Source organism: Ambystoma mexicanum, chromosome 4q (assembly GCF_040938575.1).
Source record: "Ambystoma mexicanum isolate Mex_15411 chromosome 4q, UKY_AmexF1_1, whole genome shotgun sequence".
Classification (NCBI taxonomy): Eukaryota; Metazoa; Chordata; class Amphibia; order Caudata; family Ambystomatidae; genus Ambystoma; species Ambystoma mexicanum.
This window is the reverse complement of record NC_090928.1, coordinates 434,783,151-434,836,766: the sequence shown is the minus strand read 5'-3', so window position 1 is coordinate 434,836,766 and position 53,616 is coordinate 434,783,151. Positions and strand designations below refer to the sequence as shown.

The window sequence follows — 53,616 nt, the reverse complement described above, 5'->3', positions numbered from 1 at the left end:
GAAATGATGATATATCTTATTGTTTCTTACAGTGCATTGGGTTGAAAAACATTTTAACAGGATCTATTGAAGAGGGTATATGGTTATGAAACAGGGATCTCTTGAACTACACTCCTACGCTCTACCACTGACATAAACCTTTAAATGCTGAAAACTGCCCTTTTTTAAAAAGGTGATAGAGTGGGTGACTGTATGGAACTTGTAGAACTAATGACATCAGTGCACTTCTGGTCAGCTGTACAAATTAATACATTTCATTAAGGGCATATTATTGGTTTCCACCACAGTTTTATAACATTCATATGAGCTTCCAATGGACTATTTCAAACTGATAATATCACCAGTAGAACTTGGGTGAATGTAAAACACAGCTTGTATCATACGAAGAAATCCTAAACAGCTTAATGGTGTTTACCCTATGTTTCAGGTGATGATCAGGAGTATTTCAAATGTAGAAATGTGTTGCTCATTACATAAAATGCTAAGATTGTGAATGTTTTCTTCAATTTATTTAAAAAAATATTTTTAAGGTGAAACAGATGGACAAGGGGGCACACAGATTTGAACTAAGCACCTCTTGATCTGCAGTCAAATGCTCTACCACTGAACTATACCCCTAATTCTGAGATGTTCAACTTTATTAATTCAGTAATATGTACAAAGTTCAAGCAACATGCAATCACCATCAAAGCAATGCATTTTCAGCCACCAAACCCTCCTTATAACTATAAGGGGTACACACAATGTCCTTTATCTGCCTTGGTAAAATACAGTGAGGTTTCCATTGCAATAATTCATACATTTCGTATCACATGTAGATATTGGAACATGGAAAAACAACTTTTGTCAAATGCACAAATTCTGCAAAACGTAACTGCTTCTCTACTGCGGTTTGTTGATTTTGTGCTAAGAGCATAGTTAAACCCAATTGTTCATTGTTTTGTATGTGAAATGATGATATATCTTTTGTTTCTTACAGTGCATTGGGTTGAAAAACATTTTAACAGGATCTATTCAAAAGGGTATATGGTTATGAAACAGGGACTTCTTGAACTGCACTCCTATGCTGTACCACTGACATAAACCCTTGAATGCTGAAAACTGCCCTTTTTTAAAAAGGTGATAGAGTGGTTGACTGTATGGAACTTGTAGAACTAATGACATCAGTGCACTTCTGGCCAGCTGTAAAAATTAACACATTTCATTGAGGGCATATTATTGGTTTCCACCACAGTTTTAGAACATTCATATGAGTTTCCAATGGACTATTTCAAACTGATAATATCACTAGTAGAACTTGGGTGAATGTAAAACACAGCTTGTATCATACGAAGAAATCAAAAATAACTTCATGGTGTTTACCCTATGTTTCAGGAGATGATCAGGAGTATTTCAAATGTAGAAATGTGTTGCTCATTACATAAAATGCTAGGATTGTAAATGTTTTCTTCAATTTATTTAATTAAAAAAATATTTCTACAGGTAAAACAGTTGGACAAGAGGGCACCCCGATTTGAACTAGGGACCTCTTGATCTGCAGTCAAATGCTCTACCACTGAGCGATACCCCCAATTCTGAAATGTTCACCTTTATTAATTCAGTAATATGTACAAAGTGGAAGCAACATTCAATCACCATCAAAGCAATGCATTTTCAGCCACCAAACCCTACACATAACTATAAGGGGTACACACGATGTCCTTTATCTGCCTTGGTAAAATACAGTGAGGTTTCCATTGCAAGAATTCATACATTTCGTATCACATGTAGATCTTGGAACATGGAAAAAACCTTTGTCAAATGCACAAATTCTGCAAAATGTAACTGCTTCTCTACTGCAGTTTGTTGATGTTGTGCTAAGAGCATAGTTAAACCCAATTGTTCATTGTTTTGTATATGAAATGATAATATATCTTATTGTTTCTTACAGTGCATTGGGTTGAAAAACATTTTAACAGGATCTATTGAAAAGAGTATATGGTTATGAAACAGGAACTTCTTGAACTGCACTCCTACGCTCTACCACTGACATAAACCCTTGAATGCTGAAAACTGCCCTTTTTTAAAAAGGTGATAGAGTGGGTGACTGTATGGAACTTGTAGAACTAATGACATCAGTGCACTTCTGGGCAGCTGTACAAATTAATACATTTCATTGAGGGCATATTATTGGTTTCCACCACAGTTTTATAACATTCATATGATCTTCCAATGGACTATTTCAAACTGATAATAACACCAGTAGAACTTGGGTGAATGTAAAACAAAGCTTGTATCATACGAAGAAATCCTAAACAGCTTAATGGTGTTTACCCTATGTTTCAGGTGATGATCAGGAGTATTTCAAATGTAGAAATGTGTTGCTCATTACATAAAATGCTAAGATTGTAAATGTTTTCTTCAATTTATTTTAAAAAATATTTCTACAGGTAAAACAGTTGGACAAGGGGGCACCCAGATTTGAACTAGGGACCTCTTGACCTGCAGTCAAATGCTCTACCACTGAGAGATACCCCCAATTCTGAAATGCTCAACTTTATTAATTCAGTAATATGTACAAAGTTGAAGCAACATGCAATCACCATCAAAGCAATGCATTTTCAGCCACCAAACCCTCCTTATAAGTATATGGGGTGCGAAGGATGTCCTTTATCTGCCTTGGTAAAATACAGTGAGGTTTCCATTGCAAGAATTCATACATTTCGTATCACATGTAGATCTTGGAACATGGAAAAAAACTTTTGTCAAATGCACAAATTCTGCAAAACGTAACTGCTTCTCTGCTGCAGTTTTTTTATTTTGTGCTAAGAGCATAGTTAAACCCAATTGTGCATTGTTTTGTATATGAAATGATGATATATCCTATTGTTTCTTACAGTGCATTGGGTTGAAAAACATTTTAACAGGATCTATTGAAGAGGGTATATGGTTATGAAACAGGGATCTCTTGAACTACACTCCTACGCTCAACCACTGACATAAACCCTTAAATGCTGAAAACTGCCCTTTTTTTAAAAAGGTGATAGAGTGGGTGACTGTATGGAACTTGTAGAACTAATGACATCAGTGCACTTCTGGTCAGCTGTACAAATTAATACATTTCATTAAGGGCATATTATTGGTTTCCACCACAGTTTTATAACATTCATATGAGCTTCCAATGGACTATTTCAAACTGATAATATCACCAGTAGAACTTGGGTGAATGTAAAACACAGCTTGTATCATACGAAGAAATCCTAAACAGCTTAATGGTGTTTACCTTATGTTTCAGGTGATGATCAGGAGTATTTCAAATGTAGAAATGTGTTGCTCATTACATAAAATGCTAAGATTGTGAATGTTTTCTTCAATTTATTTAAAAAAATATTTTTAAGGTGAAACAGATGGACAAGGGGGCACACAGATTTGAACTAAGCACCTCTTGATCTGCAGTCAAATGCTCTACCACTGAACTATACCCCCAATTCTGAAATGTTCAACTTTATTAATTCAGTAATATGTACAAAGTTGAAGCAACATGCAATCACCATCAAAGCAATGCATTTTCAGCCACCAAACCCTCCTTATAACTATAAGGGGTCCACACAATGTCCTTTATCTGCCTTGGTAAAATACAGTGAGGTTTCCATTGCAATAATTCATACATTTCGTATCACATGTAGATATTGGAACATGGAAAAAAAACTTTTGTCAAATGCACAAATTCTGCAAAACGTAACTGCTTCTCTAATGCAGTTTGTTGATTTTGTGCTAAGAGCATAGTTAAAACAAATTGTTCATTGTTTTGTATATGAAATGATGATATATCCTATTGTTTCTTACAGTGCATTGGGTTGAAAAACATTTTAACAGGATCTATTGAAGAGGGTACATGGTTATGAAACAGGGACTTCTTGAACTGCACTCCTCCGCTCTACCACTGACATAAACCCTTGAATGCTGAAAACTGCCCTTTTTTAAAAAGGTGATAGATTGGGTGACTGTATGGAACTTGTAGAACTAATGACATCAGTGCACTTCTGGTCAGCTGTACAAATTAATACATTTCCTTGAGGGCATATTGTTGGTTTCCATCACAGTTTTATAACATTCATATGAGCTTCCAATGGACTATTTCAAACTGATAATAACACCAGTAGAACGTGGTTGAATGTAAAACAAAGATTGTATCATACGAAGAAATCCTAAACAGCTTAATGTTGTTTACCCTATGTTTCAGGTGATGATCAGGAGTATTTCAAATGTAGAAATGTGTTGCTCATTACATAAAATGCTAAGATTGTAAATGTTTACTTCAATTTATTTAATTAAAAAAAAGATTTCTACAGGTAAAACTGTTGGACAAGGGAGCACCCAGATTTGAACTAGGGACCTGTTGATCTGCAGTCAAATGCTCGAACACTGAGCTATACCCTCCATTCCAAAATGTTCACCTATATTAATTCAGTAATATGTACAAAGTGGAAGCAACATGCAATCACCATCAAAGCAATGCATTTTCAGCCACCAAACCCTCCTTATAACTATAAGGGGTACACAAGATGTCCGTTTTCTGCCTTGGTAAAATACAGTGAGGTTTCCATTGCAAGAATTCATAAATTTCGTATCACATGTAGATCTTGGAACATGGAAAAAAAACCTTTGTCGAATGCACAAATTCTGCAAAATGTAACTGCTTCTCTACTGCAGTTTGTTGATTTTGTGCTAAGAGCATGGTTAAACCCAATTGTTCATTGTTTTGTATATGAAATGATGATATATCTTATTGTTTCTTACAGTGCATTGGGTTGAAAAACATTTTAACAGGATCTATTGAAAAGGGTATATGGTTATGAAACAGGGACTTCTTGAACTGCACCCCTACGCTCTACCACTGACATAAACCCTTGAATGCTGAAAACTGCCCTTTTTTAAAAAGGTGATAGAGTGGGTGACTGTATGGAACTTGTAGATCTAATGACATCAGTGCACTTCTGGTCAGCTGTTCAAACTAATACATTTCATTTAGGGCATATTGTTGGTTTCCACCACAGTTTTATAACATTCATATGAGCTTCCAATGGACTATTTCAAACTGATAATATCACCAGTAGAACTTGGGTGAATGTAAAACACAGCTTGTATCATACGAAGAAATCCTAAACAGCTTAATGGTGTTTACCCTATGTTTCAGGTGATGATCAGAAGTATTTCAAATGTAGAAATGTGTTGCTCATTACACAAAATGCTAAGTTTGTAAATGTTTACTTCAATTTATTGAAATTAAAACAATATTTCTACAGGTAAAACAGTTGGAAAAGGGGGCACCCAGATATGAACTAGGGACCTCTTGATCTGCAGTCAAATTCTCTACCGCTGAGCTATTCCCCCAATTTGAAATGTTCACCTATATTAATTCAGTAATATGTACAAAGTAGAAGCTACATGCAATCACCATCAAAGCAATGCATTTTCAGCCACCAAACCCTCCTTATAACTATAAGGGGTACACAAGATGTCCGTTTTCTGCCTTGGTAAAATACAGTGAGGTTTCCATTGCAAGAATTCATAAATTTCGTATCACATGTAGATCTTGGAACATGGAAAAAAAACCTTTGTCGAATGCACAAATTCTGCAAAATGTAACTGCTTCTCTACTGCAGTTTGTTGATTTTGTGCTAAGAGCATGGTTAAACCCAATTGTTCATTGTTTTGTATATGAAATGATGATATATCTTATTGTTTCTTACAGTGCATTGGTCTGAAAAACATTTTAACAGGATCTATTGTACAGGGTATATGGTTATGAAACAGGGACTTCTTTAACTACACTCCTACGCTCTACCACTGACATGAACCCTTGAATGCTGAAAACTGCCCTTTTTTAAAAGGTGATAGAGTGGGTGACTGTATGGAACTTGTAGAACTAATGACATCAGTGCACTTCTGGTCAGCTGTACAAATTAATACATTTCATTAAGGGCATATTATTGGTTTCCACCACAGTTTTATAACATTCATATGAGCTTCCAATGGACTATTTCAAACTGATAATAACACCAGTAGAACTTGGGTGAATGTAAAACACAGCTTGTATCATACGAAGAAATCCTAAACAGCTTAATGGTGTTTACCCTATGTTTCAGGTGATGATCAGGAGTATTTCAAATGTAGAAATGTGTTGCTCATTACATAAAATGCTAAGATTGTAAATGTTTTCTTCAATTTATTTAAAAAAATATTTCTACAGGTAAAACGGTTAGACAAGGGGGCACCCAGATTTGAACTAGGGACCTCTTGATCTATAGTCAAATGCTCTACTACTGAGCGATACCCCCAATTCTGAAATTTTCATCTTTATTAATTCAGTAATATGTACAAAGTGGAAGCAACATGCAATCACCATCAAAGCAATGCATTTTCAGCCACCAAAACCTCCTTATAACTCTAAGGGGTATACAAGATGTCCTTTATCTGCCTTGGTAAAATACAGTGAGGTTTCCATTGCAAGAATTCATACATTTCATATCACATGTAGATTCTGGAACATGGAAAAAAAACCTTTGTCAAATACACAAATTCCGCAAAATGTAACTTCTTCTCTACTGCAGTTTGTTGATTTTGTGCTAAGAGCATAGTTAAAACAAATTGTTCATTGTTTTGTATATGAAATGATGATATATCTTATTGTTTCTTACAGTGCATTGGGTTGAAAAACATTTTAAAAGGATCTATTGTACAGGGTATATGGTTATGAAACAGGGACTTCTTTAACTACACTCCTACGCTCTACCACTGACATAAACCATTGAATGCTGAAAACTGCCCTTTTTTAAAAAGGTGATAGAGTGGGTGACTGTATGGAACTTGTAGAACTAATGACATCAGTGCACTTCTGGTCAGCTGTACAAATTAATACATTTCATTAAGGGCATATTATTGGTTTCCACCACAGTTTTATAACATTCATATGAGCTTCCAATGGACTATTTCAAACTGATAATATCACCAGTAGAACTTTGGTGAATGTAAAACACAGCTTGTATCATACGAAGAAATCCTAAACAGCTTAATGGTGTTTACCCTATGTCTCAGGTAATGATCAAGAGTATTTCAAATGTAGAAATGTGTTGCTCATTACATAAAATGCGAAGATTGTAAATGTTTTCTTCAATTTATTTAAAAAAATATTTCTACAGGTAAAACGGTTAGACAAGGGGGCACCCAGATTTGAACTAGGGACTTCTTGATCTGTAGTCAAATGCTCTACCACTGAGCGATACCCCCAATTCTGAAATTTTTACCTTTATTAATTCAGTAATATGTACAAAGTGGAAGCAACATGCAATCACCATCAAAGCAATGCATTTTCAGCCACCAAAACCTCCTTATAACTCTAAGGGGTATACAAGATGTCCTTTATCTGCCTTGGTAAAATACAGTGAGGTTTCCATTGCAAGAATTCATACATTTCATATCACATGTAGATCTTGGAACATGGAAAAAAAACCTTTGTCAAATACACAAATTCCGCAAAATGTAACTGCTTCTCTACTGCAGTTTGTTGATTTTGTGCTAAGAGCATAGTTAAAACAAATTGTTCATTGTTTTGTATATGAAATGATGATATATCTTATTGTTTCTTACAGTGCATTGGGTTGAAAAACATTTTAACAGGATCTATTGAAAAGGGTATATGGTTATGAAACAGGAACTTCTTGAACTGCACTCCTACGCTCTACCACTGACATAAACCCTTGAATGCTGAAAACTGTCCTTTTTTAAAAAGGTGATAGAGTGGGTGACTTTATGGAACCTGTAGAACTAATGACATCAGTGCACTTGTGGGCAGCGCTACAAATTAATACATTTCATTGAGGGCATATTATAGGTTTCCACCACAGTTTTATAACATTCATATGAGCTTCCAATGGACTATTTCAAACTGATAATATCACCAGTAGAACTTGGGTGAATGTAAAACAAAGCTTGTATCATACCAAGAAATCCTAAACAGCTTAATGGTGTTTACCCTATGTTTCAGGTGATGATCAGGAGTATTTCAAATGTAGAAATGTGTTGCTCATTACATAAAATGCTAAGATTGTAAATGTTTACTTCAATTTATTTAATTAAAATAATATTTCTACAGGTAAAACGGTTAGACAATGGGGGCACCCAGATTTGAACTAGTGACCTCTTGATCTGCAGTCAAATGCTCTACCACTGAGCTATACCCTCAAGTCTGAAATGTTTACCTATATTAATTCAGTAATATGTACAACGTAGAAGCAACATACAATCACCATCAAAGCAATGCATTTTCAGCCACCAAACCCTCCTTATAACTATAAGGGGTACACACAATGTCCTTTATCTGCCTTGGTAAAATACAGTGAGGTTTCCATTGCAATAATTCATAAATTTCGTATCACATGTAGATATTGGAACATGGAAAAAAAACTTTTGTCAAATGCACAAATTCTGCAAAACGTAACTGCTTCTCTAATGCAGTTTGCTGATTTTGTGCTAAAAGCATAGTTAAACCCAATTGTTCATTGTTTTTTATATGAAATGATGATATATCCTATTGTTTCTTACAGTGCATTGGGTTGAAAAACATGTTAACAGGATCTATTGAAGAGGGTACATGGTTATGAAACAGGGACTTCTTGAACTGCACTCTTACGCTCTACCACTGACATAAACCCTTGAATGCTGAAAACTGTCCTTTTTTAAAAAGGTGATAGATTGGGTGACTGTATGGAACTTGTAGAACTAATGACATCAGTGCACTTCTGGTCAGCTGTACAAATTAATACATTTCATTGAGGGCATATTGTTGGTTTCCACCACAGTTTTATAACATTCATATGAGCTTCCAATGGACTATTTCAAACTGATAATATCACCAGTAGAACTTGGGTGAATGTAAAACACAGCGTGTATCATACGAAGAAATCCTAAACAGCTTAACGGTGTTTACCCTATGTTTCAGGTGATGATCAGAAGTATTTCAAATGTAGAAATGTGTTGCTCATTACATAAAATGCTGAGATTGTAAATGTTTACTTCAATTTATTGAAATTAAAACAATATTTCTACAGGTAAAACAGTTGGAAAAGGGGGCACCCAGATTTGAATTAGGGATCTCTTGATCTGCAGTCAAATTCTCTACCGCTGAGCTATTCTCCCAATTCTGAAATGTTCACCTATATTAATTCAGTAATATGTACAAAGTAGAAGCTACATGCAATCACCATCAAAGCAATGCATTTTCAGCCACCAAACCCTCCTTATAACTATAAGGGGTACACACGATGTCCTTTATCTGCCTTGGGAAAATACAGTGAGGTTTCCATTGCAAGAATTCATACATTTCGTATCACATGTAGATCTTGGAACATGGAAAAAAAACCTTTGTCAAATGCACAAATTCTGCAAAATGTAACTGCTTCTCAACTGGAGTTTGTTTATTTTGTGCTAAGAGCATAGTTAAAACAAATTGTTCATTGTTTTGTATATGAAATGATGATATATCTTATTGTTTCTTACAGTGCATTGGGTTGAAAAACATTTTAACAGGATCTATTGAAAAGAGTACATGGTTATGAAACAGGAACTTCTTGAACTGCACTCCTACGCTCTACCACTGACATAAACCCTTGAATGCTGAAAACTGCCCTTTTTTAAAAAGGTGATAGAGTGGGTGACTGTATGGAACTTGTAGAACTAATGACATCAGTGCACTTCTGGGCAGCTGTACAAATTAATACATTTCATTGAGGGCATATTATTGGTTTCCACCACAGTTTTATAACATTCATATGAGCTTCCAATGGACTATTTCAAACTGATAATAACACCAGTAGAACGTGGGTGAATGTAAAACAAAGCGTGTATCATACGAAGAAATCCTAAACAGCTTAACGGTGTTTACCCTATGTTTCAGGTGATGATCAGAAGTATTTCAAATGTAGAAATGTGTTGCTCATTACATAAAATGCTGAGATTGTAAATGTTTACTTCAATTTATTGAAATTAAAACAATATTTCTACAGGTAAAACAGTTGGAAAAGGGGGCACCCAGATTTGAATTAGAGACCTCTTGATCTGCAGTCAAATTCTCTACCGCTGAGCTATTCCCCCAGTTCTGAAATGTTCACCTATATTTATTCAGTAATAAGTACAAAGTGGAAACAACATGCAATCACCATCAAAGCAATGCATTTTCAGCCACCAAACCCTCCTTATAACTATAAGGGGTACACAAGATGTCCGTTTTCTGCCTTGGTAAAATACAGTGAGGTTTCAATTGCAAGAATTCATAAATTTCGTATCACATGTAGATCTTGGAACATGGAAAAAAAACCTTTGTCAAATGCACACATTCTGCAAAATGTAACTGCTTCTCTACTGCAGTTTGTTGATTTTGTGCTAAGAGCATGGTTAAACCCAATTGTTCATTGTTTTGTATATGAAATGATGATATATCTTATTGTTTCTTACAGTGCATTGGGTTGAAAAACATTTTAACATGATCTATTGAAAATAGTATATGGTTATGAAACAGGAACTTCTTGAACTGCACACTCCTACGCTCTACCACTGACATAAACCCTTGAATGCTGAAAACTGCCCTTTTTTAAAAAGGTGATAGAGTGGGTGACTGTATGGAACTTGTAAAACTAATGACATCAGTGCACTTCTGGGCAGCTGTACAAATTAATACATTTCATTGAGGGCATATTATTGGTTTCCACCACAGTTTTCTAACATTCATATGAGCTTCCAATGGACTATTTCAAACTGATAATAACAGCAGTAGAACTTGGGTGAATGTAAAACAAAGCTTGTATCATACGAAGAAATCCTAAACAGCTTAATGGTGTTTACCCTATGTTTCAGGTGATGATCAGGAGTATTCAAAATGTAGAAATGTGTTGCTCATTACATAAAATGCTAAGATTGTAAATGTTTACTTCAATTTATTTAATGAAAAAAATATTTCTACAGGTAAAACAGTTAGACAATGGGGGCACCCAGATTTGAACTAGGGACCTCTTGATCTGCAGTCAAATGCTCTACCACTGAGCTATACCCTCCAATCTGAAATGTACACCTATATTAATTCAGTAATATGTGCAAAGTAGAAGCAACATACAATCACCATCAAAGCAATGCATTTTCAGCCACCAAACCCTCCTTATAACTATAAGGGGTACACACGATGTCCTTTATCTGCCTTGGTAAAATACAGTGAGGTTTCCATTGCAATAATTCATACATTCCGTATCACATGTAGATATTGGAACATGGAAAAAAAACTTTTGTCAAATGCACAAATTCTGCAAAGCGTAACTGCTTCTCTACTGCAGTTTGTTGATTTTGTGCTAAAAGCATAGTTAAACCCAATTGTTCATTGTTTTTTTATATGAAATGATGATATATCCTATTGTTTCTTACAGTGCATTGGGTTGAAAAACATTTTAACAGGATCAATTGAAGAGGGTACATGGTTATGAAACAGGGACTTCTTGAACTGCACTTCTCCGCTCTACCACTGACATAAACCCTTGAATGCTGAAAACTGCCCTTTTTTAAAAAGGTGATAGAGTGGGTGACTGTATGGAACTTGTAGAACTAATGACATCAGTGCACTTCTGGGCAGCTGTACAAATTAATACATTTCATTGAGGGCATATTATTGGTTTCCACCACAGTTTTATAACATTCATATAAGCTTCCAATGGACTATTTCAAACTGATAATAACACCAGTAGAACTTGGGTGAATGTAAAACAAAGCTTGTATCATACGAAGATATCCTAAACAGCTTAATGGTGTTTACCCTATGTTTCAGGTGATGATCAGGAGTATTTCAAATGTAGAAATGTGTTGCTCATTACATAAAATGCTAAGATTGTAAATGTTTACTTCAATTTATTTAATTAAAAAAAGATTTCTACAGGTAAAACAGTTAGACAAGGGGGCACCCAGATTTGAACTAGTGACCTGTTGATTTGCAGTCAAATTCTCTACCGCTGAGCTATTCCCCCAATTCTGAAATGTTGACCTATATTAATTCAGTAATATGTACAAAGTAGAAGCTACATGCAATCACCATCAAAGCAATGCATTTTCAGCCACCAAACCCTCCTTATAACTATAAGGGGTACACACGATGTCCTTTATCTGCCTTGGTAAAATACAGTGAGGTTTCCATTGCAAGAATTCATACATTTCGTATCACATGTAGATCTTGGAACATGGAAAAAAAACCTTTGTCAAATGCACAAATTCCGCAAAATGTAACTGCTTCTCTACTGCAGTTTGTTGATTTTGTGCTAAGAGCATAGTTAAAACAAATTGTTCATTGTTTTGTATATGAAATGATGATATATCTTATTGTTTCTTACAGTGCATTGGGTTGAAAAACATTTTAACAGGATCTATTGAAAAGAGTATATGGTTATGAAACAGGAACTTCTTGAACTGCACTCCTACGCTCTACCACTGACATAAACCCTTGAATGCTGAAAACTGCCCTTTTTTAAAAAGGTGATAGAGTGGGTGACTGTATGGAACTTGTAGAACTAATGACATCAGTGCACTTCTGGGCAGCTGTACAAATTAATACATTTCATTGAGGGCATATTATTGGTTTCCACCACAGTTTTATAACATTCATATGAGCTTCCAATGGACTATTTCAAACTGATAATAACACCAGTAGAACGTGGGTGAATGTAAAACAAAGCTTGTATCATACGAAGAAATCCTAAACAGCTTAATGTTGTTTACCCTATGTTTCAGGTGATGATCAGGAGTATTTCAAATGTAGAAATGTGTTGCTCATTACATAAAATGCTAAGATTGTAAATGTGTACTTCAATTTATTTAATTAAAAAAAGATTTTTACAGGTAAAACAGTTGGACAAGGGAGCACCCAGATTTGAACTAGGGACCTGTTGATCTGCAGTCAAATGCTCTGCCACTGAGCTATACCCTCCATTCCAAAATGTTCACCTATATTAATTCAGTAATATGTACAAAGTGGAAGCAACATGCAATCACCATCAAAGCAATGCATTTTCAGCCACCAAACCCTCCTTATAACTATAAGGGGTACAAAAGATGTCCGTTTTCTACCTTGGTAAAATACAGTGAGGTTTCCATTGCAAGAATTCATAAATTTCGTATCACATGTAGATCTTGGAACATGGAAAAAAACCTTTGTCAAATGCACAAATTCTGCAAAATGTAACTGCTTCTCTACTGCAGTTTGTTGATTTTGTGCTAAGAGCATGGTTAAACCCAATTGTTCATTGTTTTGTATATGAAATGATGATATATCTTATTGTTTCTTACAGTGCATTGGGTTGAAAAACATTTTAACAGGATCTATTGAAAAGGGTATATGGTTATGAAACAGGGACTTCTTGAACTGCACCCCTACGCTCTACCACTGACATAAACCCTTGAATGCTGAAAACTGCCCATTTTTAAAAAGGTGATAGAGTGGGTGACTGTATGGAACTTGTAGAACTAATGACATCAGTGCACTTCTGGTCAGCTGTTCAAATTAATACATTTCATTAAGGGCATATTGTTGGTTTCCACCACAGTTTTATAACATTCATATGAGCTTCCAATGGACTATTTCAAACTGATAATATCACCAGTAGAACTTGGGTGAATGTAAAACACAGCTTGTATCATACGAAGAAATCCTAAACAGCTTAATGGTGTTTACCCTATGTTTCAGGTGATGATCAGAAGTATTTCAAATGTAGAAATGTGTTGCTCATTACACAAAATGCTAAGATTGTAAATGTTTACTTCAATTTATTGAAATTAAAACAATATTTCTACAGGTAAAACAGTTGGAAAAGGGGGCACCCAGATTTGAACTAGGGACCTCTTGATCTGCAGTCAAATTCTCTACCGCTGAGCTATTCCCCCAATTCTGAAATGTTCACCTATATTAATTCAGTAATATGTACAAAGTAGAAGCTACATGCAATCACCATCAAAGCAATGCATTTTCAGCCACCAAACCCTCCTTATAACTATAAGGGGTACACACAATGTCCTTTATCTGCCTTGGTAAAATACAGTGAGGTTTCCATTTCACGAATTCATACATTTCGTATCACATGTAGATCTTGGAACATGGCAAAAAAGCCATTGTCAAATGCACAAATTCTGCAAAATGTAACTGCTTCTCTACTGCAGTTTGTTGATTTTGTGCTAAGAGCATAGTTAAACCCAATTGTTCATTTTTTTGTATATGAAATGATGATATATCCTATTGTTTCTTACAGTGCATTGGGTTGAAAAATATTTTAACAGGATCTATTGAAGAGGGTATATGGTTATGAAACAGGGACTTCTTGAACTACACTCCTACGCTCTACCACTGAGTTAAACCCTTGAATGCTGAAAACTGCCCTTTTTTAAAAAGGTGATAGAGTGGGTGACTCTATGGAACTTGTAGAACTAATGACATCAGTGCACTTCTGGTCAGCTGTACAAATTAATACATTTCATTAAGGGCATATTATTGGTTTCCACCACAGTTTTATAACATTCATATGAGCTTCCAATGGACTATTTCAAACTGATAATATCACCAGTAGAACTTGGGTGAATGTAAAACACAGCTTGTATCATATGAAGAAATCCTAAACAGCTTAATGTTGTTTACCCTATGTTTCAGGTGATGATCAGGAGTATTTCAAATGTAGAAATGTGTTGCTCATTACATAAAATGCTAAGATTGTAAATGTTTACTTCAATTCATTTAATTAAAAAAATATTTCTACAGGTAAAACAGTTGGACAAAGGGGGCACCCAGATTTGAATTAGAGACCTCTTCATCTGCAGATCAAATGCTCTACCACTGAGCTATACCCCCAATTCCGAAATGTTCACCTATATTAATTCAGTAATGTGTACAAAGTGGAAGCAACATGCAATCACCATCAAAACAATGCATTTTCAGCCACCAAACCCTTCTTATAACTATAAGGGGTACACAAGATGTCCTTTATCTGCCTTGGTAAAATACAGTGAGGTTTCCATTTCACGAATTCATACATTTCGTATCACATGTAGATCTTGGAACATGGCAAAAAAGCCATTGTCAAATGCACAAATTCTGCAAAATGTAACTGCTTCTCTACTGCAGTTTGTTGATTTTGTGCTAAGAGCATAGTTAAACCCAATTGTTCATTGTTTTGTATATGAAATGATGATATATCCTATTGTTTCTTACAGTGCATTGGGTTGAAAAATATTTTAACAGGATCTATTGAAGAGGGTATATGGTTATGAAACAGGGACTTCTTGAACTACACTCCTATGCTGTACCACTGACATAAACCCTTGAATGTTGAAAACTGCCCTTTTTTAAAAAGGTGATAGAGTGGATGACTGTATGGAACTTGTAGAACTAATGACATCAGTGTACTTTTGGTCAGCTGCACAAATTAATACATTTCATTAAGGGCATATTATTGGTTTCCACCACAGTTTTATAACATTCATATGAGCTTCCAATGGACTATTTCAAACTGATAATATCACCAGTAGAACTTGGGTGAATGCAAAAAGCAGCTTGTATCATATGAAGAAATCCTAAACAGCTTAATGGTGTTTACCCTATGTTTCAGGTGGTGATCAGGAGTATTTCAAATGTAGAAATGTGTTGCTCATTACATAAAATGCTAAGATTGTAAATGTTTTCTTCAATGTATTTCTACAGGTAAAACAGTTGGACAAGGGGGCACCCAGATTTGAACTAGGGACCTCTTTATCAGCAGTCAAATGCTCTACCACTGAGCTATGATATGACAATATGATATGGCATTTGTAACGCGCCTATACACAAGTGTTTCAAGGCGCGACGAGGCAGGGGGGGAACAAGGGGAGACAGACAACGATCTTACTAGGCCAGGTGTCATTCAGATCGCGCAAGTGCAAGGGTAGAGGGGAAGGGAAAAGTGCATGGGGGAAAGGGAGAGGGGAAAGTGCAGTACAGGGTTATTAGCATACAGCATACAGGATAAATAACAAGGGCCAGCTGGTGGCAAGTGCGAGGTAAGTGCAGACAAGTGCTGGGAAAGGGGGCTGTATGGATACAGACACAGTCCCGTAGTGCAGGGGTTGCCGTGGAGGCAGTGCAGGAGAGAGTGGCTGGGCCGAGAACGGTGAATGGCCCATTTGCAGATTCAGTGCAGTTTCAGTAATATTAGCAGGGGAGAGGGGGAGAGAAAGCGGAGGCAAAGAGGAAGGTTTTGAGGTGCTTCCGGAACCGGAGGTGGTTCTCCTCAAGTTTCAGGGAGGTAGGAAGCCTGTTCCAGAGGGAGGCCCCTGCAGTGGAAAGAGATCTGCCCCCAACTCGTTGTTTGGAGAAGCGGCTGACCCTGAGGGAGTTGGAGGCGGATGAGCGAAGAGTTCGAGAAGGAAGATATTTAGGAAGAGAGAGTTGAAGGTATTTTGGCCCAAGGCCCCAGACGGCCTTGTGGACAATGCAGAGGGTTTTGAACTTGATCCTTGCAGTCACTGGGAGCCAGTGTAGTGATTTCAGTCCTTGAGAGATACAGTCCATGGGCTTGAGGCCAAGAACAAGTCTTGCAGTCCTGTTCTGGATGAGTTGCAAAGGGCGGAGAGTAGAGGCGGGCAGATTAAGATAGAGGCTGTTACAGTAGTCCAGCTTAGAGAGAACCAGGGCTCTAGAGACAGTGAGCTTCTGGGGGAAGGAGAGGAAAGGAAGGATACCTCTGAGGAGGTGTAGCTGGTAGTGTGACTTCTTAGATACGTCGGATATGTGAGGAGAGAAGGAGAGTGTGGAGTCGAAGATGACCCCAAGGTTTTTTGCCTTGCATGTAGGAGCAGGAAGAGGGCCCAGAGAGGCCGGCCAGAGAGCAGCAGGGAAGGAGGGAGTGGGAGTGCCGATGAGTAGAATCTCAGTCTTACTGGCATTAAGGCAGAGGTTGTTGGCGGCACACCATTCCTGGATAGCAGAAAGACAGTCAGAGATGAGGGAAGGAGAAGAGGAGGCCGAGGGTAGCCTGAAAATGAGTTGGGTATCATCCGCATAGCACTGAAAGTAGGGGCAGAGAGCGGCGATGTGGTGGGCGAGAAGTGCCAGATACTGGTTGAACAGCCAGGGAGAGAGGTTAGATCCCTGGGGGACACCACAGGTAGAGAAGAAGATGTCAGAGAGGAAAGACCCCAGTTGGACCTGGGAGGGACGATTTGAGAGGAAAGAGGTCAGCCACGTCAGAGCCTGACCAGTGATACCGAGGTTATCACGGAGACGGTTGAGCAGGATGGTATGGTTGACAGTATCAAAGGCAGAAGAGAGATCAAGCAAAATGAGAACACATGGAATGTTAGAGTCAAGGTTCGAGAGCAGTTCCTCACGGATGTTCAGGAGAGCAGTTTCCGTGCTTCTGGCAGCTCTGAAGCCAGACTGATGGTCATGAAGACTACCAACACATTCAGCATGGAGATTAAGCTGGGAGATGGCCAGTTTCTCCAGGAGCTTGCCCAGGAAGGGAGTGATAGAGATTGGACGATAGTTAGCTGGGCAGGAAGGGTCGGAAGAGGGTTTCTGTTACTATAGCCCCATTTCTGAACTGTTCTCCTTTATTTATTCAGTAATATGTACAAAGTGGAAGCAACATGCAATCACCATAAAGGCAATGCATTTTCAGCCACCAAACCCTCCTTATAAGTATAAGGGGTACAAAAGATGTCCTTTATCTGCCTTGGTAAAATACAGTGAGGTTTCCATTGCAAGAATTCATAGATTTCGTATCACATGTAGATCTTGGAATATGGAAAAAACACTTTTGTCAAATGCACAAATTCTGCAACACGTAACTGCTTCTCTACTGCAGTTTGTTGATTTTGTACTAAGAGCATAGTAAAAATCAATTGTTCATTGTTTTGTATATGAAATGATGATATATCTTATTGTTTCTTACAGTGCATTGGGTTGAAAAACATTTTAACAGGATCTATTGAAGAGAATATATGGTTATGAAACAGGGACTTCTTGAACTGCACTCCTACAATCTACCACTGACATAAACCCTTGAATGCTGAAAACTGCCCTTTTTTAAAAAGTGATATAGTGGGTGACTGTAAGGAACTTGTAGAACTAATGACATCAGTGCACTTCTGGTCAGCTGTACAAATTAATACATTTCATTAAGGGCATATTATTGGTTTCCACCACAGTTTTATAACATTCATATGAGCTTCCAATGGACTATTTCAAACTGATAATATCACCAGTAGAACTTGGGTGAATGTAATACACAACTTGTATCATACAAAGAAATCCGAAACAGCTTAATGGTGTTTACCCTATGTTTCAGGAGATGATCAGGAGTCTTTCAAATGTAGAAATGTGTTGCTCATTACATAAAATGCTAAGATTGTAAATGTTTTCTTCAATATATTTCTACAGGTAAAACAGTTGGACAAGGGGGCACCCAGATTTGAAGTAGGGACCTCTTGACCTGCAGTCAAATGCTCTACCACTGAGCTATACCCCCAGTTCTGAAATGTTCACCTTTATTTATTCAGTAATATGTTCAAAGTGGAAGCAACATGCGATGCATTTTCAGCCACCAAAGCCTCCTTATAAATATAAGGGGTACACAAGATGTCCTTTATCTGCCTTGGTAAAATACAGTGAGGTTTCCATTGCAAGAATTCATACATTTCGTATCACATGTAGATCTTGGAACATGGAAAAAAAACTTTTGTCAAATGCACAAATTCTGCAAAACGTAACTGCTTCTCTACTGCAGTTTGTTGATTTTGTGCTAAGAGCATAGTTAAACCCAATTGTTCATTGTTTTGTATATGAAATGAAGATATATCTTATTGTTTCTTACAGTGCATTGGGTTGAAAAACATTTTAACAGGATCTATTGAAGAGGGTATATGGTTATGAAACAGGGACTTCTTGAACTGCACTCGTACACTCTTCCACTGACATAAACCCTTGAATGCTGAAAACCACCCTTTTTTTAAAAAGTGATAGAGTGGGTGACTGCATGGAACTTGTAGAACTAATGACACTAATGCACTTCTGGTCAGCTGTGCAAATTAATACATTTCATTAAGGGCATATTATTGGTTTCCACCACGGTTTTATAACATTCATATGAGCTTCCAATGGACTATTTCAAACTGATAATATCACCAGTAGAACTTGGGTGAATGTAAAACACAGCTTGTATCATACAAAGATATCCTAAACAGTTTCATGGTGTTTACCCTATGTTTCAGATGATGATCAGGAGTATTTCAAATGTAGAAATGTGTTGCGCATTGCATAAAATGCTAAGATTGTAAATGTTTTCTTCAATTTATTTAATTAAAAAAATATTTCTACAGGTAAAACAGTTGGATAAGGGGGCTCCCAGATTTGAACTAGGGACCTCTTGATCTGCAGTCAAATGCTCTACCACTGAGCTATACCCCCAGTTCAGAAATGTTCTCCTTTATTAATTCTGTAATATGTACAAAGTGCAAACAACATGCAATCACCATCAAAGCAATGCATTTTCAGCCACCAAACCCTCCTTATAAGTATATGGGGTGTGAAGGATGTCCTTTATCTGCCTTGGTAAAATACAGTGAGGTTTCCATTGCAAGAATTCATACATTTCGTATCACATTGAAGTAAGGAGGGTCTTTTGTTTGGGGGGTACAATTCACCATACACTCAGATCATAAACCTTTAGTGGAAATATTCAGTACCAAAGGTCTAGACAGAGTATCCAGCAGGATTAGGAGATGGGTCACAAGGCTTCAGGAGTTTATCCTCGTCGCCATTGAAGTAAGGAGGGGCAAGTTAATGAGTTCATATATATTTATTCCGTTTTATGGCTATACTTTAAGTTATAATATAAATAAACAAGGGACAACGAAGTGTGCGTCTCCTCAGCTCCGCTTCTCCTCCAACTGTCCTTTTCCTCCGTTCCATCCCGTCCTCCCTTCTTCTGCACGAGCATACTCTCGTGCAGATGCACGCTATACGCAAGGAGGATACTACACACATGTAGATCTTGGAACATGGAAAAAAAATCTTTTGTCAAATGCACACATTCTGCAAAATGTAACTGCTTCTCTAGTGCAGTTTGTTGATTTTGTGCTAAGAGCATAGTTAAACCCAATTGTTCATTGTTTTGTATATGAAATGATGATATATCCTATTGTTTCTCACAGTGCATTGGGTTGAAAAACATTTTAACAGGATCTATTGAAGAGGGTATATGGTTATGAAACAGGGACTTCTTGAACTGCACTCCTACACTCTACCACTGAGTTAAACCCTTGAATGCTGAAAACTGCTCTTTTTTTAAAAAGTGATAGAGTGGGTGACTGTATGGAACTTGTAGAACTAATGACACTAATGCACTTCTGGTCAGCTGTACAAATTAATACATTTCATTAAGGGAATATTATTGGTTTCCACCACAGTTTTATAACATTCATATGAGCTTCCAATGGAATATTTCAAACTGATAATATCACCAGGAGAACTTGGGTGAATGTACAACACAGCTTGCATCACATGAAGAAATCCTAAACAGCTTAATGGTGTTTACCCTATGTTTCAGGAGATGATCAGGAGTCTTTCAAATATAGAAATGTGTTGCTCATTACATAAAATCCTAAGATTGTAAATGTTTTCTTCAATTTATTTCTACAGGTAAAACAGTGGACAAGGGGGCACCCAGATTTGAACTAGGAACCTCTTGATCTGCAGTCAAATGCTCTACCACTGAGCTATATCCCCAGTTCTGAAATGTTAACCTTTATTTATTCAATAATTTGTACAAAGTGGAAGCAACATGCAATCACCATCAAAGCAATGCCTTTTCAGCCACCAAACCCTCCTTATAAGTATAAGGGGTACAAAAGATGTCCTTTATCTGCCTTGGTAAAATACAGTGAGGGTCCATTGCAAGAATTCATACATTTCGTATCACATGTAGAGCTTGGAACATGGAAAAAAAATCTTTTGTCAAATGCACAAATTCTGCAAAATGTAACTGCTTATCTACTCAAGTTTGTTGATTTTGTGCTAAGAGCATAGTTAAATCCAAGTGTTCATTGTTTTGTATATGAAATGATGATATATCCTATTGTTTCTTACAGTGCATTGGGTTGAAAAATATTTTAACAGGATCTATTGAAGAGGGTATATGGTTATGAAACAGGGACTTCTTGAACTACACTCCTACGCTCTACCACTGACATAAACCCTTGAATGTTGAAAACTGCCCTTTTTTAAAAAGGTAATAGAGTGGGTGACTGTATGGAACTTGTAGAACTAATGACATCAGTGTACTTCTGGTCAGCTGTACAAATTAATACATTTCATTAAGGTCATATTATTGGTTTCCACCACAGTTTTATAACATTCATATGAGCTTCCAATGGACTATTTCAAACTGATAATATCACCAGTAGAACTTGGGTGAATGTAAAACACAGCTTGTATCATATGAAGAAATCCTAAACAGCTTAATGGTGTTTACCCTATGTTTCAGGAGATGATCAGGAGTATTTCAAATGTAGAAATGTGTTGCTCATGACATAAAATGCTAAGATTGTAAATGTTTTCTTCAATTTATTTCTACAGGTAAAACAGTTGGACAAGGGGGCACCCAGATTTGAACTAGGGACCTCTTGATCTGCAGTAAAATGCTCTACCACTGAGCTATACCCCGCTTTTTGAAATGTTCACCTTTATTTATTCAGTAATATGTACAAAGTGGAAGCAACATGCAATCACCATCAAAGCAATGCAATATCAGCCACCAAACCCTCCTTATAAGAATAAGGGGTAGAAAACATGTCCTTTATCTGCCTTGGTAAAATACAGTGAGGTTTCCATTGCAAGAATTCATACATTTTGTATCACATGTAGATCTGGGAACATGGAAAAAAAATCTTTTGTCAAATGCACACATTCTACAAAATGTAACTGCTTCTCTACTGCAGTTTGTTGATTTTGTGCTAAGAGCATAGTTAAACCCAATTGTTCATTGTTTTGTATATGAAATGATGATATATCCTATTGTTTCTTACAGTGCATTGGGTTGAAAAACATTTTAACAGGATCTATTGAAGAGGGTATATGGTTATGAAACAGGGACTTCTTGAACTGCACTCCTACGCTCTACCACTGAGTTAATCCCTTGAATGCTGAAAACTGCCCTTTTTTAAAAAGGTGATAGAGTGGGTGACTGTATGGAACTTGTAGAACTAATGACATCAGTGCACTTCTGGTCAGCTGTACAAATCAATACATTTCATTAAGGGCATATTATTGGTTTCCACCACAGTTTTATAACATTCATATGAGCTTCCAATGGACTATTTCAAACTGATAATATCACCAGTAGAACTTGGGTGAATGTACAACACAGCTTGTATCACATGAAGAAATCCTAAACAGCTTAATGGTGTTTACCCTATGTTTCAGGAGATGATCAGGAGTATTTCAAATGTAGAAATGTGTTGCTCATTACATAAAATTCTAAGATTGTAAATGTTTTCTTCAATTTATTTCTACAGGTAAAACAGTTGGACAAGAGGGCTCCCAGATTTGAACTAGGGACCTCTTGACCTGCAGTCAAATGCTCTACCACTGAGCTATACCCCCACGTTCTTAAATGTTCACCTTTATTTATTCAGTAATATGTTCAAAGTGGAAGCAACATGCAATCACCATCAAAGCAATGCATTTTCAGCCACCAAACCCTCCTTATAAGTATAAGGGGGACACAAGATGTCCTTTATCTGCCTTGGTAAAATACCGTGAGGTCTCCATTGCAAGAATTCATACATTTCGTATCACATGTAGATCTTGGAACATGGAAAAAAAACGTTTGTCAAATGCACAAATTCTGCAAAACGTAACTGCTTCTCTACTGCAGTTTGTTGATTGTGTGCTAAGAGCATAGTTAAACCCAATTGTTCATTGTTTTGGATATGAAATGAAGATATATCTTATTGTTTCTTACAGTGCATTGGGTTGAAAAACATTTTAACAGGATCTATTGCAGAGGGTATATGGTTATGAAACAGGGACTTCTTGAACTGCACTCCTACCCTCTTCCACTGACATAAACCCTTGAATGCTGAAAACTGCCCTTTTTTTAAAAAGTGATAGAGTGGGTGACTGTATGGAACTTGTAGAACTAATTACACTAATGCACTTCTGGTCAGCTGTACAAATTAATACATGTCATTAAGGGCATATTATTGGTTTCCACCACAGTTTTATAACATTCATATGAGCTTCCAATGGACTATTTCAAACTGATAATATCACCAGTAGAACTTGGGTGAATGTAAAACACAGCTTGTATCATACGAAGAAAACCTAAACAGTTTCATGGTGTTTACCCTATGTTTCAGGAGATGATCAGGAGTCTTTCAAATGTAGAAATGTGTTGCTCATTACATAAAATGCTAAGATTGTAAATGTTTTCTTCAATTTATTTCTACAGGTAAAACAGCTGGAGAAGGGGGCACCCAGATTTGAACTAGGGACCTCTTGATCTGCAGTCAAATGCTCTACCACTGAGCTCTACCCCCCTTTTTGAAATGTTCATCTTTATTTATTCAGTAATATGTACAAAGTGGAAGCAACATGCAATCACCATCAAAGCAATGCAATTTCAGCCACCAAACCCTCCTTATAAGTATAAGGGGTACAAAAGATGTCCTTTATCTGCCTTGGTAAAATACAGTGAGGTTTCCATTGCAAGAATTCATACATTTCGTATCACATGTAGATCTAGGAACATGAAAAAAAAACTTTTGTCAAATGCACAAATTCTGCAAAACGTAACTGCTTCTCTACTGCCGTTTGTTGATTTTGTGCTAAGAGCATAGTTAAACGCAATTGTTCATTGTTTTGTATATGAAATGATGATATATCTTATTGTTTCTTAGAGTGCATTGGGTTGAAAAACATTTTAACAGGATCTATTGAAGAGGGTATATGGTTATGAAACAGGGACTTCTTGAACTGCACTCCTACGCTCTACCACTGAGTTAAACCCTTGAATGCTGAAAACTGCCCTTTTTTTAAAAAGGTGATAGAGTGGGTGACTGTATGGAACTTGTAGAACTAATGACATCAGTGTACTTCTGGTCAGCTGTACAAATGAATACATTTCATTAAGGGAATATTATTGGTTTCCACCACAGTTTTATAACATTCATATGAGCTTCCAATGGACTATTTCAAACTGATAATATCACCAGTAGAACTTGGGTGAATGTAAAACACAGCTTGTATCATACGAAGAAATACTAAACAGTTTCAAGGTGTTTACCCTATGTTTCAGGAGATGATCAGGAGTCTTTCAAATGTAGAAATGTGTTGCTCATTACATAAAATTCTAAGATTGTAAATGTTTTCTTCAATTTATTTCTACAGGTAAAACAGCTGGAGAAGGGGGCACCCAGATTTGAACTAGGGACCTCTTGATCTGCAGTCAAATGCTCTGCCACTGAGCTCTACCCCCCTTTTTGAAATGTTCACCTTTATTTATTCAGTAATATGTACAAAGTGGAAGCAACATGCAATCGCCATCAAAGCAATGCAATTTCAGCCACCAAACCCTCCTTATAAGTATAAGGGGTACAAAAGATGTCCTTTATCTGCCTTGGTAAAATACAGTGAGGTTTCCATTGCAAGAATTCATACATTTCGTATCACATGTAGATCTTGGAACATGAAAAAAAAACTTTTGTCAAATGCACAAATTCTGCAAAACGTAACTGCTTCTCTACTGCAGTTTGTTGATTTTGTGCTAAGAGCATAGTTAAACGCAATTGTTCATTGTTTTGTATATGAAATGATGATATATCTTATTGTTTCTTACAGTGCATTGGGTTGAAAAACATTTTAACAGGATCTATTGAAGAGGGTATATGGTTATGAAACAGGGACTTCTTGAACTGCACTCCTACACTCTACCACTGAGTTAAACCCTTGAATGCTGAAAACTGCCCTTTTTAAAAAAGGTGATAGAGTGGGTGACTGTATGGAACTTTTAGAACTAATGACATCAGTGCACTTCTGGTTAGCTGTTCAAATTAATACATTTAATTAAGGGCATATTATTGGTTTCCACCACAGTTTTATAACATTCATATGAGCTTCCAATGGACTATTTCAAACTGATAATATCACCAGTAGAACTTGGGTGAATGTAAAACACAGCTTGCATCACATGAAGAAATCCTAAACAGCTTAATGGTGTTTACCCTATGTTTCAGGAGATGATCAGGAGTCTTTTCAAATGTAGAAATGTGTTGCTCATTACATAAAATGCTAAGATTGTAAATGTTTTCTTCAATTTAAAAAATATTTCTACAGGTTAAACAGTTGGATAAGGGGGCACCCAGATTTGAACTAGGGACCTCTTGATCTGCAGTCAAATGCTCTACCACTGAGCTATACCACCAGTTCAGAAATGTTCTCCTTTATTAATTCTGTAATATGTACAAAGTGCAAGCAACATGCAATCACCATCAAAGCAATGCATTTTCAGCCACCAAACCCTCCTTATAAGTATATGGGGTGCGAAGGATGTCCTTTATCTGCCTTGGTAAAATACAGTGAGGTTTCCATTGCAAGAATTCATACATTTCGTATCACATGTAGATCTTGGAACATGGAAAAAAAATCTTTTGTCAAATGCACACATTCTGCAAAATGTAACTGCTTCTCTAGTGCAGTTTGTTGATTTTGTGCTAAGAGCATAGTTAAACCCAATTGTTCATTGTTTTGTATATGAAATGATGATATATCCTATTGTTTCTCAAAAAGTGCATTGGGTTGAAAAACATTTTAACAGGATCTATTGAAGAGGGTATATGGTTATGAAACAGGGACTTCTTGAACTGCACTCCTACACTCTACCACTGAGTTAAACCCTTGAATGCTGAAAACTGCCCTTTTAAAAAAAGGTGATAGAGTGGGTGACTGTATGGAACTTGTAGAACTAATGACATCAGTGCACTTCTGGTAAGCTGTTCAAATTAATACATCTAATTAAGGGCATAAGATTGTAAATGTTTTCTTCAATTTATTTCTACAGGTAAAACAGTGGACAAGGGGGCACCCAGATTTGAACTAGGAACCTCTTGATCTGCAGTTAAATGCTCTACCACTGAGCTATACCCCCAGTTCTGAAATTTTCACCTTTATTTATTCAGTAATATGTTCAAAGTGGAAGCAACATGCAATCACCATCAAAGCAATGCATTTTCAGCCACCAAACCCTCCTTATAATTATAAGGGGTACACAAGATGTCCTTTATCTGCCTTGGTAAAATACAGTGAGGTTTCCATTGCAAGAATTCATACATTTCGTATCACATGTAGATCTTGGAACATGGAAAAAAAACTTTTGTCAAATGCACAAATTCTGCAAAACGTAACTGCTTCTCTACTGCAGTTTGTTGATTTTGTGCTAAGAGCATAGTTAAACCCAATTGTTCATTGTTTTGTATATGAAATGATGATATATCTTATTGTTTCTTACAGTGCATTGGGTTGAAAAACATTTTAACAGGATCTATTGAAGAGGGTATATGGTTATGAAACAGGGACTTCTTGAACTGCACTCCTACGCTCTACCACTGAGTTAAACCCTTGAATGCTGAAAACTGCCCTTTTTTTAAAAAGGTGATAGAGTGGGTGACTGTATGGAACTTGTAGAACTAATGACATCAGTGTACTTCTGGTCAGCTGTACAAATGAATACATTTCATTAAGGGAATATTATTGGTTTCCACCACAGTTTTATAACATTCATATGAGCTTCCAATGGACTATTTCAAACTGATAATATCACCAGTAGAACTTGGGTGAATGTAAAACACAGCTTGTATCATACGAAGAAATCCTAAACAGTTTCATGGTGTTTACCCTATATTTCAGATGATGATCAGGAGTATTTCAAATGTAGAAATGTGTTGCGCATTACATAAAATGCTAAGAATGTAAATGTTTTCTCCAATTTATTTAATTAAAAAAAAATGTCTACAGGTAAAACAGTTGGATAAGGGGGCACCCAGATTTGAACTAGGGACCTCTTGATCTACAGTCAAATGCTGTACCAGTGAGCTATACCCCCAGTTCTGAAATGATCTCCTTTATTAATTCTGTAATATGTACAAAGTGCAAGCAACATGCAATCACCATCAAAGCAATGCATATTCAGCCACCAAACCCTCATCTAAGTATATGGGGTGTGAAGGATGTCCTTAATCTGCCTTGGTAAAATACAGTGAGGTTTCCATTGCAAGAATTCATACATTTCGTATCACATGTAGATCTTGGAACATGAAAAAAAAACTTTTGTCAAATGCACACATTCTGCAAAACGTAACTGCTTCTCTACTCCAGTTTGTTGATTTTGTGCTAAGAGTATAGTTAAACCCAATGGTTCATTGTTTTGTATATGAAATGATGATATATCTTATTGTTTCTTACAGTGCATTGGGTTCAAAAACATTTTAACTGGATCTATTGAAGAGGGTATATGGTTATGAAACAGGGACTTCTTGAACTGCACTCCTACGCACTACCACTGAGTTAAACCCTTGAATGCTGAAAACTGCCCTTTTTTTAAAAAGGTGATAGAGTGGGTGACTGTATGGAACTTGTAGAACTAATGACATCAGTGTACTTCTGGTCAGCTGTACAAATGAATACATTTCATTAAGGGAATATTATTGGTTTCCACCACAGTTTTATAACATTCATATGAGCTTCCAATGGACTATTTCAAACTGATAATATCACCAGTAGAACTTGGGCGAATGTAAAACACAGCTTGTATCATACGAAGAAATCCTAAACAGTTTCATGGTGTTTACCCTATGTTTCAGGAGATGATCAGGAGTCTTTCAAATGTAGAAATGTGTTGCTCATTACATAAAATGCTAAGATTGTAAAGGTTTTCTTCAATTTATTTCTACAGGTAAAACAGCTGGAGAAGGGGGCACCCAGATTTGAACTAGGGACTTCTTGATCTGCAGTCAAATGCTCTACCACTGAGCTATACCCCCAGTTCTTAAATGTTTACCTTTATTTATTCAGTAATATGTTCAAAGTGGAAGCAACATGCAATCACCATCAAAGCAATGCATTTTCAGCCACCAAACCCTCCTTATAAGTATAAGGGGTACACAAGATGTCCTTTATCTGCCTTGGTAAAATTCTGTGAGGTCTCCATTGCAAGAATTCATACATTTCGTATCACATGTAGATCTTGGAACATGGAAAAAAAAACGTTTGTCAAATGCACAAATTCTGCAAAACGTAACTGCTTCTCTACTGCAGTTTGTTGATTTTGTGCTAAGAGCATAGTTAAACCCAATTCTTCATTGTTTTGGATATGAAATGAAGATATATCTTATTGTTTCTTACAGTGCATTGGGATGAAAAACATTTTAACAGGATCTATTGAAGAGGGTATATGGTTATGAAACAGGGACTTCTTGAACTGCACACCTACCCTCTTCCACTGACATAAACCCTTGAATCCTGAAAACTGCCCTTTTTTTAAAAAGTGATAGAGTGGGTGACTGTATGGAACTTGTAGAACTAATGACACTAATGCACTTCTGGTCAGCTGTACAAATTAATACATGTCATTAAGGGCATATTATTGGTTTCCACCACAGTTTTATAACATTCATATGAGCTTCCAATGGACTATTTCAAACTGATAATATCACCAGTAGAACTTGGGTGAATGTAAAACACAGCTTGTATCATACGAAGAAATCCTAAACAGTTTCATGTTGTTTACCCTATGATTCGGATGATGATCAGGAGTATTTCAAATGTAGAAATGTGTTGCTCATTACATAAAATGCTAAGAATGTAAATGTTTCTTCAATTTATTTAATTAAAAAAATATTTCTACAGGTAAAACAGTTGGATAAGGGGGCACCCAGATTTGAACTAGGGACCTCTTGATCTGCAGTCAAACGCTCTACCACTGAGCTATACCCCCAATTCTGAAATGTTCTCCATTATTAATTCTGTAATATGTACAAAGTGCAAGCAACATGAAGTCACCATCAAAGCAATGCATTTTCAGCCACCAAACCCTCCTTATAAGTATATGGGGTGTGAAGGATGTCCTTTATCTGCCTTGGTAAAATACAGTGAGGTTTCCATTGCAAGAATTCATACATTTCGTATCACATGTAGATCTTGGAACATGAAAAAAAAACTTTTGTCAAATGCACACATTCTGCAAAATGTAACTGCTTCTCTACTGCAGTTTGTTGATTTTGTGCTAAGAGCGTAGTTAAACCCAATTGTTCATTGTTTTGTATATGAAATGATGATATATGTTATTGTTTCTTACAGTGCATTGGGTTCAAAAACATTTTTTTAACAGGATCTATTGAAGAGGGTATATGGTTATGAAACAGGGACTTCTTGAACTGCACTCCTACGCTCTACCACTGAGTTAAACCCTTGAATGCTGAAAACTGCCCTTTTATTTTAAAAAGGTGATAGAGTGGGTGACTGTATGGAACTTGTAGAACTAATGACATCAGTGCACTTCTGGTCAGCTGTACAAATGAATACATTTCATTAAGGGAATATTATTGGTTTCCACCACAGTTTTATAACATTCATATGGACTTCCAATGGACTATTTCAAACTGATAATATCACCAGTAGAACTTGGGTGAATGTAAAACACAGCTTGTATCATACGAAGAAATCCTAAACAGTTTCATGGTGTTTACCCTATGTTTCAGGAGATGATCAGGAGTCTTTCAAATGTAGAAATGTGTTGCTCATTACATAAAATGCTAAGAATGTAAATGTTATCTTCAATTTATTTAATTAAAAAAATATTTCTACAGGTAAAACAGTTGGATAAGGGGGCACCCAGATTTGAACTAGGGACCTCTTGATCTACAGTGAAATGCTCTACCACTGAGCTATACCCCCAATTCTGAAATGTTCTCCATTATTAATTCTGTAATATGTACAAAGTGCAAGCAACATGAAGTCACCATCAAAGCAATGCATTTTCAGCCACCAAACCCTCCTTATAAGTATATGGGGTGTGAAGGATGTCCTTTATCTGCCTTGGTAAAATACAGTGAGGTTTCCATTGCAAGAATTCATACATTTCGTATCACATGTAGATCTTGGAACATGAAAAAAAAACATTTGTCAAATGCACACATTCTGCAAAATGTAACTGCTTCTCTACTGCAGTTTGTTGATTTTGTGCTAAGAGCATAGTTAAACCCAATTGTTCATTGTTTTGTATATGAAATGATGATATATCTTATTGTTTCTTACAGTGCATTGGGTTCAAAAACATTTTTTTAACAGGATCTATTGAAGAGGGTATATGGTTATGAAACAGGGACTTCTTGAACTGCACTCCTACGCTCTACCACTGAGTTAAACCCTTGAATGCTGAAAACTGCCCTTTTTTTAAAAAGGTGATAGAGTGGGTGACTGTATGGAACTTGTAGAACTAATGACATCTGTGTACTTCTGGTCAGCTGTACAAATGAATACATTTCATTAAGGGAATATTATTGGTTTCCACCACAGTTTTATAACATTCATATGAGCTTCCAATGGACTATTTCAAACTGATAATATCACCAGTAGAACTTGGGTGAATGTAAAACACAGCTTGTATCATACGAAGAAATCCTAAACAGTTTCATGGTGTTTACCCTATGTTTCAGGAGATGATCAGGAGTCTTTCAAATGTAGAAATGTGTTGCTCATTACATAAAATGCTAAGATTGTAAAGGTTTTCTTCAATTTATTTCTAAAGGTAAAACAGCTGGAGAAGGGAGCACCCAGATTTGAACTAGGGACCTCTTGATCTGCAGTCAAATGCTCTATCACTGAGCTCTACCCCCCTTTTTGAAATGTTCATCTTTATTTATTCAGTAATATGTACAAAGTGGAAGCAACATGCAATCACCATCAAAGCAATGCAATTTCAGCCACCAAACCCTCCTTATAAGTATAAGGGGTACAAAAGATGTCCTTTATCTGCCTTGGTAAAATACAGTGAGGTTTCTATTGCAAGAATTCATACATTTCGTATCACATGTAGATCTTGGAACATGAAAAAAAAACTTTTGTCAAATGCACAAATTCTGCAAAACGTAACTGCTTCTCTACTGCAGTTTGTTGATTTTGTGCTAAGAGCATAGTTAAACCTAATTGTTCATTGTTTTGTATATGAAATCATGATATATCTTATTGTTTCTTACAGTGCATTGGGTTGAAAAACATTTTAACAGGATCTATTGAAGAGGGTATATGGTTATGAAACAGGGACTTCTTGAACTGCACTCCTACGCTCTACCACTGAGTTTAACTCTCTAATGCTGAAAACTGCCCTTTTATTTTAAAAAGGTGATAGAGTGGGTGACTGTATGGAACTTGTAGAACTAATGACATCAGTGCACTTCTGGTCAGCTGTACAAATGAATACATTTCATTAAGGGAATATTATTGGTTTCCACCACTGTTTTATAACATTCATATGGGCTTCCAATGGACTATTTCAAACTGATAATATCACCAGTAGAACTTGGGTGAATGTAAAACACAGCTTGTATCATACGAAGAAATCCTAAACAGTTTCATGGTGTTTACCCTATGTTTCAGGAGATGATCAGGAGTCTTTCAAATGTAGAAATGTGTTGCTCATTACATAAAATGCTAAGATTGTAAAGGTTTTCTTCAATTTATTTCTACAGGTAAAACATTTGGAGAAGGGTGCACCCAGATTTGAACTAGGGACCTCTTGATCTGCAGTAAAATGCTCTACCACTGAGCTATACCCCCCTTTTTGAAATGTTCACCTTTATTTATTCAGTAATATGTACAAAGTGGAAGCAACATGCAATCACCATCAAAGCAATGCAATTTCAGCCACCAAACCCTCCTTATAAGAATAAGGGGTAGAAAAAATGTCCTTTATCTGCCTTGGTAAAATACAGTGAGGTTTCCATTGCAAGAATTCATACATTTTGTATCACATGTAGATCTGGGAACATGGAAAAAAAATCTTTTGTCAAATGCACAAATTCTGCAAAACGTAACTGCTTCTCTACTGCAGTTTGTTGATTTTGTGCTAAGAGCTTAGTTAAACCCAATTGTTCATTGTTTTGTATATGAAATGATGATATATCTTATTGTTTCTTACAGTGCATTGGGTTGAAAAAGATTTTAACAGGATCTATTGAAGAGGGTATATGGTTATGAAACAGGGACTTCTTGAACTGCACTCCTACGCTCTACCACTGAGTTAATCCCTTGAATGCTGAAAACTGCCCTTTTTTAAAAAGGTGATAGAGTGGGTGACTGTATGGAACTTGTAGAACTAATGACATCAGTGCACTTCTGGTCAGCTGTACAAATCAATGCATTTCATTAAGGGCATATTATTGGTTTCCACCACAGTTTTATAACATTCATATGAGCTTCCAATGGACTATTTCAAACTGATAATATCACCAGTAGAACTTGGGTGAATGTACAACACAGCTTGTATCACATGAAGAAATCCTAAACAGCTTAATGGTGTTTACCCTATGTTTCAGGAGATGATCAGGAGTATTTCAAATGTAGAAAAGTGTTTGTCATTACATAAAATGCTAAGATTGTAAATGTTTTCTTCAATTTATTTCTACAGGTAAAACAGTTGGACAAGGGGGCACCCAGATTTTAACTAGGGACCTCTTGATCAGCAGTCAAATGCTCTACCACTGAGCTATAGCCCCATTTCTGAACTGTTCTCCTTTATTTATTCAGTAATGTGTACAAAGTGGAAGCAACATGCAATCACCATCAAAGCAATACATTTTCAGCCACCAAACCCTCCTTATAAGTATAAGGGTACAAAGGATGTCTTTTATCTGCCTTGGTAAAATACAGTGAGGTTTCCATTGCAAGAATTCTTACATTTCGTATCACATGTAGATCTTGGAACATGGAAAAAAAATATTTTGTCAAATGTACAAATTCTGCAAATGCAACTGCTTCTCTACTGCAGTTTGTTGATTTTGTGCTAAGAGCTTAGTTAAACCCAATTGTTTTGTATATGAAATGATGATATATCTTATTGTTTCTTACAGTGCATTGGGTTGAAAAACATTTTAACAGGATCTATTGAAGAGGGTATATGGTTATGAAACAGGGACTTCTTGAACTACGCTCTACCACTGATTTAAACCACTAAATGCTGAAAACTGCCCTTTTTTAAAAAGGTGATAGAGTGGGTCACTGTATGGAGCTTGTAGAACTAATGACATCAGTGCATTTCTGGTCAGCTGTACGAATCAATACATTTCATTAAGGGCATATTATTGGTTTCCACCACAGTTTTATAACATTCATATGAGCTTCCAATGGACTATTTCAAACTGATAATAATACCAGTAGAACTTGGGTGAATGTACAACACAGCTTGTATCATATGAAGCAATCCTAAACAGCTTAATGCTGTTTACCCTATGTTTCAGGAGATGATCAGGAGTATTTCAAATGTAGAAATGTGTTGCTCATTACATAAAATGCTAAGATTGTAAATGTTTTCTTCAATTTATTTCTAGAGGTAAAACTGTTGGACAAGGGGGCACCCAGATTTGAACTAGGGACCTCTTGATCTGCAGTGAAATGCTCTACCACTGAACTATAGCCCCATTTCTGTACTGTTCTCCTTTATTTATTCATTAATATGTACAAAGTGGAAGCAACATGCAATCACCATCAAATCAATGCATTTTCAGCCACCAAACCCTCCTTATAACTATAAGTTTACAAAAGATGTCCTTTATCTGCCTTGGTAAAATACAGTGAGGTTTCCATTGCAAGAATTCTTACATTTCGTATCACATGTAGATCTTGGAACATGGAAAAAAAATCTTTTGTCAAATGCACAAATTCTGCAAAATGTAACTGCTTCTCTACTGCAGTTTGTTGATTTTGTGCTAAGAGCATAGTTAAACCCAATTGTTCATTGTTTTGTATATGAAATTATGATATATCCTATTGTTTCTTACAGTGCTTTGGGTTGAAAAACATTTTAACAGGATCTATTGAAGAGGGTATATGGTTATGAAACAGGGACTTCTTGAACTACACTCCTACGCTCTACCACTGACATAAACCCTTGAATGTTGAAAACTGCCCTTTTTTAAAAAGGTGATAGAGTGGGTGACTGTATGGAACTTGTAGAACTAATGACATCAGTGTACTTCTGGTCAGCTGTACAAATTAATACATTTCATTAAGGGCATATTATTGGTTTCCACCACAGTTTTATAACATTCATATGAGCTTCCAATGGACTATTTCAAACTGATAATATCACCAGTAGAACTGGGGTGAATGTAAAACACAGCTTGTATCATACGAAGAAATCCTAAACAGTTTCATGGTGTTTACCCTATGTTTCAGGAGATGATCAGGAGTCTTTCAAATGTAGAAATGTGTTGCTCATTACATAAAATGCTAAGATTGTAAAGGTTTTCTTCAATTTATTTCTACAGGTAAAACATTTGGAGAAGGGTGCACCCAGATTTGAACTAGGGACCTCTTGATCTGCAGTAAAATGCTCTACCACTGAGCTATACCCCCCTTTTTGAAATGTTCACCTTTATTTATTCAGTAATATGTACAAAGTGGAAGCAACATGCAATCACCATCAAAGCAATGCAATTTCATCCACCAAACCCTCCTTATAAGAATAAGGGGTAGAAAAAATGTCCTTTATCTGCCTTGGTAAAATACAGTGAGGTTTCCATTGCAAGAATTCATACATTTTGTATCACATGTAGATCTGGGAACATGGAAAAAAAATCTTTTGTCAAATGCACAAATTCTGCAAAACGTAACTGCTTCTCTACTGCAGTTTGTTGATTTTGTGCTAAGAGCTTAGTTAAACCCAATTGTTCATTGTTTTGTATATGAAATGATGATATATCTTATTGTTTCTTACAGTGCATTGGGTTGAAAAAGATTTTAACAGGATCTATTGAAGAGGGTATATGGTTATGAAACAGGGACTTCTTGAACTGCACTCCTACGCTCTACCACTGAGTTAATCCCTTGAATGCTGAAAACTGCCCTTTTTTAAAAAGGTGATAGAGTGGGTGACTGTATGGAACTTGTAGAACTAATGACATCAGTGCACTTCTGGTCAGCTGTACAAATCAATGCATTTCATTAAGGGCATATTATTGGTTTCCACCACAGTTTTATAACATTCATATGAGCTTCCAATGGACTATTTCAAACTGATAATATCACCAGTAGAACTTGGGTGAATGTACAACACAGCTTGTATCACATGAAGAAATCCTAAACAGCTTAATGGTGTTTACCCTATGTTTCAGGAGATGATCAGGAGTATTTCAAATGTAGAAAAGTGTTTGTCATTACATAAAATGCTAAGATTGTAAATGTTTTCTTCAATTTATTTCTACAGGTAAAACAGTTGGACAAGGGGGCACCCAGATTTTAACTAGGGACCTCTTGATCAGCAGTCAAATGCTCTACCACTGAGCTATAGCCCCATTTCTGAACTGTTCTCCTTTATTTATTCAGTAATGTGTACAAAGTGGAAGCAACATGCAATCACCATCAAAGCAATACATTTTCAGCCACCAAACCCTCCTTATAAGTATAAGGGTACAAAGGATGTCTTTTATCTGCCTTGGTAAAATACAGTGAGGTTTCCATTGCAAGAATTCTTACATTTTGTATCACATGTAGATCTTGGAACATGGAAAAAAAATATTTTGTCAAATGTACAAATTCTGCAAATGCAACTGCTTCTCTACTGCAGTTTGTTGATTTTGTGCTAAGAGCTTAGTTAAACCCAATTGTTTTGTATATGAAATGATGATATATCTTATTGTTTCTTACAGTGCATTGGGTTGAAGAACATTTTAACAGGATCTATTGAAGAGGGTATATGGTTATGAAACAGGGACTTCTTGAACTACGCTCTACCACTGATTTAAACCACTAAATGCTGAAAACTGCCCTTTTTTAAAAAGGTGATAGAGTGGGTCACTGTATGGAGCTTGTAGAACTAATGACATCAGTGCATTTCTGGTCAGCTGTACGAATCAATACATTTCATTAAGGGCATATTATTGGTTTCCACCACAGTTTTATAACATTCATATGAGCTTCCAATGGACTATTTCAAACTGATAATAATACCAGTAGAACTTGGGTGAATGTACAACACAGCTTGTATCATATGAAGCAATCCTAAACAGCTTAATGCTGTTTACCCTATGTTTCAGGAGATGATCAGGAGTATTTCAAATGTAGAAATGTGTTGCTCATTACATAAAATGCTAAGATTGTAAATGTTTTCTTCAATTTATTTCTAGAGGTAAAACTGTTGGACAAGGGGGCACCCAGATTTGAACTAGGGACCTCTTGATCTGCAGTGAAATGCTCTACCACTGAACTATAGCCCCATTTCTGTACTGTTCTCCTTTATTTATTCATTAATATGTACAAAGTGGAAGCAACATGCAATCACCATCAAATCAATGCATTTTCAGCCACCAAACCCTCCTTATAACTATAAGTTTACAAAAGATGTCCTTTATCTGCCTTGGTAAAATACAGTGAGGTTTCCATTGCAAGAATTCTTACATTTCGTATCACATGTAGATCTTGGAACATGGAAAAAAAATCTTTTGTCAAATGCACAAATTCTGCAAAATGTAACTGCTTCTCTACTGCAGTTTGTTGATTTTGTGCTAAGAGCATAGTTAAACCCAATTGTTCATTGTTTTGTATATGAAATGATGATATATCCTATTGTTTCTTACAGTGCTTTGGGTTGAAAAACATTTTAACAGGATCTATTGAAGAGGGTATATGGTTATGAAACAGGGACTTCTTGAACTACACTCCTACGCTCTACCACTGACATAAACCCTTGAATGTTGAAAACTGCCCTTTTTTAAAAAGGTGATAGAGTGGGTGACTGTATGGAACTTGTAGAACTAATGACATCAGTGTACTTCTGGTCAGCTGTACAAATTAATACATTTCATTAAGGGCATATTATTGGTTTCCACCACAGTTTTATAACATTCATATGAGCTTCCAATGGACTATTTCAAACTGATAATATCACCAGTAGAACTGGGGTGAATGTAAAACACAGCTTGTATCATACGAAGAAATCCTAAACAGTTTCATGGTGTTTACCCTATGATTCGGATGATGATCAGGAGTATTTCAAATGTAGAAATGTGTTGCTCATTACATAAAATTCTAAGATTGTAAATGTTTTCTTCAATTTATTTAAAAAAATATTTCTACAGGTGAAACAGTTGGACGAGAGGGCACCCAGATTTGAACTAGGGACCTCTTGATCGGCAGTCAAATGCTCTACCACTGAGCTATACCCCCTTTCTGAAATGTTCCCCTTTATTTATTCAGTAATATGTACAAAGTGGAAGCAACATGCAATCACCATCAAAGCAATGCAATTTCAGCCACCAAACCCTCCTTATAAGTATAACGGGTACAAAAGATGTCCTTTATCTGCCTTGGTAAAATACAGTGAGGTTTCCATTGCAAGAATTCATGCATTTCATATCACATGTGGATCTTGGAACATGAAAAAAAAACTTTTGTCAAATGCACAAAATCTGCAAAACGTAACTGCTTCTCTACTGCAGTTTGTTGATTTTGTGCTAAGAGCATAGTTAAACCGAACTGTTCATTGTTTTGTATATGAAATGATGATATATCTGATTGTTTCTTACAGTGCATTGGGTTGAAAACATTTTAACAGGATCTATTGAATAGGGTATATGGTTATGAAACAGGGACTTCTTGAACTGCACTCCTACGCTCTACCACTGAGTTAAACCCTTGAATGCTGAAAACTGCCCTTTTTTAAAAAGGTGATAGAGTGGGTGACTGTATGGAACTTTTAGAACTAATGACATCAGTGCACTTCTGGTCAGCTGTACAAATTAATACATTTCATTAAGGGCATATTATTGGTTTCCACCACAGTTTTATAACATTCATATGAGCTTCCAATGGACTATTTCAAACTGATAATATCACCAGTAGAACTTGGGTGAATGTAAAACACAGCTTGTATCATATGAAGAAATCCTAAACAGCTTAATGCTGTTTACCCTATGTTTCAGGAGATGATCAGGAGTATTTCAAAAGTAGAAATGTGTCGCTCATTACATAAAATGCTAAGATTGTAAATGTTTTCTTCAATTTATTTCTACATGTAAAACAGTTGGACAAGGGGGCACCCAGATTTAAACCAGGGACCTCTTGATCTGCAGTCAAATGCTCTACCACTGAGATATAACCCCCTTTCTGAAATGTTCACCTTTATTTATTCAGTAATATGTACAAAGTGGAAGCAACATGCAATCACCATCAAAGCAATGCAATTTCAGCCACCAAACCCTCCTTATAAGTATAAGGGGTGCAAAAGATGTCCTTTATCTGCCTTGGTAAAATACAGTGAGGTTTCCATTGCAAGAATTCATACATTTCGTATCACATGTAGATCTTGGAACATGGAAAAAAAATCTTTTGTCAAATGCACACATTCTGCAAAATGTAACTGCTTCTCTATTGCAGTTTGTTGATTTTGTGCTAAGAGCATAGTTAAACCCAATTGTTCATTGTTTTGTATATGAAATGATGATATATCCTATTGTTTCTTACAGTGCATTGGGTTGAAAAACATTTTAACAGGATCTATTGAAGAGGGTATATGGTTATGAAGCAGGGACTTCTTGAACTGCACTCCTACGCTCTACCACTGAGTTAAACCCTTGAATGCTGAAAACTGCCCTTTTTTAAAAAGGTGATAGAGTGGATGACTGTATGGAACTTGTAGAATTAATGACAACAGTGCACTTCTGATCAGCTGTACAAATTAATACATTTCATTAAGGGCATATTACTGGTTTCCACCACAGATTTATAACATTCATATGAGCTTCCAATGGACTATTTCAAACTGATAATATCACCAGTAGAACTTGGGTGAATGTAAAACACAGCTTGTATCATATGAAGAAATCCTAAACAGCTTAATGCTGTTTACCCTATGTTTCAGGAGATGATCAGGAGTATTTCAAATGTAGAAATGTGTTGCTCATTACATAAAATGCTAAGATTGTAAATGTTTTCTTCAATTTATTTCTACAGGTAAAATAGTTTGACAAGGGGGCACCCAGATTTGAACTAGGGACCTCTTAATCTGCAGTCAAATGCTCTTCCACTGAGCTACACCCCTCTTTCTGAAATGTTCACATTTATTTATTCAGTAATATGTACAAAGTGGAAGCAACATGCAATCACCATCAAAGCAATGCATTTTCAGCCACCAAACCTTCCTTATAAGTATATGGGGTGCGAAGGATGTCCTTTATCTGCCTTGGTAAAATACAGTGAGGTTTCCATTGCAAGAATTCATACATTTCGTATCACATGTAGATCTTGGAACATGGAAAAAAAATCTTTTGTCAAATGCACAAATTCTGCAAAATGTAACTGCTTCTCTACTGCAGTTTGTTGATGTTGTGCTAAGAGCATAGTTAAACCCAATTGTTCATTGTTTTCTATATGAAATGATGATATATCCTATTGTTTCTTACAGTGCATTGGGTTGAAATACATTTTAACAGGATCTATTGAAGAGGGTATATGGTTATGAAACAGGGACTTCTTGAACTACACTCCTACGCTCTACCACTGACATAAACCCTTCAATGTTGAAAACTGCCCTTTTTTAAAAAGGTGATAGAGTGGGTGACTCTATGGAACTTGTAGAACTAATGACATCAGTGCACTTCTGGTCAGCTGTACAAATTAATACATTTCATTAAGGGCATATTATTGGTTTCCACCACAGTTTTATAACATTCATATGAGCTTCCAATGGACTATTTCAAACTGATCATATCACCAGTAGAACTTGGGTGAATGTAAAACACAGCTTGTATCATATGAAGAAATCCTAAACAGCTTAATGGTGTTTACCCTATGTTTCAGATGATGATCAGGAGTATTTCAAAAGTAGAAATGTGTCGCTCATTACATAAAATGCTAAGATTGTAAATGTTTTCTTCAATTTATTTCTACATGTAAAACAGTTGGACAAGGGGGCACCTAGATTTAAACTAGGGACCTCTTGATCTGCAGTAAAATGCTCTACCACTGAGCTATACCCCCCTTTCTGAAATGTTCATCTTTATTTATTCAGTAATATGTACAAAGTGGAAGCAACATGCAATCACCATCAAAGCAATGCAATTTCAGCCACCAAACCCTCCTTATAAGTATAAGGGGTACAAAAGATGTCCTTTATCTGCCTTGGTAAAATACAGTGAGGTTTCCATTGCAAGAATTCATACATTTCGTATCACATGTAGATCTTGGAACATGGAAAAAAAATCTTTTGTCAAATGCACACATTCTGCAAAATGTAACTGCTTCTCTACTGCAGTTTGTTGATTTTGTGCTAAGAGCATAGTTAAACCCAATTGTTCATTGTTTTGTATATGAAATGATGATATATCCTATTGTTTCTTACAGTGCATTGGGTTGAAAAACATTTTAACAGGATCTATTGAAGAGGGTATATGGTTATGAAGCAGGGACTTCTTGAACTGCACTCCTACGCTCTACCACTGAGTTAAACCCTTGAATGCTGAAAACTGCACTTTTTAAAAAAGGTGATAGAGTGGGTGACTGTATGGAGCTTGTAGAACTAATGACATCAGTGCACTTCTGATCAGCTGTACAAATTAATACATTTCATTAAGGGCATATTATTGGTTTCCACCACAGTTTTATAACATTCATATGAGCTTCCAATGGACTATTTCAAACTGATTATATCACCAGTAGAACTTGGGTGAATGTAAAACACAGCTTGTATCATATGAAGAAATCCTAAACAGCTTAATGGTGTTTACCCTATGTTTCAGGAGATGATCAGGAGTATTTCAAATGTAGAAATGTGTTGCTCATTACATAAAATGCTAAGATTGTAAATGTTTTCTTCAATTTATTTCTACAGGTAAAACAGTTGGAAAAGGGGACACCCAGATTTGAACTAGGGACCTCTTGATCTGCAGTGAAATGCTCTACCACTGAACTCATTTCTGAACTGTTCTCCTTTATTTATTTAGTAATATGTACAAAGTGGAAGCAACATGCAATCACCATCAAAGCAATACATTTTCAGCCACCAAACCCTCCTTATAAGTATAAGGGTCCAAAAGATGTCCTTTATCTGCCTTGGTAAAATACAGTGAGGTTTCCATTGCAAGAATTCTTACATTTCGTATCACATGTAGATCTTGGAACATGGAAAAAAAATCTTTTGTCAAATGCACAAATTCTGCAAAGTGTAACTGCTTCTCTACTGCAGTTTGTTGATTTTGTGCTAAGAGCATAGTTAAACCCAGTTGTTCATTGTTTTGTATATGAAATGATGATATATCTTATTGTTTTTTACAGTGCATTGGGTTGAAAAACATTTTAACAGGATCTATTGAAGAGGGTAAATGGTTATGAAACAGGGACTTCCTGAACTGCACTCCTACCCTCTACCACTGACATAAACCCTTGAATGCTGAAAACTGCCCTTTTTTAAAAAAGTGATAGAGTGGGTAACTGTATGGAACTTGTAGAACTAATGACATCAGTGCACTTCTGGTCAGCTGTACAAATTAATACATTTCATTAAGGGCATATTATTGGTTTCCACCACAGTTAACATTCATATGAACTTCCAATGGACTATTTCAAACTGTTAATATCACCAGTAGAACTTGGGTGAAGGTAAAACAAAGCTTTTATCATATGAAGAAATCCGAAATAGCTTAATAGTGTTTACGCTATGTTTCAGGAGATGATCAGGAGTATTTCAAATGTAGAAATGTGTTGCTCATTACATAATATGCTAAGATTGTAAATGTTTTCCTCAATTTATTTAATGAAAAAAAAAATTCTACAGGTAAAAGAGCTGGACAATGGGGCACCTATATTTGAGCTAGGGATCTCGTGATCTGCAGTCAAATGCTCTACCACTGAGCTATAGCCCCCATTCTGAAATGTTCACCTTTATTTATTCAGTAATATGTACAAAGTGGAAGCAACATGCAATCACCATCAAAGCAATGCATTTTCAGCCACCAAACCCTCCTTATAAGTATAAGGGGTACAAAAGATGTCCTTTATCTGCCTTGGTAAAATACAGTGAGGTTTCCAATGCAAGAATTCATACATTTCGTATCACATGTAGATCTTGGAACATGGAAAAAAAACTTTTCTCAAATGCACAAATTCTGCAAAACGTAACTGCTTCTCTACTGCAGTTTGTTGATTTTGTGCTAAGAGCATAGTTAAACCCAGTTGTTCTTTGTTTTGTATATGAAATGATGATATATCTTATTGTTTTTTACAGTGCATTGGGTTGAAAAACATTTTAACAGGATCTATTGAAGAGGGTAAATGGTTATGAAACAGGGACTTCCTGAACTGCACTCCTACCCTCTACCACTGACATAAACCCTTGAATGCTGAAAACTGCCCTTTTTTAAAAAAGTGATAGAGTGGGTAACTGTATGGAACTTGTAGAACTAATGACATCAGTGCACTTCTGGTCAGCTGTACAAATTAATACATTTCATTAAGGGCATATTATTGGTTTCCACCACAGTTAACATTCATATGAACTTCCAATGGACTATTTCAAACTGTTAATATCACCAGTAGAACTTGGGTGAAGGTAAAACAAAGCTTTTATCATATGAAGAAATCCGAAACAGCTTAATAGTGTTTACCCTATGTTTCAGGAGATGATCAGGAGTATTTCAAATGTAGAAATGTGTTGCTCATTACATAATATGCTAAGATTGTAAATGTTTTCTTCAATTTATTTAATGAAAAAAAAAATTCTACAGGTAAAAGAGCTGGACAAGGGGGCACCTATATTTGAGCTAGGGATCTCTTGATCTGCAGTCAAATGCTCTACCACTGAGATATACCCCCCTTTCTGAAATGTTCACCTTTATTTATTCAGTAATATGTACAAAGTGGAAGCAACATGCAATCACCATCAAAGCAATGCAATTTCAGCCACCAAACCCTCCTTATAAGTATAAGGGGTACAAAGGATGTCCTTTATCTGCCTTGGTAAAATACAGTGAGGTTTCCATTGCAAGAATTCATTGATTTCGTATCACATGTAGGTCTTGGAACATGGAAAAAAAACTTTTGTCAAATGCACAAATTCTGCAAAACGTAACGGCTTCTCTACTGCAGTTTGTTGATTTTGTGCTAAGAGCATAGTTAAACCCAATTGTTCATTGTTTTCTATATGAAATGATGATATATCTTATTGTTTCTTACAGTGCATTGGGTTGAAAAACATTTTAACAGGATCTATTGAAGAGGGTATATGGTTATGAAACAGGGACTTCTTGAACTGCACTCCTACGCTCTACCACTGAGTTAAACCCTTGAATGCTGAAAACTGCCCTTTTTTTTAAAAGTGATAGAGTGGGTGACTGTATGGAACTTGTAGAACTAATGAGATCAGTGCACTTCTGGTCAGCTGTACAAATTAATACATTTCGTTAAGGGCATATTATTGGTTTCCACCACAGTTTTATAACATTCATATGAGCTTCCAATGGACTATTTCAAACTGATAATATCACCAGTAGAACTTGGGTGAATGTAATACACAACTTGCATCATACAAAGAAATCCGAAACAGCTTAATGGTGTTTACCCTATGTTTCAGGAGATGATGAGGAGTATTTCTAAAGTAGAAATGTGTCGCTCATTACATAAAATGCTAAGATTGTAAATGTTTTCTTCAATTTATTTCTACATGTAAAACAGTTGGACAAGGGGGCACCCAGATTTAAACTAGGGACCTCTTGATCTGCAGTCAAATGCTCTACCACTGAGCTATACCCCCTTTCTGAAATGTTCACCTTTATTTATTCAGTAATATGTACAAAGTGGAAGCAACATGCAATCACCATCAAAGCAATGCAATTTCAGCCACCAAACCCTCCTTATAAGTATAAGGGTACAAAAGATGTCCTTTATCTGCCTTGGTAAAATACAGTGAGGTTTCCATTGCAAGAATTCTTACATTTCGTATCACATGTAGATCTTGGAACATGGAAAAAAAATCTTTTGTCAAATGCACAAATTCTGCAAAGTGTAACTGCTTCTCTACTGCAGTTTGTTGATTTTGTGCTAAGAGCATAGTTAAACCCAATTGTTCATTGTTTTGTATATGAAATGATGATATATCTTATTGTTTTTTACAGTGCATTGGGTTGAAAAACATTTTAACAGGATCTATTGAAGAGGGTAAATGGTTATGAAACAGGGACTTCCTGAACTGCACTCCTACCCTCTACCACTGACATAAACCCTTGAATGCTGAAAACTGCCCTTTTTTAAAAAAAAGTGATAGAGTGGGTAACTGTATGGAACTTGTAGAACTAATGACATCAGTGCACTTCTGGTCAGGTGTACAAATTAATACATTTCATTAAGGGCATATTATTGGTTTCCACCACAGTTAACATTCATATGAACTTCCAATGGACTATTTCAAACTGTTAATATCACCAGTAGAACTTGGGTGAAGGTAAAACAAAGCTTTTATCATATGAAGAAATCCGAAACAGCTTAATAGTCTTTACCCTATGTTTCAGGAGATGATCAGGAGTATTTCAAATGTAGAAATGTGTTGCTCATTACATAATATGCTAAGATTGTAAATATTTTCTTCAATTTATTTAATAAAAAAAAATTCTACAGGTAAAAGAGCTGGACAAGGGGGCACCTATATTTGAGCTAGGGATCTCTTGATCTGCAGTCAAATGCTCTACCACTGAGCTATACCCCCCTTTCTGAAATGTTCACCTTTATTTATTCAGTAATATGTACAAAGTGGAAGCAACATGCAATCACCATCAAAGCAATGCAATTTCAGCCACCAAACCCTCCTTATAAGTATAAGGGGTACAAAAGATGTCCTTTATCTGCCTTTGTAAAATACAGTGAGGTTTCCATTGCAAGAATTCATACATTTCGTATCGCATGTAGATCTTGGAACATGGAAAAAAAATCTTTTGTCAAATGCACAAATTCTGCAAAGTGTAACTGCTTCTCTACTGCAGTTTGTTGATTTTGTGCTAAGAGCATAGTTAAACCCAATTGTTCATTGTTTTGTATATGAAATGATGATATATCCTATTGTTTCTTACAGTGCATTGGGTTGAAAAACATTTTAACAGGATCTATTGAAGAGGGTATATGGTTATGAAACAGTGACTTCTTGAACTACACTCCTACGCTCTACCACTGACATAAACCCTTGAATGTTGAAAACTGCCCTTTTTTAAAAAGGTGATAGAGTGGGTGACTGTATGGAACTTGTAGAACTAATGACATCAGTGTACTTCTGGTCAGCTCTACAAATTAATACATTTCATTAAGGGCATATTATTGGTTTCCACCACAGTTTTATAACATTCTTATGAGCTTCCAATGGACTATTTCAAACTGATAATATCACCAGTAGAACTTGGGTGAATGTAATACACAGTTTGTATCATACACAGAAATCCGAAACAGCTTAATGGTGTTTACCCTATGTTTCAGGAGATGATCAGGAGTCTTTCATATCTAGAAATGTGTTGCTCATTACATAAAATGCTAAGATTGTAAATGTTTTCTTCAATTTATTTCTACAGGTAAAACAGTTGGAGAAGGGGGCACCCAGATTTGAACTAGCAACCTCTTGATATGCAGTCAAATGCTCTACCACTGACCTATACCGCCCTTTCTGAAATGTTAACATTTATTTATTCAGTAATATGTACAAAGTGGAAGCAACATGCAATCACCATCAAAGCAATGCAATTTCAGCCACCAAACCCTCCTTATAAGTATAAGGGGTCCAAAAGATGTCCTTTATCTGCCTTGGAAAAATACAGTGAGGTTTCCATTGCAAGAATTCATACATTTTGTATCACATGTAGATCTTGGAACAAGGAACAAAAACTTGTGTCAAATGCACAAATTCTGCAAAACGTAACTTCTTCTCTACTGCAGTTTGTTGATTTTGTGCTAAGAGCATAGTTAAACCCGATTGTTCATTGTTTTGTACATGAAATGATGATATATCTTATTGTTTCTTACAGTGCAGTGGGTTGAAAAACATTTTAACAGGATATATTGAAGAGGGTATATGGTTATGAAACAGGGACTTCTTGAACTGCACTCCTACGCTCTACCACTGAGTTAAACCCTTGAATGCTGAAAACTGCCCTTTTTAAAAAAGGTGATAGAGTGGGTGACTGTATGGAACTTGTAGAACTAATGACATCAGTGCACTTCTGGTCAGCTGTACAAATTAATACATGTCATTAAGGGCATATTATTGGTTTCCACCACAGTTTTATAACATTCATATGAGCTTCCAATGGACTATTTCAAACTGATAATATCACCAGTAGAACTTGGGTGAATGTAAAACACAGCTTGTATCATATGAAGAAATCATAAACAGCTTAATGGTGTTTACCCTATGTTTCAGGAGATGATCAGGAGTATTTCAAATGTAGAAATGTGTTGCTCATTACATAAAATGCTAAGATTGTAAATGTTTTCTTCAATTTATATCTACAGGTAAAACAGTTGGACAAGGAGGGACCCAGATTTGAACTAGGGACCTCTTGATCTGTAGTCAAATGCTCTACCACTGAGCTATAGCCCGCTTTCTGAAATGTTCACCTTTATTTATTCAGTAATATGTACAAAGTGGAAGCAACATGCAATCACCATCAAAGCAATGCAAATTCAGCCACCAACCCCTCCTTATAAGTATAAGGGGTACAAAAGATGTCCTTTATCTGCCTTGGTAAAATACAGTGAGGTTTCCATTGCAAGAATTCATACATTTTGTATCACATGTAGATCTTGGAACATGGAAAAAAAACTTTTGTCAAATGCACAAATTCTGCAAAACGTAACTGCTTCTCTACTGCAGTTTGTTGATTTTGTGCTAAGAGCATAGTTAAACCCAATTGTTCATTGTTTTGTATATGAAATGATGATATATCTCATTGTTTCTTACAGTGCATTGGGTTGAAAAACATTTTAACAGGATCTATTGAAGAGGGTATATGGTTATGAAACAGGGACTTCTTGAACTGCACTCCTACGCTCTACCACTGAGTTAAACCCTTGAATGCTGAAAACTGCCCTTTTTTAAAAAGGTGATTGAGTGGGTGACTGTATGGAACTTGTAGAACTAATGACATCAGTGCACTTCTGGTCAGCTGTACAAATTAATACATTTCATTAAGGGCATATTTTTGGTTTCCACCACAGTTTTATATCATTAATATGAGCTTCCAATGGACTATTTCAAACTGATAATATCACAGTAGAACTTGGGTGAATGTAAAACACAGCTTGTATCATATGAATAAATCATAAACAGCTTAATGGTGTTTACCCTATGTTTCAGGAGATGATCAGGAGTATTTCAAATGTAGAAATGTGTTGCTCATTACATAAAATCCTAAGATTGTAAATGTTTTCTTCAATTTATTTCTACAGGTAAAACATTTGGACAAGGGGGCACTGTTAAGTTAATGCTTCGGAGCAAAGTATCCAGACGGAGCCGTACATGGGTTACATATGGTCTTTACTGGGTTAAGTCTACAGGTAAGTACATGAGGGTAAAAAGGTAGAGTACATAGGCAGGGAGAGACATCCACCGGCCCCCTCTTCCATTCAGTGCCAGGTCCCAACTGTTTCTCTAGGAACACTCACAGCACAGTAGAACATTCATGCTGGTTCCAGTTCAAACATTCTAGATCAACACTCCAGCTATGACACAAGCACACATACCATGGACAGGGGCAGATCAAAACCTAACACATCTTCCGCCTATATAAGCAGACAACAACAGGATAAAAACACAGGGAAAAGATGCACAATTGCTCCGAACAAAATTCGATAATGACCACAGGGGTCAAATCCTCCTCAATACAACTCTACCAGCCAAGCGACTGCTCAGAGCAAACATTTGCTAACTTCACTATACCTATAAATAGCTAAGCACCAACCATGGACATTCATCAACTCTGCAGCGGGCCCCACCACAGACGTCTATTACTAGGGAACCAGCCCTCATTCTCAAAACCAAACCAAACCAAACAACTCAGATACCATACTATCATCGTCCATAAACCCTTAACAAGGTGTACAAGGACACCATAAGAAGTTAATCACTTCCAACTGTTTCCACCAACACAGGATACAAATTTCTACAAATAATGTTTCACGCTCCCAAAGTAGCGTGAGCGGGACACACATCCCAATACACTATCACACCAAATGCACCTAGTGCGAAGGATACCAGTTCTAACAGAACCAGAACCTATTACTGGGACCATACATCCCACTGACACACAAATAGTCAGAATGCACCTAGTGCGAAGGATACCAGTTCACCCAGAACAAGAACCTTTTACCGGGACCATGCATCCCACCAAAACACCAAATATCAGGATGCACCTAGTGCGAAGGACACCAGTTCAACCAGAACCAGAACCTTTTACCGGGACCATGCATCCCACCAAAACACCAAATATCAGGATGCACCTAGTGCGAAGGACACCAGTTCAACCAGAACCAGAACCTTTTACCGGGACCATGCATCCCACCAATACACCAAATATCAGGATGCACCTAGTGCGAAGGACACCAGTTCAACCAGAACCAGAACCTTTTTCCGGGACCACACATCCCACCCAAACCAGAATATTGTTACCACCACAACACAACCACTTCACTCACCACAAGTCTCTTACTATACAAGTAAAGATAAATTGAGGGTATAAGAATGGTAAGCGAGAGTTCAACAGTACTACCGAGTCCATCTTCTTTACCCTACAAAGTCCTTTGTGTTTGATGAACCTGTGAATGAAAATGTGGTTAGCCAAAATAACATACATAATGCAATACATCATGTCACACACGAGAAACTGAAACAGAGGCCACGACAACATCACATCCAACCTCTCACAGTCACACAACCCTGAAAGTCCTAGCAACAATTTTGCAACGAAACGGTCTAACAGGCCTCACATGACATTTTAATCCTTTATCAATCTTAATACCACAATAACACTTTAGGATAACATCACAGCAATACAAATCCCCCTCTTTCCTTTTGACAGAAACGCAAGACCCCAATAAGCAGAAAACAATCAGCAGAGCATTTTTTAAACTCACGCCGACACGATGGCTGCACCAAATATTTGGTTAAACATACATTACATTTGTGTGTACCTGTGGAAGAAAAATTAGTTGAACATATAGTGCATCAGATGTAACCACAATTGCATTTACTTTACTTTAAGTAATACAGCAGTTGTTTTGCACAACACCCAACATTTTAACATTGTTGTGTGCAACTAAACATTACACCTAACCACATAACCATGATGGCATCTAGTATGCCCAAATAGCTACTAACCAATGACAACTCACATGCACCTCTAATGCACATCCTATGCCAGACTATCCTATATACTATCCTAAAACAATGGCATCACCAAAGCAAACTGTGGCACAGGTATGCCGAACAAATGGCACTTCTTGTGCACTAATACAGAACCTATGCCAAACGAATAGCATCTAACATGCCAACCATGGCACAACCCATGCCAAACCAATGGCACCTACTATGCCAGACTGCTGACACCTGATGTGCCAAACCATGTCACATATCTCCCAAACATACTCTCTCTCACAAATCATAATGCCACTTCAAATTGTCATATTACTCTGTCCTTCCCATAACATATCAGTGGAACGAATTAGACCCAAAAATGGAAATAATGCAAAATTAACACATGTGATTATTCAGTCTGCAATTGACAGAATTGTCATACTAACTTGCCAAACAACAGTGCCAAATACACATTCCATAAATAGATTGACATAACCATGTTCAAATCACTGCGACCCCCATAAATAACTCCCGATGCTTAAGTACAGAATGCAGTTCCTCCAACAGTTTGTGCACATCACTGCATGTCCGGATTCGCCACTTTACTTCCATTTTAGATGTGTTCGCCGAAACCTCCCCACGACTCTGCGACGTGTCCTTGAGTTGATCTCTGCACCAACACGAGGGTTAAAAAAAAAATGTCCTTTCTTCTTTTTTACTTTTTTTTTTTTTTCCGTCGGCAAAATCCACCGAAGAAAAAAATTAAAGACAACATCCTGCGCCTCACTAAATAGCCTGGAAACTCCGGTAGGCAAAGTTCCTCATGAATGCAGTACATTAACCAATCATGCAGCCGCTGGCTGGCAGAGCGTTCAATGTCCAACGTTCACTTCTGTGTGAAACCCGGAACCAGGGCACGCTGCGCCCACGTTGGAAGGTCCTCTTTTCTAACCTTCAATGCTTCCTGCTTTGCGCGATCACTGCGCTGCCGGTCCTGGAATGCCGGAGGGACCATTCCACCTGAGACACAATCGCCAACTCCCCCAGCATCCAGTTGACGTCACCATTATGGTGGCAGGGGCGGCCACGGAAGGAGTGCTTCGCTCCAACCGTCGTCCTGAACCGCCGCAGTGGACCCAGTCTCCAAGCTCCACCCGGCACTGCGCAGGCCATCCCAAGAACGCAACCGCCCGGACCGCACGCACCACGGCCCAGAAGAAGAGCAGCCAGCAATGAAGAGGTAAGTGCCCGCATAATACAGTCTTTCTCCCCATTAGGATAGCACCAGCTGCGCCGGACCTCTACGCCAGCTGGCCTCTGTGACCGCCACAGTTCACTGCCCCCTGAGATGCAAGCGCCAGCTCCGATATAATTAACACTTGCACAGTTCACTCCCAGCTCTGGCACACGGGGCACGCTCACCTTGGGTCCAGGGGACAGCCTGGGGTGGCCGGTGGATGTCTCCTCTGGTGTTCTGCCTGCTTCTCCCTGCTGCATGCGCCCCTTGTCTCCATATCACCTCTGATGTGCCTTCATCTGCACTCCATTTCCAGCCGACCTCCCGAAAGCCAAATCCTCGTCGCCAATGTTAAGTTAATGCTTCGGAGCAAAGTATCCAGACGGAGCCGTACATGGGTTACATATGGTCTTTACTGGGTTAAGTCTACAGGTAAGTACATGAGGGTAAAAAGGTAGAGTACATAGGCAGGGAGAGACATCCACCGGCCCCCTCTTCCATTCAGTGCCAGGTCCCAACTGTTTCTCTAGGAACACTCACAGCACAGTAGAACATTCATGCTGGTTCCAGTTCAAACATTCTAGATCAACACTCCAGCTATGACACAAGCACACATACCATGGACAGGGGCAGATCAAAACCTAACAGGCACCCAGATTTGAACTAGGAACCTCTTGATCTCCAGGCAAATTCTCTACCACTGAGCTATACCCCCAGTTCTGAAACATTCTCCTTTATCAATTCAGTAATATGTACAAAGTGCAAGCAACATGCAATCACCATCAAAGCAATGCAAATTCAGCCACCAAACCCTCCTTATAAGTATAAGGGATACAAAAGATGTCCTTTATCTGCCTTGGTACAATACAGTGAGGTTTCCATTGCAAGAATTCATACATTTCGTATCACATGTAGATCTTGGAACATGAAAAAAAACTTTTGTCAAATGCTCAAATTCTGCAAAACGTAACTGCTTCTCTACTGCAGTTTGTTGATTTTGTGCTAAGAGCATAGTTAAACCCAATTGTTCATTGTTTTGTATATGAAATGATGATATATCTTATTGTTTCTTACAGTGCATTGGGTTGAAAAACATTTTAACAGGATCTATTGAAGAGGGTATATGGTTATGAAACAGGGACTTCTTCAACTGCACTCCTATGCTCTACCGCTGAGGTAAACCATTGAATTCTGAAAACTGCCCTTTTTTAAAAAGGTGATAGAGTGGGTCACTGTATGGAGCTTGTAGAACTAATGACATCAGTGCACTTCTGGTCAGCTGTACAAATCAATACATTTCATTAAGGGCATATTATTGGTTTCCACCACAATTGTATAACATTCACATGAGCTTCCAATGGACTATTTCAAACTGATAATATCACCAGTAGAACTTGGGTGAATGTACAACACAGCTTGTATCATATGAAGAAAACCTAAACAGCTTAATGGTGTTTACCCTATGTTTCAGGAGATGATCAGGAGTATTTCAAATGTAGAAATGTGTTGCTCATTACATAAAATGCTAAGATTGTAAATGTTTTCTTCAATTTATTTCTATAGGTAAAACAGTTGGACAAGGGGGCGCCCAGATTTGAACTAGGGACCTCTTGATCTGCAGTGAAATGCTCTACCACTGAACTCATTTCTGAACTGTTCAGGAGTATTTCAAATGTAGAAATGTGTTGCTTGTATCATACAAAGAAATCCGAAACATCTTAATGGTGTTTACCCTATGTTTCAGGAGATGATCAGGAGTATTTCAAATGTAGAAATGTGTTGCTCATTACATAAAATGCTAAGATTGTAAATGTTTTCTTCAATTTATTTAATTAAAAAAATATTTCTACAGGTAAAACAGTTGGACAAGGGGGCACCCAGATTTGAACTAGGGACCTCTTAATCTGCAGTGAAATGCTCTACCACCGAGCTATACCCCCATTTCTGAAATGTTCCCCTTTATTTATTCAGTAATATGTACAAAGTGGAAGCAACATGCAATCACCATCAAAGCAATGCAAATTCAGCCACCAAACCCTCCGTATAAGTATAAGGGGTACAAAAGATGTCCTTTATCTGCCTTGGTAAAATACAGTGAGGTTTCCATTGCAAGAATTCATACATTTCGTATCACATGTAGATCTTGGAACATCGAAAAAAAACTTTTGTCAAATGCACAAATTCTGCAAAACGTACCTGCTTCTCTACTGCAGTTTGTTGATTTTGTGCTAAGAGCATAGTTAAACCCAATTGTTCATTGTTTTGTATATGAAATGATGATATATCTTATTGTTTCTTACAGTGCATTGGGTTGAAAAACATTTTAACAGGATCTATTGAAGAGGGTATATGGTTATGAAACAGGGACTTCTTGAACTGCACTCCTACGCTCTACCACTGAGTTAAACCCTTGAATGCTGAAAACTGCCCTTTTTTAAAAAGGTGATTGAGTGGGTGACTATATGGAACTTGTAGAACTAATGACATCAGTGCACTTCTGGTCAGCTGTACAAATTAATACATTTCATTAAGGGCATATTTTTGGTTTCCACCACAGTTTTATATCATTAATATGAGCTTCCAATGGACTATTTCAAACTGATAATATCACAGTAGAACTTGGGTGAATGTAAAACACAGCTTGTATCATATGAAGAAATCATAAACAGCTTAATGGTGTTTACCCTATGTTTCAGGAGATGATCA

At 36.9% G+C, this 53,616-nt stretch overlaps 11 non-coding genes across 11 annotated transcripts; all 11 read right to left on the bottom strand.

Annotated features, from left to right (window-relative positions):
- Positions 1–6,248: 6,248 nt before the first annotated feature.
- TRNAY-AUA (transfer RNA tyrosine (anticodon AUA)) lies at positions 6,249–6,320 on the bottom strand. The gene has a single exon. It is a non-coding gene; the product is annotated as a tRNA-Tyr (tRNA).
- An 877-nt stretch (positions 6,321–7,197) lies between these two features.
- On the bottom strand, positions 7,198–7,269 carry TRNAC-ACA (transfer RNA cysteine (anticodon ACA)). The gene has a single exon. It is a non-coding gene; the product is annotated as a tRNA-Cys (tRNA).
- Positions 7,270–11,015: 3,746 nt separating this feature from the next.
- TRNAC-GCA (transfer RNA cysteine (anticodon GCA)) lies at positions 11,016–11,088 on the bottom strand. Its single transcript has one exon. It is a non-coding gene; the product is annotated as a tRNA-Cys (tRNA).
- Positions 11,089–19,423: 8,335 nt separating this feature from the next.
- On the bottom strand, positions 19,424–19,495 carry TRNAC-GCA (transfer RNA cysteine (anticodon GCA)). Its single transcript has one exon. It is a non-coding gene; the product is annotated as a tRNA-Cys (tRNA).
- A 1,248-nt stretch (positions 19,496–20,743) lies between these two features.
- On the bottom strand, positions 20,744–20,815 carry TRNAC-GCA (transfer RNA cysteine (anticodon GCA)). Its single transcript has one exon. It is a non-coding gene; the product is annotated as a tRNA-Cys (tRNA).
- Positions 20,816–25,439: 4,624 nt separating this feature from the next.
- Positions 25,440–25,511, bottom strand: TRNAC-GCA (transfer RNA cysteine (anticodon GCA)). Its single transcript has one exon. It is a non-coding gene; the product is annotated as a tRNA-Cys (tRNA).
- Positions 25,512–28,053: 2,542 nt separating this feature from the next.
- Positions 28,054–28,125, bottom strand: TRNAC-GCA (transfer RNA cysteine (anticodon GCA)). The gene has a single exon. It is a non-coding gene; the product is annotated as a tRNA-Cys (tRNA).
- An 881-nt stretch (positions 28,126–29,006) lies between these two features.
- On the bottom strand, positions 29,007–29,078 carry TRNAC-GCA (transfer RNA cysteine (anticodon GCA)). The gene has a single exon. It is a non-coding gene; the product is annotated as a tRNA-Cys (tRNA).
- A 3,706-nt stretch (positions 29,079–32,784) lies between these two features.
- On the bottom strand, positions 32,785–32,856 carry TRNAS-GCU (transfer RNA serine (anticodon GCU)). Its single transcript has one exon. It is a non-coding gene; the product is annotated as a tRNA-Ser (tRNA).
- Positions 32,857–35,580: 2,724 nt separating this feature from the next.
- Positions 35,581–35,652, bottom strand: TRNAS-GCU (transfer RNA serine (anticodon GCU)). The gene has a single exon. It is a non-coding gene; the product is annotated as a tRNA-Ser (tRNA).
- An 8,375-nt stretch (positions 35,653–44,027) lies between these two features.
- Positions 44,028–44,099, bottom strand: TRNAC-GCA (transfer RNA cysteine (anticodon GCA)). The gene has a single exon. It is a non-coding gene; the product is annotated as a tRNA-Cys (tRNA).
- Between the last annotated feature and the right edge of the window lie 9,517 nt (positions 44,100–53,616).